The following is a 72,089-nucleotide window of genomic DNA, read 5'->3' on the forward strand; positions in this document are numbered from 1 at the left end:
GTCTGAGGCTTGCAGAACGAAACACATAAATCTCAGAATGGCCATCAGCGCGGGGGAACCTTGTGCAGTATTTGCAGGGTCTGTTTTCTTGTACCAGTGCCCCGTGTCAGGCAAAGTGCAGGGACGTGATTGCAAGCACAGGCTCTGGAGCCCGGGGCCCGAGGCCAAATCTCAGGCCTGCTGTGTCGAGCTGCGTGCACTTGGGCTGCATTTTTGTTGCGCCTTACGACACAACACACCCGGCTTGTCATAAGGACAGGAAGAGTCAGTGCGAGAATGCGAAGTGCTGAGCATACGGAGTGCTTGGCACACGCTGAGCACTCAACAACCAAAGATATCACCGCCGCCGCCACCACCTTCGTGTCTTTGTCCCACTGACACCTAACTGCTTGATAGGAGTGTAAAGCGTAAGTTGGCTTCTGATCAGAGAGGACTGTTAAATAGGTTTGATACTCAAATCGCTTCGATACTTATCAACTATGGGACAGTGGCTTTTTCCTTATTACGTTTTAGTAATAGTTCTTTGGTTTTTGTAGAGATTGGGCTTCAGTGGTTTAGCTGTGTGTGTGGTGGGGAGGACCCAGTGTTTTAGTCACATGGACTTGGGCTTGAAGTCCAGCTCTGTTGACCAGGGAAGTGACCACAGGCAACGTGCTCTACCTCTCTGAGTCTCGGTGGCCTTATCTGCAAAATGGGGATAACTGTCCCTGGGTCTCAGGGCGGATGAGGTGTCAGATAACATTTGAACAGTGCCAGGCACATGTAGACTCATGAGCTGTTAATTCCCGTGTCCGGGGGCAGCTGGATGAGCTCATGGGTATTACAAGGGAGCATTTTAAACTGCCTCACAACACAAAACACCTGGCTCACAGGTGGCTGGATCCAGTATTTCAGCAAACATCAAGAGCGCAGCTAAATCACAGCCAAGCTGATCTGAGCCCTGAGGGACACTTAACTCAGCAGAAAAAACCCTTAACAACATCACAGAGCCAAGAGGATCTTCTGAGAATGTGTAAGGCCCTCTGCCAATACAAGGTGTCAATACTGGTGGCTAATTCCTAAAACAGGCTAAATCTGTGGCTGCCAGAGTTGTTCTTGAGGCTGTGCATTAAACCATCTGGGGTATATACACAAATTAATGGCCCGAGTGTCTCTTGTTCCCACCTCACAATCAAAATGGCTTCCCGGCATGCTTCTGCTGGTCTTGCCTTAATTCCCACTGCGAGAATCATGGCCGCAGCAGGACTTCGGGACGACAGCGTCTTAGGCGCTCTGGCTTCAGCATCTCAGCTTCTAGCCAGTCCTCCTGGGGTTTCCGACGGGCTTCTACTCCAGCTTGGCCAGACTGACAAGGGAAGGACTGGGGAAGAGAGTAGCCAGTGGAGGGGGCACACAGAGGAAATTCCTGTCTGAGCAGGGATCAGGGGCAACGAGCAGTTTCTGCACAAACGGGAAGGGCAGAACTGGATGCTTTGAAGCGCTGAGGGGGCCAAGGAGTGCTTGTCCTTGCTGTTGCTGCAGCATTTGTAGTAGTAGTGAAACTCTGGAACCAACCAGAATGCCCATCACTAAGAGGAATTGCTCCCTAAATAGGGGGGCATCCATACTATCGTAAAAATTATCCAACTTTTAGAGAGCTAGAGATCTATCTGACCTGGAGGGATTCAAGATACAAGGTCCAGAGAAATGTATGTAAAAATAAAGTCAGTATGTGCCCAATTATGGCTTACGGTTATTATTGATTGTATGCCAGGAACTGTGCTCAGTGTTTCTCCTATGTGAACTAATTTGAATCTCACATAACCTGACTGGAGGTATTGTTATTATCCTGATCCTACAGAAGAAAGATTCTAAGGCCTGGAGATGCGTAGGGACATTGAGTTGCTAAGAGTTGAGTCAGAATTTTCATCGGGATCACAGCCAGAGCTCTTGACCACTTCTCTATACTGTTTCTCATATATGTTTATATGAGCACAGAGAAAGCTGTGGAAAGATTTATATCAGAACCTGGCTGTCAGCGGTTAGCTGAAGGGGATAAGGAGAACATATCCTCCAATAATATGGGAAAACTTTATGATTTTCCATACCTTTATCTATTATTACTGCAACACAAAAAATTGAATGTGCAGATGGACAAAGTTCAGAGTGGAATGGGAAAAAAGGAACACTTGGACTTGAGAGGAAATGAGACTCTGGGCACTCTGGACAATATAAACCTTGAATTTCATTTATGATTTTAGTTTCGTTCTAGCAATAAAGTGATTTTTAAAAGGGAATAATCCATATGGCTGTGTTAGTGATATGCAGGCTGGTCATTCCCGTTATTCTCAAGTGGTCTCTGGATCATCAGCATCAGCAGCAACTGGAAACTTGTTAGAAATGCAAATTCACCCCAGATCTATCAGAAACTTCAGGGAGGGGCCCAGTAATCTGTGTTTTAGCAAGCCTTCCAGGTGATTCTGATGCACCAAAGTTTCGAAACCACTGGCTTAAATAAACAAATGAACAAACTTTCCAAGGGAGAGGAGATGTTAATGAAGATGGATCCTGACAAAAAGACGGTTCATGTCTTTGTTAGTTTATCCCCTTAGAAGAATGTATTTGATTTTTTTGGCCCTCTCTGAAGATGCTCAAATCATTTTGGCTCAGTCCAGCCTTTGACCATGCATGGTTCCACCATTATTTTAGGCGAGTCGTGGCACCTAATGCACTGGGACATTCCACCACACCCGCATCTGGGTCAGAGTAAAGACTAACGGTCACAGACATGGTAACTAAGTGGTTACCAGTTGTTAGCTGCTGCTGTTTTAGATCATAGAACTGACTCTGGAGTTAGAATTTTAAAATTTGGTTGACTTCAGTGATCAAATTAATCAGACACTTGATCAATTTCTTTTTTCTTCCATGTGGATACAGCATTTTGATTGCCTTCTCCCTCCCATTACAGAAGTAATAGATGCTTACTGTAACAATTTCAGAGTATATAATATAAAGAAGAAAATGAAAGTCACCTGTAATTTTATAATGCAGAGGTAACCGCTGTTAAAACCTCTAAACTTTTGAGATATATCTTCATAGGATTTTATCAGTGTGTACACATACACACTTCTAAAATAAAATGTAATCACACATTGTCCTATAATAGGATTTCTTTTCACATAACAATACAACACAATCCTCTTTCCATGCCAACAAACATGGATCATTTGTGAAGACTGCAAGAATACTCCATTGCATGGATAACAAATATTACATTTACATACTTGCCATATTGATGCAAATTCTAACGCTTAATATTACAGGCAACATATGATTATAATTCAAGTACGTGTATTATAAAATACTAGTCTGATTATTCCTGTAGTCTAAATTATTAAAACTGGTATTTCTTGGACAAGGGGCTTTTAAGAATATTGATATATAGTGCTAAATTGCCCAGAATTGTCCCAATTCATACTCTTACTATTTATGTATAAAAGTGCCTGTTGTTCCAACCCCTTGGTAATATTGGGTGTTATCAGTGTTTTCATGTTTGCCAATCTAATGGGTCAAATGTGTTTTTCATTGTTTTTATCACTATTCTTTGATTACTTGTTAGACAATGTCTTATATTTACTTACTGGCCATTTAAAATTGCATCTTCCATTCTTTTGATGATTTTTCTTTCTTTTACAAAGTACTTTACTGATGAGGCAGTTTCCCTAAATGCCTTCCCTTAAAATTAAGTCCCTAACAGCAGTTAATGACTAATTATGCAAGTAGTCGATGTGAGAGTAATAGCTAGCTCTGTTCTAAATATGCTCACAATATTAACTAATTTCATCCTCCAATAACCCTACACAGTAGATACTATTATTTTTTTTTTTAAAGATTTTATTTATTTATTTGACAGAGAAAGAGAGAGCACAAGTAGGCAGAGTGGCAGGGAGAGGGAGAAGCAGGCTCCCTGCTGAGCAGGGAGCCGGATGTGGGGCTCGATCCCAGGACCCCAGGATCATGACCTGAGCCGAAGGCAGCCGCTTAACCGACTGACACACCCAGGCGCCCCAGTAGATACTATTATTATACCCGTCTTATAGATGAGGGAAGTGAGATCCAGGCCATAGTCCATACTAATGTTCCAGAAGTAAACGCATGCAGCCTATTTCCCAGAGCCTTTGCAATTAACCCCTGCAGTCTTCTATCATCACCACCACCAGCCACATCATCACCACCATTTCTACTCCCTATGATTACCATCATTATAGTAATATTCATTAAACACCTACTAGAACATATCTAGTTCGAATTGCTAAAATAAATGCTTTTTCTTTTTATTCAGCATTCAATCAACAAATGTAGCTTTTGTTGAGGACCTGCTATAATTTTGGTACTATTTTAGCTGCTGGAGATATTATTGTAAACAAAGCCAACAAAGCTCCTTGCCCTGAGGAAGCTAACAAAGGTTATATACATAACTATATAAAATATGATGGTTTACTTTGTTATCTCCCTTAATCCTTATGGCCACCACATGAATTAAGTGCTGTTATTGGTCCCATTTTTTATATTAGGAAAACCAAGTTGGAGAGGTTGAGCATCTTGCCCAAGATCACCCAGCTTTAAGTTGGCAGAGTCAGGATCTATGCCTTCAGTCTGTTCTATGTTCTTGTTGTTACAGTCTGAGTGGTTTACACTAAAATTTTGCTTTTATGTAATCAGAAACATCTCAGGCTGTTTTTCTTTTGAGTTGAAATTAATCCATAAAACTTACCTAATTTCTACAGAGCCTTCAGTCTCTGTCTCCCTTGATATTCTTGTCCATCCATCTAATGATGAGGCGGGCATAACTGCCATGTGCCATGTTCTCAAACCATGTTCTCCTCTTTTTGAAGATGAGGGCAGAGAATTGTGTGAATGAGATTTTTTTTTTTTTTTTGGGTGTGATTTCTGGTCCTGCTCAAATTAATCCACTGCTGGATCCTGTGGTCTCCTTTACTGATGTTAAGAAAAAGTACTGATGCCCCTAGAATTATTTCAGTATGAATGAAAGACAAAGATGGGGTGAAGAATCTATCATTCTGGGATATACGTATAAACTGTAGACATTTCCCTAGAGAACTGAAGACATTTAATTGAAAGGGGAGGATAGTAAAAATCCCTCCCTACAAGTACTCTCTCTATCTCTTTTTCATTTGTTTTAAAATGTATGTAAACTAGCCAAACCTGTTTGGCTGTGTCTATTCAATTAGTGATTTAATTTGTGTTTTCTGACAGCTTTTCAAAAGAAAATAGCTTTATTGAATCCTCAGGACCCACACACAACACATATTAAAGACCAAACAGAAATAAGTCATCACTCACCACAAAATACCAAGAAAAGCTTTTTCCTCAAAAAGTACATTTCGAGGCCTTAAGTGAAATATACACTGCTTAATAAAACCCATACTTGAATGGAGAGTAAAGGCAGTAAAAAGGCAAGCAGAACAAACAACTGATGTTCCAAGAGGTCAATTGTAAATAGGAAAAAAAAGTGTACCCATGGCTGGCTATGTTAAAATGTCCTTTTATATAAAACAAATTGGTATAAACCCAAGAGGGCCAAATAGTGCCTCTTAATTATTATTACTTAGAAAACGCTGGAAGTGTACAGGGAAATTCAAGGCCACATACAGGTTATGATTTTCCCCTGGAAATCCTTCCTCCTTGTTTAGAGATGAATTCAGTGCCTGAGAAAGCAAGTGTGCCCAAGGATTCATCAAATACCTCCTTCTGATGGGGCATGGGTGTCTGAAAGTAACTCCTGAAATTAGGTAAGTTTTATGGATTAATTTCAACTCAAAAGAAAAACAGCCTGAGATGTTTCTGATTACATAAAAGCAAAATTTTAGTGTAAACCACTCAGACTGTAACAACAAGAACATAGAACATATTGAAACATAGAAATTATCTTTAATCCTATTCTTGGTAAAAATTTCTAACATTTTGGTATATTTCTATCTATCATAATAGAGAGTTTAATGATCAGCAATAGCCTAATAAATTTGAAGACCTAGATAAAATGGATAAATTCCTAGAAAAAAAGGTGAAATGCCACAATGATATAGAGAAAAAACACAGAATTTGACTCTATCAGTGTGTATTAAATAACCTGAAGTGATAAAGATCTATTCTTCTCAAAAAGTTCCAGACCCAGATGGCTTTTTGGAAAATTCCACCACTTTTTTCAGGACTATTAATCTCTACCTCACACATGTTTTTTTGGAAAATAGAAAAAGGGCAAAATCTACACATATCATTTTGCAAGGTTAGCATCGCCTTATTCAAAGTTAGGTGAGGACAACACATAAAAGAAAATAATTGGCCATTTTTACTTATTAACATGAATTCAGAAGTTGTAAATAATATATTAGCTAACTTCACTGTAGATTTAAAAATAATACGCCAAGATTTAGAGTTTATCTCAGACATACAGGATGGCTCAACAGAGAAAATTTATTACATATGCTAGTGTATCAACAAACTAATAAGAAAAAAAAATGTGTGATGAAATCAATCAAGATAAAAGTACATTTGATAAGATTCAACACAAATTTATGATCAAAACTCCTAGCATGAGGAGTAGCAGGAAATTTCCTTAACTTGACAAAGATTCCTCTTATTAAGTATTACATTTGATGGAGAAACTTGATTCATTCTCTTCAAGATGAAAGTAAGACAAAGATATTATTACCACTAGAGGTCTTGGCTGAAGCTAAAGAAAGGACAAAGAAATAATAAGAATGAGAGTTGGTGGGGTGGTAGATTATATTCTTGGTCACAATTATTCACTACCCCCTTCCCTATAAGAGAAAGCACACTCGCGGCCAAACGCCATGTCGTTTGTAGAGCCCTCTTCTGGGACGAGGAAACTTCTAACTGTATTGTCATCAGGTTTGACCATGGGATTTGTTTTGTCCAGTGACTATGAATGGATTTGACAATGTGCCAGTTCTGAGCATAAGCTTAACAACCATTGTGTGGATTAGCTGACACCCTTGAGCTTTTCCTCTGCTATAAGAATGATATGGTCCTGAATGGAGCTGCTTCCTCAGCTTGGATCTCAGAATAAGAAAACATACAGAGCAGAGCTGTAACCAATATGTATTCAGTGTGTTACATGGATGAGAAATAAATTTTTGTTGTTATAAATCACTGAGATTTGGGGATTGTTTGTTATTGTAGCATTACTGAGTGAGAACTGACTAACAGAGACGGTAAGAGATAACACTGTATTCATTTACATATGATATAATCTTTTATCTAGAAAAACCAACAGATTCCAGAGACAGACTATTAGAACCAGTGAGAACTAATTAAGATCACTGAATATGAGGTCGGTCTTTTTTTTTTTATAGCATTAGCAACAGCCAATCAGAAAATAGAATAAATAATAATATATCATTCCCACTCTCAAGAAATGTATTAAATATCTAAAAGTTAATTATATTAATAAAATAATGTATCTACAGAGAGAACAGAAAACTTTAAAATATTAATAAGGGATATAACAGATGATCTGAACAAATGAAGAAAATCCTATGCTTTTTATGATACAACTTAATATTATACTATAAAGACATCAATTCTTTTATTTAATTGATAAATTCAGACAACCCCAATAAAAATTCTACTTAGATGTTTTTGGGGGACATGGTAACATCTTACCTTAAAGTTTATTTGGATAAGTCTGTTAGTGTACTACCAGACTGACAGAGACAAGTTCACAAAGTTTGTGAATGGCTAAGTCCAGCTTAAAAAGCATGAATAGAGAGGGAGCTTGCCATCTGTATGGAAACACACAACAAAACCATAGTAACAAAAATAGTGGTGCACTGGTACAGAAAGCAGATGAATAGGCCAATAAAATAGGACAGAGAGCTCAGATACTGACCCATATGTATATGTGGAAATTTAAATATGGTGAAAAGATACCACGAGTCAACAGCTTACATTGGGAAAACTGACTCACTATAGAGACAAATAAAACCGGATCCTTGCCTCACATACCATACAAATGTGGACCCCACATGGATTAGAGGCCTAAGGGGGAAAGGTGCCACCATAAAGGTTAATGGAGCATAATGTAGGGAAATATCTTGGTGACCTAAGCGCAAGGAAAACCTTTCCAAACAAAACCCACAAATCATAAAGCAAAATACTGATGATTGTGAGTCCATCAACATTAAGCCTTTCTGTTCCAAGACCCCCTGCACCCATTCATTACACAGAAGGCATTACTGGAAAAATACTTAAAATGTCTAGCCCTCACTAAATGAATCACATAAGTAACCTCTATAAATCAACAAGAGAAAGGCAGTGACACCAATAGAAAAACAGGCAAAGGATACAGAAAGGCACTTTACAGATGAGCAAACTTCAGTGACAAACGAAACGTATGAAGAGAAACAAAGCCTCAAATCGTTAGTAATCTAAGAAAAAGAAATTAACAATGAGTTAACTCTATATTTATTAGACTGGTAAAAGTTATAAAAATGGATAAGGCTGAGTGTTGGTGGGGAAGTGGGGATACAAGGAACATCATCGTTCCTGGGGGTCTACTGCAGCATTTCTGGAGAGCATCTGGCCCCACTCAGTCGATTTAAGAATACACATATGCCAAACCCAGCAATTCTACCCCTAGGTATGTATGTCAAAGGAGATCTTGCACGGATCCTTAAGAGGCTTTGCTGCAGGACATTTATTGCAATCTTATTTGTAGCAGTGGAGTGTCAGGAGCAAGCTGAGTCCAATTGCTGAGAGAGCTGTTGGATAAAATGCTGAGAACACGCACTCCGTAGCACTAAACAGCATTGAGAAGGAATGAAGTAGAGGTGAGCATAGTAGCATGGATGGATCTTAAAGACATAGCGCGCAGGGACAAAATTACTATTGATGAGACAGATGATAGTTTCACAGAATTAAAAATCACATTACAAAACATCCCTATTGTGTTATATGCACATACAAAAAGTACATGTTAACACATTAGAACAGTTGGCTAAAATAGGGATGGGGCCTAAAGAAGTACATAAAAATCATTTTAAGTCTATATCCAGAGATAATAGCTGTTGACATTTTTGTATCTTTTCGCCTATGATCATCATCATGGGTGTCATTTATCGACTAATTATTGTGGGCCAGGCACTGTGCTAAATGTTTTACGCACATCATGCACTTAATCTTCCTAATAACCTCAGAAAGCAAATTTCATTGCATTTCGTTTAAAGAAGGAAAAAAATGAGATTGAGAAAGTTTAAACAACCGGCCCAAGGCCATCCAGTCAAGCAGAGAATGGATTTGAACTCATGTCGACATGACTCTAAAGTCGAGGTACTTAATCATTACCTGAGTTTGCTTCCATCCAGACCTTTAGGTATGTGATAATACAAGTTCACACCTTCTGTTACAGGAATGAGATAGTACAATCGTACTGCTTCATAACATGCTATTTTTTAAATTTAATATTTAACCATATAATGAGTCTCTTTACCTAAGTAAAGATAGATCTTAAATCTCATTTTGAAAAGCTTCATAGTATTTCACTCTGTGAATGCATGATAGAGGTATATAATGGTAGGGAGATGAGGGATGACTTCTAGCTCCAAATGCTAGGTATTTAACAGGCAATGAAAGAAAGATTCCACTATATCAGACATGTGTCAACTGAGGAGAGATTCTTGACAACAACTAGCAGATAGGGAACCTAGACCTCTCATGTACTCTTCCAGTCTAATCGAAACCTGGAAATATGAAGATAATGTAATTCTGGTGATTTGTTACACTGGAAACAGTGCCACCAGATAATGAAACTAATAGTAATATATATATATATTTTTTTTTTTTCTTTTAAAATTTAAGGCAATAGTTAACTTTTAAAAAACAGGCTTTATTTCTTCTTTCTCAGGATTGGTTTAGCTATATGGGGGTCTTTTGTGGTTCCAGTTTTAGGATTGTTTTTTCTCTTTCTGTGGAAAGTGTTACTGGAATTTAGATAGGGATTACATTGAATCTATAAATGACTTTGGGTGGTATGGGCATTTTAACAATATTAATTCTTCTGATCCATGGATATGGAATATTTATCCATTTGTCTCTCTCTTCTTCAACTTCTTTCATCAAAGTCTTGTAGTTTTCATTGTACAAATCTTTCACTTCCTTGGTTAAATTTATTCCTAAGTCTTTTATTGATTTCGATGCTATTGTGAATGGTATTATTTTCTTTTTTTCTTTTTCAGGTATTTCATTGTGGTGTACATCAATGCAACTGATTTCTGTATGTTGGTTTTATATCCCACAACTTTACTGAATCTGTTTATAGCTACAACAGTTTTTTTTTTTTTTTGGTTGAGTCTTTAGGATTTTCTATGTTTAAGATCATATCATCCTCAAATAAAGACACCTTTACTTCTTTTCTGATTTGAATGCTTTTTATTTCTTTTTCTTGACTGATTGCTCTAGCAGGACTTCCAGTAATATGTTGAATAAGAGTGGTGACAGTAGGCACCCTCATCTTTCAACCTTTCACCATTGAGTATAATGTTAGCTGTGGGTTTGTCACATATAGCCTTTATGATGTTGAGGTGTGTTCCTCCTATGCCAAATTTGTGGAAGAGAACAAAGCTGGATGCATCACACTTCCTGGTTTCAAACCATGCTACAAATCTGTAGTAATCAAAACAGTATGGTACTGGCAGAAAAACAGATGCACAGACCAAAAGAACAGAATAGAGAGCCCAGAAATAAATCCTCACATATGTGGTCTACTGTGGAGCCAAGAATACTCAATGGGGAAAGGATAGTCTTTTCAATAAATGGTGCTGGGAAACTGGATAACCACATACAAAAAAAATGAAATTGGACGCCTATTCTATACTCACAAAAATTAACTAAAATGGATTAAAGTCTTAAACATAAGACCAGACGCTGTAAAACTCCTTGAAGTAAACATGGGGTAAAAGCTGCCTTGAAATTGATTTTGGCAATGCTTTTTTGGACATGATACAGAAAGCACAGGCAACAAAAGCAAAAATCAACAAGAGGGACTGCATCAAACTAAAAAGCTTCTGCACAGCAAAAGAAACAATCAGCAAAATGAATAGGCAACATATGGAATGGAAGAAAATGCTTGAAAACCATATATCTGATAAAGGATTAATATGTAAAATATAGAAAGGGCTCATATAATTCAGTAACAGAAAAACAAACAACTTGATTAAAAAACGGGCAGAGGAACTGAATGGGCATTGTTCCAGAGAAGATACACAGATGGCCAACAGGTCCTGAAAAAGTGTTCAACATCACTCATCCCCAGGGAAATTAAAATCAAAACCACAATGAGCTATCACCTCATACCTGTTAGAATGATTGTCATGAAAAAGACAAGAGATAGCAAGTGTTGGTGAAGGTGTGGAGAAAGGGGAACCCTTGTACACTGTTGGAGGGAATGTAGGCTGATGTAGCCACTATGGAAAATAGTATGGAGATGCCTCAACAAATTAAAAAAATAGAATTATCATATGATCCAGCAATTCCAATTCTGACTATATATCCAAATGAAATGAAAAGAGGGTATGGAAAAGTCATCTGCACTCCCATGTCCAGTGCATCATTATTCATAGTAGCTAAGATATAAATACTACCTAAGTGTCCATCAGTGGATAAATGGACAAAGAAGATGTGGTGTATATGTAACACACACACACACACACACGATGGAATATTATTCAGTCACAGGAAAGAAGGAAATCCTGCCACTTGTAACAACATGGAGGGAACTTGAGAGCATTATGCTAAGTGAGAGAAGTCAGAAAAAGAAAGAAAAATACTGTATGATATCACTTATATTTGCAATCTAAAAAAAGATGAAGTTACAGCAACAGAGAAGAGGAGGGTGGTTACCAGAGGCTTGAGGATGGGGGAATTGGGATATATCAGCCAAAGTGTACAAACCTGTGGTTAGAAGATGAATAAGTTCTGGAAATATAATGCACAACATTGTGATTATAGTTAACAATCCTGTATTATTTACTTCAAGGTTGCTAAGAGACTCGATCTTAAATGCTTTCATGACAAAAAAGAAATGATAATTATATGAAGTGATGGAGGTATTAGCTAATGCTACTGTGTTAATCATGTTGCAACATAAACATATCAAATCAATATGTTATATACCTTAAACTTACATGATGTTATATGTCGTTATATCTCAATTAAAAAAAAAGATAGACTCTGGAGACGCTGAAAGATGCTCAAGGGAGATGATAAATTTCACTCGTTGTATTAATCCTAGTAGTCTTAAAAACAGTGATGTCCCCACTGAACTTTCTGGGCATGCCTCATCAGAGCTGATTCTTCTCAAGTAGATAACACTAGCTTCAAAGGATTTAAGTTCATGAGAAGGGAAATGTTTATCAGCTTGTGCTGGATACTCTTCGTAATAGTGATAGCACATGACATTGGGAAGGAGCTTTACACTTCTCAATACACTTCTCAAAATGCCAGCCCAGTCACCTGGCCCCTTTGATCCTCACAGCAGCCAGATGAGATAGGCCAGGGAGTGAAATTATCACCTCTTTGAAGATGAGGAAACCGAAGCCCTAAAAATTTAAGAGATTTAAGATTTAAGAGACTTAGAGATTTTATGAGACTTTCCCAAGTTCACAGCAGTGTTTTCCTGGAACTGCAAATCCAATGCTCTTCCTACTATTCCATACTTCCCTACGTCTTCTGAACCTAAAAAGGAACAGCATTCCCTACACTGAATTGTGCAAAATTATGAACTTAAAAATGATGTAGTGATTGTACAGCAGAGGAAATACCAAATGACTTCCGTGCGTGTCTAGATGAGGTGCTTTGTGGTGCACGGGTATGAGCAAGCTGATAAGCAAATTATCATTTTAACCAGCCGAATGCAGCTCAATAGACAATAACTTGTCTGCATTCCCACACAGGGGATTTTGGTGAGAGAGGAGAGAGCAGTAAAAAGGTAGGAAATCCATACTGGTTTTTTTTTTTTTTATTCATAAAGACTTTATTATCCATTAATACATACATATAGGATCTTCAGTGAGATCTCTATTTTTCATTCTCAATATCAGTAATTTGTGTCCTCTCTTGCTCTCTCTGTCTCGCAAATCCATACCGTTTCAAAGGACAGAGAGTGGAGTTTATCTGAGAGACAAGTGTTACATATTTTGTCTTTTGGTCTCCCTGTGAGTTAGACAGAGGTCATTCACTGTGATGTCATGTAATAAAAGAAAACCACGAACAAGACTTCCTTCAGATCACAATCTTCTGCGAAGAGCAACTCTATAGAAGTGAGCAATGAAGGTCCATTTAAAACATGTATGTTTAGTGCCCACTCAATTATCACCTTGACAATTTGCAAAGGTAGTAGAAATACTTCAACTGCTATTTGGTGAACAGAAGAATGCAACTGGCATTCCATTACAGCTACTATCAGAACAGAGGAAGAGATGGATCACACTGGGGTGGCGTGGGAGAGTAGGGAAAGTGATGTGAATTGGGTCTTTGGGTCCAGGAAATGGTTTAATAGGCAGCAATGGAAGGAAGAGACAGGATGGGATGGATAGGACAGCCCGAGAGGTCAGAGGTGAGGCAACGGATGACATTTTCAGCAAATCCCTGTTGAGCTGGTATGGCTGTGGAGAACAGGGTTCTTTGTCCCCTGCCTTTTCCTATTCCCATCCTGTTTCCTGTGCTTTGCAAGCGTTGCTTACTCCTTCTCCCTCCTTGTTCTCCTGGAAAATGCCTACTCATCCTTAGGAGTAAGCATAAGCGTCTCCAACTTTGAATGCCCCCTTTCCCCCCCTCCTAAACACGACTCATCCCTGTTATTGTATCTAAACACACATCCATTGCACTTGATCCAAGGTGTGACATCCATTTGCTCGGCCACAATTTCTCTCTCCAGCCTGTTGGCACTGGAGAGTGGGAACAATACATCTTACTTTGTATTTCCACTAGCTAGCAGAGTGCCTGGCACACTGCCAGGACTTAATAAAGATCCTTTAAATAGGCTTATAGTTTTCTACATAAAGCTTTACACATCTTTTGTAGGATTTGTTCTTCAATACCTTGTATTTTGATAGCTATTATAGTGGTATCTTTTTAAAAATATAAATTTTTTACCTGCTTATGGCTGGTCATTAAATTTGTAACTGATTTTGGTATGTTGATCTTATATCCAGTAATATTGCTAAACCTGCTTGCTAATTTTAAGAATTTGTAGATTTTTTTTAAAGGTTTTATTTATTTATCTGAGAGAGAGAGAGAGAGAGAGGGCAAGTGGGGGGGGGGGGGCAGAGGGAGAGAGAGAATCTCAGACAGACTCCCTGCTGAGCGTGGAGCCTGACCCCGGGCTCCATCCCACCACCCTGAGATCATGATCGGAGCTGAAATCAAGAGTTGGATGCTTAAGCAACTAAGCCACCCAGGCGCCCCTGTCTGTAGATATTTTGGGGCTATGTAGATAATTATTGTCAATTGTGAGTTTTATTTATTTTTCAAGGCCTATGTATTTCTTTTTCTCTGCTTGCTATTCTGCCTAGGATCTCCAGTACTTTATTGAATACAAGTGGTGATGGAGGGCATCATTGTCTTGATCTTGATTTTTTTTTAAAAGATTTTATTTATTTATTTGAGAGAGAGAATGAGAAAGAGAGCACATGAGAGGGGGGAGGGTCTGAGGGAGAAGCAGACTCCCGGCCGAGCAGGGAGCCCGATGCGGGACTCGATCCTGGGACTCCAGGATCATGACCTGACCCGAAGGCAGTCGCTTAACCAACTGAGCCACCCAGGCGCCCGTCTTGATCTTGATTTTAATAGGAATGCTTGCAATGTTTCTCCACTGAATATGAGGGTGGCTCCAGGTTCTCTACAGTTACCATTTATCAGGTTAAGACTGCTCCTTTCCATTCCTAGTTTGCTAAGAGAGGTTTTATCATGATGGTTGTTGAATTTTATTGATTCCCTTTTCTGATCTATTGTAATGATCACATGTTTTTTTTTTTCCCCTTTCACTAGATGATATGGTGAACTACATTAATAGGTTTTTGTAAATTTGAACTAAATTTGTGTTTTGGGAATAAGCTCAACACCTAAGTAATGAGTTATGTTTTTTATACATTGCTTAATTTCTTTTGCTAACATATTGCTTAGGATTTTTTTTTGTACCTATGTTCATAAATGAGATTGGAGTGTAATTTTCCTTTCTCCAGTTTTTCTTGTCAGTTTCTCTATCGAGGTTATACAAGTCTTTAAAAGTAATCGGAGACTATTTCCCCTCCCACCTGTTCTTTTTCTTTTTTTCTGTTTTCTGGATAGTTCAAGATTAAAATGATCTGTTTCTTGAATATTTGATAAAACTCACCTGTAAAACTGTCTGGAGCCTATGTAATAATCAAGGAATATTTGTAACTGCTGTTTGATTTTTATTAATGACCATAGTACCATGTAAGTATTCTGTTTTTTTTTTCTAGGAGGTTTTGGCAATTTTCACCATCCATTTTATATGTATTTTCAAATTTGTTGACATAGTCTTGTTTATAATATCCTCTCATGTTGTTTTATTATTAGCATCTTTCCAGCTTTTTTGTGTAATTGAAATGCAATGAATTAATCCATTCTTACCATAAATTCCAATGAGTTTTGGTAAGCATGTTCAGTGATGCAAATAACACTGTGTGCTTTAGAATACACCGGTCACCTCAAAAATAATTCTTATACCTCTTTTTGTTCAATCCTTGCCCCTAGGCAATCATATATTTCTTTCCTGACTATATGGTTTTACCTTTTCCAGAATTAATATAAATGGAATCATGTGGTATTTAGTCTCTTGTACACTGCTCCATTAAGCATGATATTTTTGAAATTCATTCACGCTGTTGTGTTAGTAGTTTCTTTCTCTTTATTGTCGAGTAATATTCCATTGCATGGCTATACCACATTGTGTTAAATTCATTCCCTTGCTGAGGCACATTTAGATTGTTTCCACTTTTTGGTTATTTTGCATAATGGCTACTCTGAACATTGTGTACAAATCTTCGCGTGAACATATGATTTCGTTTTTCTTGGGTAGATACAGAGGAGTGAAATTCCTAGATCACATAGGAAGTATATGCTTAACTTTTTTTTGAGAAACCGCTAAAGTGTTCTTCAAACTAGCTGCATCATTTAGTATTCCCATTAGTGATATATGAAATTACAGTTGCTACACATACTTGTCACACTTGATATCATCAGATTTCTTTTTTCTTCCTTCCTTCCTTCCTCCCTTCCATTCATTCCCAATTTAAACAATTTTAGCCATTCTAATATATGTGTATCTTATTGTGGTTTTCATGACCAATGATATTGGATGTCATTTCCTATATTTGTTCTTTGGCAAAGTGTTTCTAAAATCTTTTTTTTTGTATTTTATGCATATGCCCATTTTAATTTTTATTGGGTTGTTTGCTTTTTTTATTATTGAATATTGAGAGTTCTTTATAGATTTCAGATACAAATTCTTTGTCAAACTTTCTTACCTTTTTAATGTCAATGCCATATGTTATTTATGTTCTGGTTTGCATTTATAATATTATTTGTGCCTTCTTTCATTATTACCTTGATAAATCTTGTCAATTATTGATTGTGTTATAAATTTTATTAGTCCTTTCAAAGAGCCAACTTTTGGTTTTGTTGATCATTTCTGGTGAGTGTATTTTATTAACTTCTACTCTATATTTATTATTTCTTTCCTTCTACTGTCCTTTAAAAAAATTTCCCTAACACTCAAAGTAGATAGTGAAGTAATTTATAGCTTTTCATATTTCCTAATGTAAGTATTACATTTGCCTTTAACTGCTGCTTCAGAAGTGGTGGTACTTTCATTATTAGTATAAAAGATTTTAGTTTCATCCTGACTTTTAAAAACTACACAATCAGACCTTTTCCCTTTGCTTTCAGTTACGTGGTATCGATTATATATTTAAGCATGTGTTCTTTCTTTTCATTTGTTCATTGGTGCTTTCTCCTCCCCCACCCTTCTCTTCTTCCTCTTTCTAAATCATGCTTGGGATCTTTGAATTTGAATATTTATTTCATCAATTCTGGAAAATTCTAAGTTACTTTCCTCTTAAAATGTATCTATCCTATGATTGCCTTCCGTAACTCTAATGAATGTATATCTAGACTTTCTCACTGTTTTCTTTGACACTTATGCTATATTATTTTTTTCCTCTTTTATTTTTATATCCTTTTTTTTTTCTCTTTGTGCTTTTTTCTGGATATTTTGTTCTATCTCCCAGTTCATTAATTTTCTCCTCAGTTATGTCTAATTCGCTTTTAATCACTCCACTGAATTTCTTTTTTCTAAAGATTTATTTACTTGAGAGAGAGAGAGCGTGCACCTGCACATGCACACATGGGGGGAGGGGCGGAGGGAGAGAATCTTCAAGCAGAATCCCCGCTGAGTGCGGAACCTGACTTGGGGCTCGATCTCATGACCCATGAGGTAATGACTTGAGCCGAGACCAAGAGTTGGATGCTTAACTGACTGAGCCACCCAGGTGCCCCACTCCACTGAATTTCTAATTTTAATTTTTATATTTTCATTTATGGGAAATATGTTTGCTTTTTTCATATCTGCCTGATAAATTTTGATAGTGTCTTATTTCTTTTTTTTTTAAAGATTTTATTTATTTATTCATGAGAGAGAGAGAGAGAGAGAGAGAGAGAGAGGCAGAGGGAGAAGCAGGCTCCCAAGGAGCAGGGAGCCCGATACGGGACTCGATCCCAGGACCCCGAGATCATGACCCGAGCTGAAGGCAGACGCTCAACCATCTGAGCCACCCAGGCGCCCAGATAGTGTCTTATTTCTTTGTTACAACTTCAGTATCATTTAGACATTTATTCAAACATTCTTAAGTTCTGTAGCTGATACATTGTATATAACTAGACTTTTTGGTTTGTCTGATTCTGTGCTTTGTAGATTTATCATCTCTCATTCATCGTGGCTTATTTCCTCATGCATTTTTTTGATTTTTGATAGAGATCTCATATTTTTTTGCAAACTTTATCTGTGAGGTGTGTCTTGTTCCAGAAAGGATTTGTGTTGGTAGAAGCAGGCTTCTGGGGAAACTCCTAACCTCATACCAATTTAAATTTTATTTTTCTTTTCTTTCTTTCTTTCTTTCTTTCTTTTTTTCTTTTTTTTTGCCACAAAAGTTTTATAAATTATGGTCCCAAATCTATGTGACTGCAGTATTATATTTAGGAATTTTCAGAGGGACTTAATTTTTTTTTTTTTTTCCATGCCGCCGCTTCAGGCCTTTACTCAGACAGACATCTATCACCACCATCTCCTACTGTAGGATGGTTCTTCTCTTTTTTTTAACCACTGAGGTGTCAACTATGAGTCTCATGATCTAGTGTACTGCCCTGCTTGTCTCTTAGGATTTGCTTTCATTCTCTAGATGAAAAGCCTTTTAAAATACAGATTTTACGTCACCAGGAATTAGTCGAAAAGCCCGTGGCAATGCCCTTCCGGTGCTTACTCAAAGGCTTCCAGTGACTTTCCATCACACTTGGAACGATAGCCGGAGTCCTCAGCATGGCCTGGAAACCCTGGCAAAAGTTACTTCCTGCTACCTCTTCAACCTCATCTTTTATTTCCTCCTCACTCATCCAAACACCCTGGCTGGATTTTTTTTCTTTCTTTCTTTCTTTTCTCTCCTTTCTTTCAAGATTTTATTTATTAAAAAACTAATGATGTACTGTATGGTGACTAACATAACATAATAAAATAAAAAAAATAAATAAAATAAAAAAACACATTGTGTAAAAAAAAGATTTTGTTTATTCATCTGTCAAAGAGAGAGAGAAAGAGTACAAGCAGGGGGAGGGCACAGGGAGAGGCAGACTCACCCCCTGCTGAGCAGGGAGCCCAACGTGGGACTCGATCCCAGGACCCTGAGATCATGACCTGAGCTGAATGCAGACTCTTAACCAACTGAGCCACCCAGGCGTCCCCACCCTGGCTTTCTTACAGTTCCCTTGAGTATTGCCAAAGATGTCCTTAGCACATGGCCTTCACCCTTGTTCTCCTGTCTCCCTGAAACTCTCCAGATATTCATATGCCTTGTACTCTCATTCCATTTTGGTTTTCTCCTTGAGTGTCACCTCTTCTGAGATGCCTTATACTCTGTAAAATGGCATCTCTTATCACTCTTTATCCCCTTTCCCTACTTTCTTTTTCTTCACAGTACATGACATCATGTAGCTCTTGAACTGTGTATTTACTTTTGCTTTTTAAAATGTAATCACCATGAAAGCTTGTCTGCCTTGCTCACCGTGGCATTCTCAGGGCCTAGAATAGAACTGGACACATAATAGGGGCTCAAATATTTGCCGAATGAACAGATGAATAACGCCATCATTTTAATAAAAAATTGAGTCATTCCTTCTTAGTAAGGGAGCTATTTTCTAGGGCATGTGGCTTTGAAACTAACACTAAAAAAATATATCATGTAACACATGGATTCATTTGTTTTTATTAACAAGTCAATTCAGTTTTTTAAAATGCACAATTCCCAAGCAGCTGCTTAAAAATGAGGCAATTCATTTTCAAGCTGTTTCCTGCAAGCACATTTGATAGTGTTAAATATTTATTAAGTGCCAGGGTGCTAAATTAGGTGATGGTGGAGAGTGACCACATTCAAATCCAGCCAGTGTGGGTTCAGAGAGCCCAAGGAAGAGAGGTGTGGAGTTGCTCTGGCCCCCTTCCTCAGAACCCTCAGGTTTCACTCCCTGGAGGGGGAGAGGTAGTTGTAGAGAAATGGAATTATTGTGTGTTGAGTGTTACTGACCCCAAATATTTCCCCCCAGGTCAGCATTTCTTGTTGCAAAAGTCATTTGGACAGGAAGGTAAGTCGGGATCTTCTCCTGGGACACCTTGTTGTTCTGGAATGTCTAGGTGCTTCTAAGTAGCAGGAAACTCAGAATGTCATGGTGTGAGCATGCATGTATTTCTGAAAAGGGGACTTGTCTCAGTGTGTTCCTGGACTGTGCTTTAACAATCGCTCTCCGGTTCCTTCAACTCCTCTAAGTCCTGACTTACCTGGGGCCCTACTTGCTTCCAGCTGCAGGTGACTCTTGTCATCTACAGTGGTGTTTCCCAGGCTCTGGATACTGTTGCACAACTTCCCCAAATCCCCAATCATCTGCTGATTTCAGCCCTCTGTTTTGTCAACCATTTCCTAAAAAATGCACGGAGCTTCATACAACTGCCACTTTTACATCACTTTTTTTTTTTAAGCCCTTCCTTAGCTCCTTTGTTGTGAGTCCAGCTCCACTATTAGTCCACCTTTACCAGCCACTGTGGATCAGGACTGTACAGCGAGGCTAAAATGAACGGCAGGAAGAGGCCAGTCATGCAGAGTAACGACCCACTCTGCTGAACCACACTCAGCTCAAGATGGTGCAGTGGAACCTCCCGTGTCTGAGAGCGAGGTCTATGTGGTAGAGCGTACCTTAGTGGCTGAGGTGGGATAGTACTATCTCCATTCTTGGCTTGAGTTTAAAAGAATACATGAACTATACGCTATAAAGGGTCATTTCATCTTTTTTACTTAGGAAAATGTTTCAGAGACATAATTATAAAGAATTGGTTCTATACAGAGTGATTTTAACCAGAGTATGTATATACTATGTAGAATTCTATGACGTAACTGACTTTAGCTGTGATCACACAGCTAAGCCATATGGGCTTTATATAGTTTGTGTATGAGAAGGTATGGGGCATAGCCTGCCCTTTTAGGATATCCACCCACATAGGACATTTACACAATGTGTTGACACATATAAACATGTATTACAGATATGTATAGATTTTGCAAAAATCCAATTTCATTTAGCAAAAAATTACTGAGTGCTCACTATGTGCCAGACAATTTTTTTTTTAATAAAAAAAGATGGATCAAAAATAGACTCTGCCCTCAAGGAGTTCAGTGTGGTTAAGTCAAATAGACTTATTCCCTCCCTCCTTCTTGGCAAGGCTGGGTATAGTTTCTAAGACCCAAGAGGGGTTAAACCATTCACTTATTGTTTCAGCAACCACAGTGCTTCCGAAGTTGTCATTTGGCTTGGGGTGGGTAGTAAGTCACAGTTGGCTTTTTCCCTTTTTTTTCTTTCCAATAAGCTTTCAGCGAAAAATATCCAATTCCTGCAACTAATTTAAATAATTAAATTATTGCTTAAGGTTTCTTGTATTTTGGCATAGAACATGGAAAACATTTTGATTATGTCAAGTGAAAGACTGCTTAGTGTTGAATGTTTAAATTAGACTCAATCCAGCTTGGTTCCACTTATCAAATATCACAGATAGCTAATAAAGGGGGGGGGGGGGGGGAAGGAAAACAAAAAAATGTTGGAAAAACAGTGTAATATGTCAACAAACTGATGACACATTTCGTTTCCTTGAGATAATCTTTGAAGGCGTGACATGAACCGAGGAACACGTTTGGTAGAAGATAGTCTCTTTAATCTCTGTGTAATGAACTTTCCTTAACTCAGTCGACAATGAGTCCTGACTATGCCAGGCACTTGGCTAGGCACTGAGGAAATGGAAATAAATCAACTATAGCCCCTGTCTTCAAAGAACACATAATTTAATAGGGGGAACTAATTGTATAAGAAAGAGGCACTAAGTGAGAAAGAGAAAGAGATTGGGGTGTGTGGGAGAAATACTATTCAAAATTTAATAATTTCCATACACAGAGGTAATCCTAATGACTGATTGGAACTTTTCAACTTGCTATGATGGACACTAGGATTTTTTTTTTTTAATTATGCTCATGGTGTTTTATAATAGTAATGCATTCCATTTGGCAAAACAGGGTATATGTTACCTGGCTTCTGGTTGGAGTTCTTCCAGCTTATAGCTGAGTGTCCTTGGGCTAGTCACATCATTTCTCTGAGCATATTGCCTTATTTGATGGAAATGGAGTCAGCTTCCTATAAGAGAACACCGATAGGAGGAAGCACTTTGCAAATGACAAGTATGATGTGGTAGTGACTATATCCCTCACTACAGGACTTTTCCAGCTGGATGATTTCTAATTTTCCTAGCTGCCCATCTTGCACTTCCAGTAGACCAAGACAGCTTAACCTAGATCCATGGATTAATGGTTAGCTCCCCAGCTTGGAGTACTAGCGGAGATCATCTGTAGAGTTCTGGGTATATATGCCCATGCACATTGTCCTAATTCCATGGTTTTATCAGGTCCTCAAAGGGGACCATGGCTGCAAAAATGGTTAAGAACTGCTGGTCTGGATAGAGTGTTTTCTGGGGGGGGGCAGGCAGAGGGTTCCTTAGTTATCTTTGTATTCCGATTCCTATGTTACAGTGCCTAGCAGTAGCATGGGTTCCTAAATATGTTACATTAATACCTATCAAAATGGATTCCGTGTTGTGGAGGCAAATATTAACATTCAAAACAAGGCTGACTTCATGCGAGGGATGAAGTATTGAATTGTGATGAAGTCTGTCATTGGTTGGCAAACAGGAACTGGTGCCAAGTTTAGAAGGCCTGGCAAAGGCATGGTTTTAAGCAGCTGGTTTTGAGAAGTTCATTATTTCTTTGCCTGTGTCTTCAACCAGCTTGGGGAAACTCCTTCTCTCTTCTTTGTTGAACTCGCAGATGGCTTTGTTTGTTTAATTGTGTCAAGGCTGAAGCCTGCTCAGTCATGCAGGCCTCCTACCGACTGTCCTCCGGACACACGGGAAAGATCTGGTGTGCCCGTGCCCCCTCCAGGAGAAACCCTGGTGGAAAAATAAAGCCAACTTCGGGGTAGCAGACATAAACGTTTCAGTAATTTGTTTATGTCTGCTCTGCCGAGATATTTCCTATAAAAATCTGAATCTGCTAGTACAAAACCTTCCTAGACGCAATTACCTGAGATTGTAAAGTTTAGATATGTGCTTCTACAGAACAGCTGAAAGAGGTGAGGTGCTCGGCCTGTGAAAGTGTATGACAACTAGAGGCAGAAGTACGAGGTTGTCCCCTTCATTGTTAGTGTAACACCAGATGACTGGAAAACAACATAAATACCCATCAAAAGGAGACTAGTTAAAAGAATTATTAGATATCCATAGTTAAAAGAATTATTAGATATCCAAACAATAAAATATTAGTAACCCAGTCAACAGAGGGAAGTAGTTGTAAGGTACCAAAGTGGCACCATAACCAAGATACATTTTTTTTTTTAAATGGAAGGTTTCTTACTTTTTTAAAAACCATTTGATTCTGAAATATTAATGGACTCCCAAGAAGTTGCAAAAATAGTACAATGGGTACAAAAAGTCTTGTGTACCCCTCCTTCAGCTTCCTTCAATAGGACATGAAGATACATCCTAAAGATAAACAAAGTATGTTGTAGAACCACATATAGGGTAGGATCCTATTTGTGTAAAAATAAAAGTAAATATGTCAGATTGTTAGCCCAGGTTTCTCTGGGGAATGGGATATGATATGCAGCAGGAAAAGGAGCAAATGAAAGGTACTTTTTAATTTAATGTAGATACCTATATCTACATATCTCATAGATGTCCCTATATTTATATGTAAATATAGATACATATTTCAATGAGCATGTATTGTTTTTATTTTTAAAAACACCCAAAACAATATATTTAGGTGAATGATTTCTATGATGGCAAATCTGTGCATATTACTTCGAGTTTTAAAATATTAGTTTTTCTAAGTTTGAAAATTTTAAAAGAAATAGAAACTATAATTCAGATTTGCATTATGGGCACTTGATGCCTATCGCTCTAGAATTCACCGCTACACTCTTCATGGGATAGGTCCTATAAAGGGCATTTTTCATGAATCACACAGCAATGCCCTATAAAGGGCATTTTCATGAATCACACATTTTCCATGATTCCATTGATTGTTGGAGCCTTGAGGCAAGACTAGACTACATACTTGGAAACCAAAGTACAAGGTAATTCTAAAATGCCTTGGTTTCTATATTTAAAAGTAATTTTACTAGCAGAATGCTACCATGACCATTTCTCCCAAAGCCAGCTTTTGGATGGGCACCAGCAGTTAGTAACCAGAATTCAACCTGGCCTTGGTATGCAATCTTGACTATTTTAAGCTCTCTGATTCCTGATGTGCTTTTTATCAACCTTTCTCCATTCTGCAACTATTTGAATTATCTGGTACACAATCAAAAATGCATTCCCAGCTGTATTGTACCAGTCAGTAGTGGGTGACGGGACCTTCCCATATCATTTCTCTGTAAGCATCAGCATACGTGTATTTGTACTCTTCATCCTATCTGTTTGGAACTGTCCCAAATTCCACAGGCTGTTCTACCGGGGAGGTGGAGAGGGAAGGAGGCTGCTGCCGAGTGTCCAGGGCGTGTAACATAACACTCAGTTGGTCACTGCTAATGTACTTAAACATGTGTTTATTGAGTAATTTATCTCGGGCACATTACGATTTGTTAATGGTGTTAAAGAGGAGAGATTGCTGTTTTGTGATTAAGTTGAAATGAACCAAGGTGCACAGTTAACAAGACATGGTATTTATATGATTTTCATAAGTCCTATAAATAGATTTTTCTTCCCTGAATGCTAACCAGAATCATTCATGGTGTTTATGTGCCTGAATGAATGCTCATTCCCTAAGTAGAATTAGTGAAGAAGTTGATTCACATGAAGAATAGTGTTACTTCTACTTTCTGCTTATCAGAACAGTCTAAATTAAAGAAAACTAAATATATACTGGGTAAGTTACAGTAGCAATAGCCCCATTACCTGACAGACACATACATGCACTCACGCATATCCATCTGTCCATCCATCCATCCATCCATCCACCCATCTGATATTCACTGTAAGTCAACTATGTGCCAGGCTCTATGCACAAGGCTGAGGATACAAAGGTGAACCCAAAATAGATCCAATCTATATTTGCACAGGATTTACAAAATCTTGGGTGGAGAATGCCAATGATAACGAAGTACCCAAATGGTTATATAATTGCCAGCTTAGTCAAGTGCTCTGAAGGAAAAGAATAGGTTCTATGACAGTATGTAAGATAAGGACCTAATCTAACCTGGGAGGGTCAGGGTAGGCTTTCCTGCAAAAGTGGTGCTTGAATTAAGATATGAAGGATGACTAGGTGTTAACTGGGTAGAAGAAGGTGTGTAGTGTATGAGTGAGTGTGGTTGGTGAGTGTGTGTATGTGCGTTTGTGTACATGTGTTTGTGGGCTGACTTGTCCAGCACTGGAACTGAATGTATAAAGGCTCTGGGGGTGGGGCAGGGAGGACAAAGGTGTCAAGGAAGTGTAAAGATGACAGGTGGCTGAACCACAGAGCAACAGGGTCAAGTAATTGAGCCTGAAATGAGAAAAAACAGGGCCCACAATACGCACGGCATTGTAAGCTATGGCAAGAGAAAGATGCAATGGGCAAACTTTGAAGAGTCTAAGCAAGATCATATATGCTCCCCTTACCCAATACATATTAGACACAAGAAAAACAAAAAGGAAACCTATATCCACAAGCCACCAGGACATTGTGTTATATTGTACACACCTGTCTATGAAAACCATCTCAAATTCTTGTTCAGGGATCTGAGCAGAACCATGGTAGAATAATTCCCAGAGATTTTTAAAAATGACACGTTTGTTTACTTTTGTGATCTGTCCATCACAGAGCTCTTTCACAGAGCCCTTTATGAAGCTGAGACATGTAAAAGTATATGGCCACTCTGCAGACATCAAGAAGGTACAAAATTCCCAGCTGGACCCATAAGGCTCTCCTAGTGAAGTGCCTGGTCTGGGCTTTCTTTGTGTTCATAGAGCAAGTAGGAGTTCACATTTAAAAAAACAAATGAGAAAATCAATAGAAATTGGCTGTGCTGCAAACTGAGAACAATGACAATAAGCGTGGCATTTCTGCAACTTCTGAACAACGCCTTGGGTGTCAGAGAGGCTGCTGTACTCTCACCCTGTTATTTAAATCCCCAAGAATTTTGACCGTTCAGAGGTGGTTTATGCAGCTACTGCCTTGCAGAGCATTTGGCCTGAGAAGATAGCACAGCCTCTCAGCTGTTTTCACAAGAATCGTGCACCATCTACAGGTGCAACCCACCCAAGAAAAACCAACATGCTAGAGTCAAAGGAGGAAGGAAGAAGTTATTGAGTCCACAGGCTGTTTGTTTAGTCATCTAAGCTTTGTGACTTGGAAATATCAACACATACATCCATCACTCACCAGGGCAGGGATTCAAAAGCCCGCTGTGTTACAGAAGGACACACCTTGGATCTGGATAGTAGGTTGGAAACTTGTGAATGAACTCTCTGTAAGCTCAGCCAAGATATTCATGTCAGAGAAACAGACCAATGGATGAATGGATAAAGAAATTGTTGGATATATGTACACACACACACACACACACACACACACACACCCCACAGTGGAATATTATTCAGTCATAAAAAAGAAGCTTGCCATTTTGTGACAACACAGATCAACCTAGGGCATTATGCTAAGTGAAATAAGTCAAGTACCATATTTCTATGTGGAATCTAAAACAAAAACAGGCTCTGAGATACAGAGAAGGGACTGGTGGTTGCCAGAGGTGCGGGGAGGGGTGGAGGTGGAGGTGGGGGTGGGAGAAATGGGTGAAGGGAGTCAGAGGTTAAAAAAAAAAGGAAATCTCAAAAGAAACCCATCACAGGGCAAGCTCAGGGGGGCTGTCCAGCCAACAAATTCTGAACGAAGGAGTTGAGGGGAAAAGGAAAATCGATGCTTCCTACACATCTATGAAAATCATCTCTGCTACTAGCTTTTGAAATCAAGATAATAAAATAACAGCAAGTCTTTGAGGATGATGAGAGGAATTTCATTTGTAATTTGTAAAACAATAGCATCTGCCTTTAGCAACTAATCTCAAGAGAATCACTTAAAGAGTCCAGAGTGGAAGAACACTTAACTTGGAAATTGCTCTTTATAAATATTAATCAGATGGTTTACAAAAGTCTTTAAGATATGAAAGCTATTTTAACCTAAGTAGGAAAGGCAATTGATTGTTGTAAATATCTGTGTACCTAGCTCTGTGCTAGAAGCCCTGGTGTGTGTGTGTGTGTGTGTGTGTGTGTGTGTGTGCGCACGCGCGCTCGTGTGCTTTGTGGGATGGAGAGACGGTGCATTCATTCAGGTGCAGGAAAAGGCTTTTTTTCTTTTTTTTTCTTGACCGGTTATTATTTTTTTTTTTTTGACAGCATGGATGAAACTGACTATTGTGGTGTCATGGAAACCAAGCCATGGAAACCTTATAGAAATATCAGGGGATTAAGGGAGGGAGTATTGAAGAAAGCATCATAGAGAGACTGCTAACAACTGACTCCTGTAAATACTATAAAAATAACCACTCTTATCTTCCTATTTTCAATGACAGCATCTCACTACTGGGAAAATCAGGCTTGCTATTCTGCAGCTTTTCTGTACAAATAGCTAATAAACAACTTAGAAAATACTCACTCATTTAGAATTGAACTGGATGTCCAGTTTGGAGGGCTGAGCAAACGAAGCTCATCTTCATACCTAGGGCGTCCCCCCCAGCCTCCATATCAAGTAAGTCGCATTAATTTTATGTCACCAATATGCCTTGCATCCGCTTCTCTTCATTTTTGCCTCCAGGCTATATCATCACCCTTCCATCCCCAGTCCAAATTCCCCTTTTATATGCTTTCCTGCCACTCTATCCTTTCTTTCATAGCGCTCAACAAACCTTACGTTCATTCATGTGGTACTTGATTCATTTTCTTATTCTTGTATAAATTCATTCACTTATTCACTCAACCAACATTTATCAGGAGCCTAATCTGGATCAGATACTGTTCTAGTCACTGGTGACACAGTAGTGAAAAAACAGACACAGTCTCTACTCTTCATGGAGCTGACTCTCTCGAGTGGACACAGACAGGTGTAAGTGAATCAAAAGCAAATAAGAATAGTGCCTCCTGTCCACTTGGAAAGACAGACATTCAGGCCATTATCCCCTTGGCACCCAGCATGAGATTTAAACACAAATCGGACCAGGTCAGTTCCTTCACAAAAGCCTTTCCATGGCTTTCTGTGGCACTTAGAATAAAACAGAACTTCCTAACATAACCTGACTACATTGAGCCACAGAAGATAACATTTTGGTCTGAATATATCATTAGGGGAGCAAATAGGGTTTCAGGTCTACTTTATGAAAAGCAAATGAAGTCTCAGAAGAATGAGTCTCCTCCCCAATCTATTCATTTTCAACATCCACACGAATGAGCTGATGATGCCTTTTGTTTTGTACCAACATTTTTCTTAGGTTTCTTCTTTTTCTTTTTAAAGATTTTATTTATTCATTTGTGTGAGAGAGAGAGAGACAGCACAAACAGGGGAAGAGGGAGAAGCAGACTCCCCTCTGAGCGGGGAGCCTGATAGGGGGCTTGATCCCAGGACCTGGAGATCATGATCTGAGCCGAAGGCAGACGCTTAACCATCAGAGCCACCCAGGCGCCCCTCTTTTTCTTTTTTTAAAGATTGGTTTTCCTTTGATGATCAGGTCATCTCCAGGAAAACTGCTATAAGATGAGTATTTAGCCCCTCCAAATCTCAGTTTCCTCATCGGTCAAATGGGGATGTTCAATCTTCTACTTTATACATTTGCTTTGGAGATTAAGTGACCTAAAGGGGAAAACACCTGTCAGCGCATGAACACTGCATTCTGTCTTTCTGCCTGTGAGCAAAGGAAGCAGCACGTATCCTTTGCTCTTGCAAATAGACAAACTGATAGGGGAATAAGGGAATGTCTCTGAAATAAGGATGACGTCATTGTTTACTTCCAGCAGGGCAGTGGGTGGGGCGAGGAGCATCTGCAGCCTGGGTCACCCGTGGCTTGTCATAGTGACTGAGCTGACACCAAGCCTTACTCCGGAGCAGGTATTTTTGTGCAGTTAACCTTCCCTGGGCCAGTGATTATGCAACATGTTTGTTCCCTGAGTACACATTGTTCTCAGGTGGCTGGCGTGGTCACTAAAAATCCTACCTACTTTAGAATATTCCTATTTGCAAATCCCAGGCAATGTCACTAAAAAAAGCTTCCAGCCTGGGCAGGGGAGGTGATAGAATCCCGAGGGGAACAAGCCTCTCCTTCTCGTGTGCCACTTCCTGAGGGAAAGGTGTCTTCATGCGCCGGACCTCGATCTGAAGCCAAGCTCCTGCCCCCAACTCACCTCTTCCCCCGCCTCACTCCTACAGATCCACTCTTCAGATGCTTTTCTACCCTTATTGACTGTTTCTCATTGTACAAGTAAAATAGACTCGGGGAGAGAAAGAGAGAGAGAGAAAGAGAGAAAGCGAGAGCGAGCGCGCACACGCATGATAATAGAGAATATAGAGCAAGAATAAAATACAAATCACCAAGTCATTCTACCCTCTCCCTCTCTCCAAAGAACCAAATGACTTTGATTGACGTTTGGTTATAGCCTTCCAGATTTGTTCTCTATTCATCTATATATACATATTCAGTGGGTAAGTGCATGGATTATGGAATCAGATTGCCTGGCTTAGATCCCAGCTGTATCTGTTATTAGCTGGGGGCCTCAGGGCAGTTATTTTTAGCTCCTCTGGCTCAGTTTCCTCATCTACAAAACAGAAATTTCTCTTACTGTGAGGATGAGTGAGACCATAAATGTAAAAATAGTTAGAAGAGTGCCTAGCACATAGTAGGTGTAAAATCTATTTAAATGTATAATTATATATAAAAATTGAATTGGGAATGTGTAACTGTGTACCTTGGGGAAGAGAAGAACCATGTCCCTTACAGCTGATACTCCAGAGCACACAGTAGGTGGACAATAAACATTTGTTAAATGAATGATGGATTAAGCCAGTTAATGAGTTAATAAAAAATATATGAGTGGATACACCTGAAACTAATGCAACATTGTGTGTCAATTATACTCAAATAAAAAAAATAAAAAGAATTGCAATGAATTGAAACATTAGAAGAAATATGAGTGGATAAACAATCAGAATGGGTCAGGGTGAATGGAACCCAAAGAAAATCACTGGCTAAAAGAACCTTGGGATGCGGGTGATTTTTCTAGAAATATTGATAAAACTTACATTAGGCAATTAAAGCCTTCTTGGGAAAAATAAAATCTCATGGAATCACCCTGGAACGCAGTGGGAGGAAGAGGGAACTGTTCAGCTAGGTCCATAACTTTGAGTAGATGTTGGGATCTCCTGCTGTTCAAACATCATGCCCATTGTTCTGAGGGGAGCTGAAGGTTTCCATTCCTGAGTCTGGCCTCTGACCTGCAAATGGTAGAACACTCTCCTAACCCAGGCACCTCATTGTCTCCTGCTACTTGGGTTTCTTTATAGTCTTGAAAAACTGACAGAAATTGGTCACTCACCACTTGGTCTGTGAAAAACTTCTACAGAATTTCTCCAAGCGAAGTGCCCCGTCTTAACCTTCCAACTCAGACTGGGGAAACGCCTGTAGCTGATGAACAACTCCAAGTTCTCAGTGAAAGGCAGTGCTTGGGAATGGCCTACACGTTAATATTTTCAGTCATGGGGTGCTGAGAAGGCAGAGAGGGGGCTAGGAGCAGAGGTGTGAAGGCTATGTGTGCCAGAGATGCACGGTGGGGTGGGCTGAGGGCCTCTCTGAGGCCCGGCACGACAGAGGATGGTTTACACAGTGCTCGTGGTCAGGCCTGTTTTCTAGCCTGGTCCAGTCCCATTACATCACTTCTCCAGTTCCAGGAAATCCAGCAAGTGCCTGCCACAGCAATTCCCTGAGATCCAACTCAAACACACCGCCTCTCCTCAGCCCCGGGGGCTGACGACGTGTGAAGGAAAAGCCAATTCACAACATCCTTCTGTTGGGCCTGAGAGGCGGAGGGTGAATTCGCTGGGCCGGTGGACAGTGGGCAGCTTTCTGAGGGCACATACAGCCGGGTATCCGTGACAATGCCCTTTATCTTTTTCTTTCTTTTTAAAGAAACATTATTTGAATTCCATTTTTCCATTTGCAGACTACCAGGGCTGGAATCCCAGCTCTGCTGCTTACTAACTGTAAGACCTCAGGCCAAGTCCTATGATCTTGCTAAACCCCAGATTCTTCATCTGTAAAATGGGAGGATATTAATAGGGCCAATCCTCTGGGACATATGAGAATAAAATGAGAGCATCCACATAAAGTACTTAGCACCGGGCCTGGCGTGTATTACCTGCTCAGTAAATGTTTTCTCTCTTTTTTTCAAAGATTTTATTTATTTATTCATGAGAGAGAGAGAGAGGCAGAGGCAGAGGGAGAAGCAGGCTCCCCGCTGAGCAGGGAGCCTGATGTCGGGCTCGATCCCAGGACCCTGAGATCATGACCTGAGCCTAAGGCAGATGCTTAACCAACTGAGCCACCCAGGTATCCCTAAATGTTTTCTCTTATTGTTACCACCAAGGACAATGGTCAGTCCCTATCATAAAGGGCTGTTACTGTCTTCTCTCCCTCAAATACAGAACTTCTTTTTTAAAAGGTAAGATTTACTGAGGCAAAAAATCTGCAATGCAAGGGGCAGAAACCATGAGTAGCTTGATGAATGTTTGCAAAATGAAGGCCCCATGTAACCACCACCTATCAAGATATGTAGCTTCTTATATCATCACTAGCTCCCAGAATCTTCTGTGTGCCCCTTCAAACTCACTATTCCCGCTATTCTGACTTCTATCACTAGAGATTAGTTTTTAAAGTGAAATAATTGTCCTAAGCACCACCCAGATAAAAATAGAGAACACTTTCAGCAAGCCAAATGGATCCCCATCCCACCCAAAGAGGACGAGTCTTTTGATTTCTAATACAATAAATTTTGTTTTGGTTTTATATGAATGGAATTATACAGATCATGTATAATATACACAGAACAGTATGTGCTGTTTTCTATCTGGGTTCTTTTGCTCAACCGTGTGTTTCCTTGTGAGATTTGTCTATGATGCTGCATGAGCAGACATTCATTTCTTCTCGTTGCTATATAGTATTGCACCATATGAATATTCCACAATATATTTGTCCATTTTATGTTGATGAATATTTGTGTGGGTCCCAGTTTTTTGCTATTACAAATAATGCTGCTGTGAACATTCTTGTACATGTCTTTCAGTGCTCTTATATACACATTTCTGTTTTTTATATCTCTAAGAAGGAAATTGGCAACATCGCAGAGTGCTAATGTGTTTTTAGTAGACAATGCCAAGCAATTTCCAATGTTGTACCAATTTACATGCCAGCAATACAGGAAAGCTCTGGTTGCTGTACATTCTCACCAACACTTGTAATTACAAGTTCTTTTTTTTTTTTTTTTAATTTAGTGATTCTGGTGGGTATACAGTGTTATCTCATTGAGGTTGTAATTTGCATTTCCCTGAAAAATAAGATGTTGAGTCCTTATATTGGCCATTTTCATATCCTCTTTTGTGAAATACCTACTTAAATCTTTTTGTCCATTTTTCTATTGTATTATCTGTCTTTTTCTTACTGATGTCTGACAGTTTTAAAAAAACATAAACACATGTCCTTTGTTAGTTATGCAAATATCTGTTCCCACTCTGCTGCTTGCCTTTTCATGTTCTTGACAATGCCTTTGGATGAGCAGAGGTTTTTAATTTACTATAGTCCAATTTATCAATTATTTTCTCATAGTTGGTGCTTTTCATGTCCTGTTTAAGAAATCATTGCTTGGGACACCGGGGTGACTCAGTCGGTTAATCATCCGACATGCTGGGTGTGGAGTCTGCTTAAGATTCACAGACCTGTACCTCTGAAACAAATAATACATTATATGTTAAAAAAAAAAATAAGATAGCAGGAGGGGAAGAATGAAGGGGGGGAAATCGGAGGGGGAGACGAACCATGAGAGACTATGGACTCTGAAAAACAAATAGGGTTCTAGAGGGGAGGGGGGTTGGGGATGGATTAGCCTCGTGATGGGTATTAAAGAGGGCACGTTCTGCATGGAGCACTGGGTGTTATATGCAATGAATCATGGAACACTACATCAAAAACTAATGATGTAATGTATGGTGATTAACATAATAATTTAAAAAATTCTCTCTCTCCTTCTCCCTCTGCCCCTTTCCCACTACTTGTGCTCTCTCTTCTTTCTCTCTCTAAAAAAAAATCATTGCTCATCCTAATGTGATGAAAATATTTTCCTATGTTATCTTCTAGAAGATGATTGTTTTTCCTTTTACATCTGAAGGTGATTTTGGTGAACAGTGTGAAGAAGGGGTCATATTTCCCTTACGCTCCCTCCCCATATGGAAATTCAAGTGACTCAGCATCATTTGTTGTAAAGGTCATCCTTTCCTCACTGCGGAGTAATGACAATAATGTCAAATATCTGGTAACCATATATGTAGACATCGTCTCTGGATTTTATTCCATTGATTCGTCTGCTCCTATGTTATTATTGCACATTCTTAATTACTCTAGCTTTATACTAAATCTTAAGATCTGGTAATACAAGTCTTCCTGTTTTCTTCTTCTTAAAGCTTAAAACAACTTGGGAATTTTTTTTTTTTTTGCATGTACATGCACCACACACACACATACACATACACTGAGAGACAAATCTGTGATTTTGATTCAGATTACATTACATCTATAGACCAATTTGGGGATAAAAATATTAAATCTTTTAATCAATGAACATGGAAAAGCCCTTCATTTATTTAGCTTTTCTTTAATTTCTTTCAGTTATGTCTTGTTTTCAGTGTAGAAGTCTTATACATCCTTCACTATATTTGTCCTAACTTTATGAAATATTTGTTTGATGCAATTATATATGGTATTTTAAAAATTTCATTTCCTAATCATTGCTGGCATATACATAGAAATACAATTGGTTTTTTTTGTTCACTGACTTTGTATCCACCAATTTTGCTAAATTCAGTTATTAATTTGAATCTGTAAATCTATAAATGATTAATTTGAATCTGGAAATTAAAAAAATTCTGTGTACACAATCTTATCATCTGCAAATAATGACAGCTAAAATTGTATTTTGGGGGGACTTAAATTACTTATGTTTCCAATTTACAGAACAGACACATTCACAATCACAACATTTAAAATAAAACATTAACAGTTTTTTATACCCTTAAAATGTTTAACTTATGTTTTTGTGATTATGTGGGATAAAACAAACTCATGTCTCAAAAGCAGCATCTACTTCTGTCCACAAGAAAATTCAGCTCCCAAATGAACCCGCACATTTCTTATAGGGAAGCAAAGTTTTCTTTTTGTATTTTACCATGCTAAGGTGGAAACTAATCTCCGTGGACAAAAGTACTGAAAAGTTAATTCAAGTTTGCACCTATATCAGCAAGTACCCTCCCGTATGCTTTCATACAATTTAAATATTTTTCAAGATATATTATTTTCTACCTAAATATAATTGGACACTGAATTCATTATAATTGTCAATATCAATTGAGATACTAGTACTCAGGGAATGGACGATAAAATATAAGACACATGGTCTCCCACATCAACCATCTGTGATCATGGCAGACATTGCTGATCAGTCATGATATTCTCTACTATTCAGTCCAGAAGCGGTCTCAGAATCCTTCTTGATGCAGGGTTCCAGGCAATTACTACCACCAGTTGACTGGATCTGTTACTTAAAATAAAAGCTATTTGCTATCTTTAGAATTTCTGGCAGCTCTGAATTCTCCTATACCCTTAAAGCTCCTAGAAGCTTACTCCTTCCAACATAATCATCCTAAATTTTTCTCGGAATTGTCTAATATTAAATACCTATGATTGAATTGTACTGCATTTAAGGTGGTATGAAAGAAAACTGGCTGGCTGGTTCGCTGCCTCCAGCAGGTCTGCTCAGGTAGGCAATTCCTTGGGAAGGTAATCTCAGGACAGGCCCTAACCCTCACCTTCGTATTTTTAGAAACCTTATTCAATCAGCTGTCCCTGAGTTTATCAAGCTCCCAGGCACTGACTCAGAAGGATACTAAGTGGACAGATTTATAAATGAGAATGCCAGCTGACTGATTCATAGTGGGAGTACAAAACTTTCCAAAGGGTAGAACGCTGCTTTCTCTTACTCGGCAGATTCACTCCTTCATATTGAGCTATCTGGATAAGTGTTTTAGGAATTTGAGGTTTAGTGGTTAAGAATTCAGATTCTGGGGTGGAATCCCAAGTTTGAATCCAGGTCTTGGTGATGTCAGAAAAACTGGGCTTAGCTTCTAAATCTGTTTTCTCTTCTGGAAATCTGGGGTGGGGGAAGTTAGAGTAATTACATCTGAGGGTTCAATGCACATGCATCATTTAATAGCTTAGGGTTGGTAACATAGAAAAAGTCAATACACAATGAATTATTAGTGCAGACTCAGCATAAAGGGTAGAGGATATTTTTAAGGACCATTTTGCCCAGACTGTGGAAAAGTTTTGAACTGCCCCTCCTCCTTATTAGGAGCGCAAATCATTAGCGTTCCTCTGATAAAGTACCTGTCACTCTCTTTTCATTGGATACTTTTGGATGAATACTAATAAATTCTTTTTTTTTTCTTTTTTGGGGGAGAGGGGCACGGGAGAGGGAGAGAGAGTCCCAAGCAGACTCCCTGCTGAGCGGGGAGCCCAACGCTAAACTCGATCTTACGACCCTGAGATCATGACCTAAGTCGAAATCAAGAGTCAGACACTTAACCAACTGAGACTCCCAGATATCCCAATACTAATAAATTCTTAAACACCAAATCTCCCTTCTCTAGATTTCATGCCTTACTTCCATCCTCCTCTGATGGCGGTCATCATATGATTAGATCAAATAAAAGGTCTAGGTTATAACTTTTTTTTTCTATTGGTCGCATTCTAACTCTGAGGGAAGAGGCTGGGCATCTCGATTAGACAAAAGACTGAGACATACTTTGGTTTTTGCCTGGCCTTAGGAGATACCTTGACCTCCTTGATAGAGTTTCGGGAGAGGCAAGGAGGAACACCAAGGAGCAGGTGTGTGCATTTCTACTGTGGTTATACTGGAGGTGGGGGGAGAGGAAGAAGGGAATGTTTCCGGAGTGGTTGGTGTGTATTATAGTCACTTCACATGTGCTTATTCTTCCTAATGACCCTATAACTTTAGTCTTTTATCCACATTTTATGGACAATGTACAGAAGGTGTGAATAATTACACTAAAACCCCAGTGCTAGCAGGTGCATTTGAACATCTGGTGGACTTGAACCTATAGCTGTCTGATATCACAGTATAGTACATCACAAACTAATGATGTACTATACTGCTATTTCCATCACACCTTACTGACTACTTTTAGCTGGATTTTCAGAGGTTGACATTTCTTCTGACATCATCTCAAAGGTTATAGTCTGAAGACTCCATATCAGTTAGTGTGATCACAAAATCTCTGTCCATTTATATAAATATTAGAAGACAGAGCTGTGAGGGTGAATGATACCATGTGGGAGGATGATACTCAGTGAGAAGAAGAAATGATTTAAACCAGTGGTTCTCTGACTTGAGTGTGCATCAGACTCACCTGCAGGGCCAGCTAAAATATAAGTTGCTGAGCCCCACCCAGAGAGATTCAGGGGGTCTGGGGGAGGGACTGAGAATTTGCATTTCTTATAAATTCACAGATGATGTTGCTGCCTCTGGTCTAGTGATTTCACTTTGAGAAACACAGGCTGATTTAAACAAGAATGGAAAAGACACTAGGCCGGAGGGTTAAATATAAAATAAGAGATGCCCTTCAGCAGATTAATGGATAAAGAAGATGTGGTTCATATATACAATGGAATATTACTCAGCCATCAGAAAGGATGAATACCCACCATTTGCATCAACATGGATAGAACTGGAGGAGATTATGCTAAGTGAAATAAGTCAAGCAGAGAAAGACAATTATATGGTTTCACTCGTATGTGGAACATAAGGAATAGCATGGAGGACCATAGGGGAAGGGAGGGAAAACGGAAGGGGGAGAAATCAGAGAGGGAGACAAACCATGAGAGATTATGGACTCCAGGAAATAATCTGAGGTTTCAGAGGGGAGGGGGTAACTGGGTGATGGGTATTAAGGAGGGCACGTGTTGTGATGAGCACTGGGTGTTATACACAACTAATGACTCATTGAACACTACATCACAAACTAATGATGTACTATACAGTGGCTAACTGAATATAATAAAAAAAAAATGAATTATCAAGGTTAAAAAGAAAAGGAGTTTTATTTCCTACAGTTCCATACCTTTTGTTTTCCAGGGTCCACACTCTTGCTGTCAATGATTTCCATGGCCAGTCCAATGTAGTAGCTATTAATTCTGGGAGTGGTGGAGAGAGGGCTGAAGGGGAGAAAAGCAAGATGCGCCAACTGGTGGACAAGGGAGAGGAGGCTGTTAGCTTGGGGAACGAGACAGCAGCTCTGTTACCTGCCAGCATCTAGGCTGCCCTTTCCAGAGGAAAACTGACTCTGGTCCTGCCTTCTGCAAGGAAGGGTGGACTAGTTCAGAGAGTGGTGCCAGGCAGCAGAGCCACTTGGACCATCCCAAGGTGAAGGGTGTGGACAGCCAGGCCTCCAAGAGGAAAGGCTCACACCACAGAACTGGCTCTTGAATTGCTCACTCACGCTTCTGTACTGATGTATGAACCAAGCCAAGCCCAAGGTTTCCTATCAAACTGCTCCCCAAGTGTCTCCCACCCTGTTGCAGAAGAGAACAAAACCCAGCGAGGAGACTCTTGGGACCCTCCCATGGTAGATCTGGAAAGTCACCTAGGGAAAAGGAGCCTGAGAAGTTTAAGCAATTTGCTTTACTACTTACTATCCAATATTGGACTTCCAGTCTGGAATGTAGTTTGAAGTAGATAGGGAAAAATATTTTCTTCTTAACAGATTGTCCTTGGGCAAAGAAGAATGTCAACAAACCTAAGAAAAAGCTTTATCTGCAGTTATCTGCCACAGCGGAGGTGTTTGTTTTTCTATCTCTCTAGGTTCATATGTTGCTTTAGGTGAAAATAATAGGATTAATTTCAGGCATTGTTGGCTTCTACTAAGGAATAGGTTTGTAAGATTCCTGAGAGGCCTTGTTTTCTTGGCCTTGAAGGAGAAATGTCAATGGTAGAGGTTCTTAGTCATTTTAAGAGGCATTGTGATGTTAATTTATGTTTCACAAATATTTCTTAAACACCTACTGTGTGCCAGGTACTATTAAGTGGAAAGTCGTGGAAAGAGCATTGAGCCCAAAGTATTAAGACCTGGGTATGAGTTTCTGCTCCGTGGCTGACTAGCTGTTTGTCATGTGGCTTTTCAGAGCCTAAATTCCATCTGCAAAATAGGCACACTCAGCACATAGGGTTGCTGCGAACTGGCTTTAAAAATCAGAAAAAGCCATAAAACCACGAAGTGGCATTCTTACAGCAGTGAAGCCATCTTCTCTTGGTATTATTCATCCGGACTTCATTGCCCAGCCTGAGATGATCACAGGGCCTGGCACCGAGTGGGTGCTCCAGAGCCATATGTGGAAGGAGGGGAAGAAGGAACGATAGGAGGAAGGATGGTAGAATGAGTAGATCCTTGGCCTTTGCATTTCAGCTTCAGTTCCCTCAGAGCAAAGGTCCATGATAAGGTGGTCAACTAAATGGTGAGGCAAAAGCAGAGTTATGCCATGGAGATTCATTCCAGGTCAGGCCTGGGCACCAGTCCACATTCTCTCTCCTACGTGAGTGATGTCACGTCACTTCTGAGCCGTGGTCTCTGAAAAATGGACACATTACTCCCACTCTCCTTACCCCTCCAGACTATTCTGAGGATCAAACGAGAGAGGAGATGTGACTGTGCCTTGAAAATCATGAAGTGCAATAGAGACAAGATGATTTCTTATTTCTACTTCTATTTATACCTGCCTCTTTTCAACAAAAGATTCAAAAGGAGGTTTTATATTATCTCATTGGCTTGCTAGGGTCCTGCTCGCTCATGAACTTGGAAACTAATTGTGGAAAGCTAAAAACAAGATATTTTTAAACAAGAAAACAATGACCTTCCCAAACAGTTTTAGGAGGAAGCCCACAGGAAAAATAAAGGGTAGCAGGAATTTTGTGAAAGGGACAGAAAGGAAGTAATGGTCAACAGCCAGCAAGGAGGACAGGCAGAACAGGCACTGGGGGACCTTGGCAGACGGTAGAACTGATCAGAGCAAATTCCTGTTGTTGCAGCAACAGACTGATATTCCTGTGGTGGAGATGGCCTCCTGATGGAGGTGAGCCACAGGAAGTCTGGGTCCTCCCCACTTTCTTCAGGGTTGGCATTTACCGGGCAAGGACCTCTGCTCTGTTAACTGCAACCCGAACTGTGTTCTGGTCCCTATGTGAGCTTCAACAACAGGGCGCTCTTCAAATAGCTACAGGGTCAGGCCAGGGGGACAAACAAACAAACTTGGCAGGCAAAAGAAAGAGGGAGTTCCGGGCACTGGGCCAACCGAAGAAAATACACCTGAGCTAAAGGTAGGAGCCCTCCAGTTAATTGAAGGCATTCTGGAATATGATCCAGTTTTTCTAGACCATCCCACTTTCAAAGAAAAGCAAAACATCTGGAGTTTCAAAGGGAAACGTCCTGCTCTTAAATGCAGAAATACTAGGCAGGGCCAACAAGGTATTTCTCTGATTTGCTTGTTTGCAGTCTCTAGCTTAAACCCTCATGTGTATCTCGAACACACTTCTATTGATGTGTGTGAACTTCTCATAAGAGCCCTCAGCATCAGCCCTACGTACCCTCTACCACCTCAGAGTGCCCTGACCTCTTAGAATGGCTACTGCACATCTGGTCAGAACCCAGGCAATACGGTGCAGGGGTTATGAGCTGTGGATATGGAATCAGATAGCCCTGGGCTTGACTTCCTGCTTTAGCTGTCCCCAGACCTTCAGCTCTTCTGTGTGACCTTGGATCAGACACTTAACATTTTGGAGCCTCAGGTTTCTATTCTGACATGAAGCGAATTATACTTTGTTCTTCAAAGGGCTATCTTGAGCAGTAAATGAAATACATATAAATTACTTGGTGCCATGCCTGGCCCATAAGTGAACATTGAACAAATGTTACATATTCTCGTTGTTTTTTTTTTTTTTAAAGATTTTATTTATTTATTTGAGACAGAGAGAATGAGAGAGAGAGAACACATGGGAGGGGGGAGGGTCAGAGGACAAAGCAGACTCCCCGCCGAGCAGGGAGCCTGACGCAGGACTCGATCCAGGGACTCCAGGATCATGACCTGAGCCGAAGGCAGTCGCTTAACCAACTGAGCCACCCAGGCGCCCCCATATTCTCGTTGTTAATAATAAACAGTAGTTTACGGAGTGGTGGGTTTTCAAGCATTTTAGTGAAACCTCACTAAACGTTCTTCTTTAAAGCAGACATTCTCTCTCAGGCTTCCAGGTTGTATCCCACAGAGTTGTGGGTCCAGCCAGGCCTTTCCTATGCTGGATGATGATGATTACCATCACCACTGCCACCATCATCAGCATAACTACCACCATCAACACCATCATCATCATCATCATCATCATCATCATCATCATGAGAGCTATGCTACACCAAGCACCATGATGGCCCAGTTCCTGTATTGGCGATTTCCATGTCCATTCTGTTATATTCTCTCAGCAACTCTAAGCACTAAGAATTATTCTCCCTCTTTCCCTACTTTGTGAAGGAGAATGACAAGGTGCTGAGGAATTAAACACCTAGCCCAAAGTCCCCACCAGGGAACATCGGGGCTAGATTCAGCCCCAGGCCTGCCTGGTTCCGAAGCCCGAGCAGTTCCCCTCACACCATGCTCCTGATTACTTTCAGAAATGTAGGTTAAGGAAGTTACAGATGATGCAATTGGTGTCGAACAGAGTGGGGTTTTGAGGTGTGTGTCTCTTTGCATTTCAGTACACTGCTCATCATTTTGTTTTTTTCAGATGGTTCAGAGCAATTTATTTACAACCAAGAACTGATAGCTTGTTCACCCAAATATCTCTTTGAAAGGTTCTAATTATGGTTCCACTACCTTTCTGAAGGCTAGTGATGGGGAGTCCAAGAGATGCTCTCTGTGCTGCCCACTTAGCCACAGAACACAGCAAAATATCATTCTTTGAGAGGAGCCCTGACTGGGGTCAGGAGAGCCACGCCCCAGGGGAGGCTGCTACCAAACAGAGCCTCTGGCTAGGATGCTCACCACATGCCAGTTCATGTCCTCAGCTGGGAGTCACTCTCCTAGACAAGCCATCGTATTCCAGACATACCTTGGAAGTCCTCTGTCTCGTGTGACTCCCAAAGAGTGGGTTTCTTCTTGGCCCTAACTGACACTCCCAGCCATGAGGAGAGGACTTCCTTTCTCACTCTCAGCCTCATCACTAGGACAAGTCACAGTGGACCCGTGGTCAGTCAGTTTGCAATGACAGAGCAGCTAGTGTGGGCAAGGTCCCGAGCTGAGCACCAGCGAGACATGAAAGGTAGGTGATTCCGAACCTTGGCCTCTGACCGGAGTCGGGCACTTCCTGATGCCGAGGGGAGACATGGCATCAACTCTGCAAACTGGGGCTGGGCATGGGGTGTGCTTGATACCTGGATGCTGTGATACTCAAGTGTGATTCTGCATTTTGAGTAACTGCATGGAAACCAAAGAACTTCATCAGCAGAGGCAGCGTAGCACTGAGAGAAGCTTATCAGACATCGTCTGCCACAGACTTGCTCTGGGCGCTGGGGCTGGCTGCTTCCACTGGAGTCAGACTGTCTGGGCTCGCTTCCAGCTTTGCCACATTCTAGCCATGTGACTTCAGCGGGCTGATGGAGCCCTAGCGCCTCGCTTTAGTTATAGGGAAAATGGGGATGATAGTAAACTTCTCACAGAGTCCTTAGGAAAATTAAATAAAATACTCTATGTGGAATGCTGAACACCCGCCCTGGCACCTAGTGCTGACTGTTAATAATGATGATGATGATGATAATAATAATAATAATAATAATAATAATAGTGTGTTCCAGGCTCAGTGCTAAGTTTTGTTCTGTTTTACAGCTATACCTACTCTGTAGATGTCTTCACCTTCTAATGACTTGAAAGACTATCTCCAAATTTATACAAGCCTCACCCCTGTCCTGAGCTTCATATTCATACACACATGTACATACGTCTATAGGAGTATACGTATATATGGGTTTTTTTTTTGCATAGACATCTAAACAAGCCTTTAAAGTCTTCCAAGCCCCTCACCTGACTCCTGTCTCTACCCCTGCTCCACCAAACCTTCTCCTCTCCCAGCTCAGCAATGTCAGCACCACCTTTCCTGATGCTCACGCCAGAATGTTTGGAGTCATCCTTGATTCCTGTGTCCCACTACCTTATGGCTCCTCCAGCAGCAAATCCTGATGGCTCTCTGTTCTAACACATCTGGAATCCGATGACTTGTCACCACCTCCCCCACGTCTACTCTGCTCCCAGCCATCCTCCCCTCTCCGCCAGAGGACTGCTACAGCCTCCTCACTGGCCTTGCCCCCTGCTTCTGTCCTTGCCCCCTTCGGGCCACTCTCCAACCAGCCAGACAGAGCTCATTAAAACATAAGCCATGTCACTGATCTGCTCAATACCCTCCCATGGCTTCCCATCACCGTGGGAATGACACCAAGTTCCATACAGCCTGCAAGGCTCCTCAGCCCTGGCTCACAGCTGGCTCACCAGTTCCGTCTCCTATCACCTCCCCCAAACCCCTCTCTCACTGAGCTCTGTGCCAAGCGTGCTCCCACTCAGGGTCCTGACGCTTCCTTTTCCCCCTGCCTGCCTGGCATGCTCTTGCCCTGGATGTCCACATGGCTCAACCTCTCCCTTCTTCAGATCCCAGCTCAAATGATGTCAACCGAAGAGGTCTTCCATGTCTACGGCATAAAGGAGAAGCCCCATCTCTTGTTCTTGTTGGCTCTTCCACCCTTTATCTTGCCTGATTTTTCTTCATAACACATATCCCCTTTTGACCTATCGTATATATATTTTTATTATTATTGTTTATTGTCTCCCTCCCTCTGTTAGAACATAAGCTCCACGAGAACAGGATTTTGTTCCGTTCACTGTTGAATTCTCATCATGAGAACAGTACCTGATACATGGTAGGCAATCAAATAAATATTTGTCTTGTTAAGAAGGAAGGGAGGAATGAGGGGAGGAACATTAAAAACTTCATTTTTCCTATTTCTAAAGAGCAGTGGTTGAGTTAGATGCTTTCTCAAAGGTCCCTTCTAGCTCAAACACTATATCACTCTGGCAGGTCAGTAGAATTCTCATGGCTGGTTCTCGGCTCCTATGTCTCACCAAGGCCAGGTCATGTGGAAGACTGGATGCTTATTCACAATAAATTAAGCCATCTGCAACCCCAAGTCTCATGAGCTAAGTCAGACTGTCCTTAAAAAGACTGTCTTGAGCAAATTTCAAACCTGCTTACTCTTAACCCCAGTGCTGGTTATTTTCCATCTGCCCACTTCCAACCGTCCCTTTCCTACCAGCCATTCCTCCACCCTTCTCTGTCCCAGGAGGCTGATCCATGGGCTACCTATCCCAGCTCCCTAGCCAGCCAGCTTTGCCGGTTGGGTTTGGCCAACGGAAGCAGGAGATGAGAGGCCGAGAGGGGGCGGTGCTGTGTTGCACCCGCTCCTTCTGTGTCTCCTCACTGCCATCTAGCCACACTGGTCTGTGACCCCAGCTCCCACCAGGCAGTCCTGTCCTCCCAGCTCCAGCTCTCACTGGGCTCCAGAACACACTTGCCTTCCCTTCCTTTTCAGCTCTAGGGCTGGAAATGTCTCCTTGCTGTTCACTGGCAGTCCCTGAAGCTTCAACATCCTTTGTTGGATCCACTTACCCTATAAATAATTTCTTTGTTAAAGACACTTTGATGAAAACCTATGCATGGAATTCTGTTTCCTGTCTGCCCAGACCCTAACAGTAGTGAGCGAGTCCAGTTCCTTTGCACTCGGAAAGGTGTATAAGTTGAGATCCCTGATGTGTTGTGAGTAACCATGGGAGTCTGCATGTGTGTTGGCCCTAAAGCTGTTCATAGCAGGTCTTTCACAATCTGGCAAGAAATCTTTGTGTCCTTTTTACTTGGTTCAATTTCCAGACCCATGGAACAAAGACTTCCTGAGGAGAAATGCCCACAGATTAACACACAGTGGAAGTCCCTCTGATACATATTTAGGGCGAGGGTAGAAAAGTCTGGCTGAGTATGACTTCATACTAATGTTCTGACTGCTCAAAGGAAATGCTTGACTCAACCTCTTTACTATACAGGTATGAAAAATCACTCTGCATGCCTTTCTTGGGAGAAGAGTTTTAAATTCTTTACTTTATCTTTATTCAGAACAGTTCTGCACATTCCTGAAGAAGCAAGCCTTAAATCCACAGAGTGGGGGGACAGGGCAGTGGCAGAATGCCAGGAAACATATTATCATGTGTGCTAACTCTGTTTGAGAAAACAGATCATTTTAAACCTAAGCAGGTTACATAAAAAAAAAAAAATGAAGTGAAGCATAATCATGGAGCCCTAGCACAGAGAATGTAAAATGAGACCATAATATAAACCAAAAAAAAGGGGGGGTGGAATATAAATATGTGGAGAGGAGCAAGAGAGTTAAAGAAGAAGCCAGGTTAATAATAAAGTAAAATGTTCTATTCTTTTGCTAGGGATAGAAACAGATCTCTGATGACATGTATGTTTCAAAATAAGATATTCCAGCTACTAGGGGCTCTCCAGCCATCACCAACAATAAAGAATGAGCTCGATTTCCTTCCCCGTGTGGTCACAGGAACAAAATGCACAAATGTGGAGTTGCAGGTGGGAAAAATTTTACAAACTGGAAGGTTTGTAAGGTTTGCAGTGATTCGTGTTTGCTTATTTCACCTCTGTAGCTGCTGAACACACACATCATTCAAAACACGAAGGATTGGAGTTCATTAACTAGTAAGTCCTCTCAGGAGAAAGAGGAGAGCAGAGGCTGAAAACTGGGGTGGATGCCTGGTGAGGGGAGAATTGCTCTCTCAGCCAGACCCTTTGATTCACCAGATGCGAAGGCACCAATGTGCGCTCTTATGTGAAGCTCACAGCAGATCTGTGACTTGGGCCATGGCCAGAATACACATACTTTCTTGTTTCAATAAAGCCCTGAAAGGACCCTGTATTCTGAGATGAACTCCTTGTCTCCTGCTAGTTCCATAAGCAAGGCCATATGAGAATCTCTCTGAACCCTCTGAAAACTAGTATCTATGCTATTTCTATGTTCCTCCTTCACACCAGGCTCCATAGGACACGTCCCGCCTAGGACTTAGTGCTCAGAGCTTCCCTCTCTAAGCAAATTGGCAGTCCTCCTTTTCCCAGCACACAGAACCTATATGGCACGTTATATTTATTCTTTGTTTTCTCTTAGGAGTTCATGTCACTCATCATCTTTCTGTTTTTATCTCGTGGACAGGAATCTCTGAGCAAATGCAACAATATTCAAAGTTCTGATTTTTTTTTTTAATAGCAAGACAACATCTTCAATGCTAATCTATGCAGGTATCCAAATATAAAACAGACACATGAGGTGCTATTCTGAGTGGAGCAGAGGCAGAATAGCTCACAAATCTGGCCCCTTCTCACCTCCCTCTTTCCTTGGTGGCCTCAAAGTCAACTTCTAAGAACCCTCTCGGGGTAGAGAGGGTTCCACAAACAAGACCCAGAAAGCACACACCTCAAAGGAAAAGATTGATACATACAACTGTGTCAAGTCAGTGTCTGTATTAAAAAAAAAAAAAGCACCCAAAATAAAATTAAATAAATAAGAAATCAACCAGGACAAGATATTTCTAATTCTTAAGTGAGCAAAGAATGTGTTTTTGGATTATATAATGAGTAACAAATGGACCAGAAAAAGACAAACCTTCCAATTAAAAAAAACAGATACATGTACAAGAAGAGCTCATGACAGCAGGTCCTGTAATGGCAAAAATGTGAAAACAGGCTAAATGTCTATCAATATGGCAACGAGTAAATAAACTGTGGGTAGTTCATTCCATAGAATGCTATTCAAGCAATTAAAACAAATAACTTAGATCTGCAGCTATCGATGTAGATAAACACTGAGAACAAGGTGGAGTAGAAAAGGCAAGTGGCAGAAGGCACAGCACAGCACATTACCATTTGTGTAAGGCTGACAGAGAACCACAGATAATGTTATGTGGGTACATGCATATGTAGTAGAAGTATGGAAATCTGGACGGAGAGCATTCCCATCACTGCGAGAAGGCGAGAAGGCGGTGACCTCTGAGGAAGTAAGGAGGGGATGAGAGCAGGCCAGCCACAATGGGGACTACAGCACATCTGGGACATTTTTGTTTTCATTATAAAAGAAAATATCTGAGTCAGATACGGCAAGATTTGTTAAATCTGGATCAAGAGTAAAACGATTTTTGTTATATTATTCTCTGTCCTACATCTTTGAATTTTTTTATAATAAAAATAATATATTTTAATGAAGACTACTTTAATTGTGAAATTGAGTAACCTCAGCCATGATTTCTGATGCAAGTTTTTCCCTTTCGTTGTCCAACTCTTGACCTTCTACCCTGATGGTACAGGTCTTGCTACATACATGCCCCAGTCTCTCTGTGTTTTTAAATGAGATCACACATGCCAAGATTCTAGCATGGTGTCTAACATGAGGCAAGCACGTTCATTTCTAGTCACACCATCCCACTTGAAAGGTGTTCTGTAGGAGTATATGGTATATAATAAATGGTACAGTATATATGGTATGTATATGGGGAAAATCCACATCCAGACTCATTCAGGTGCTTGGCAGAGTTCATGTCCACATAGTGGTAGGGCTGGGGTCTTGTTTCCTGGCTGGTTTCTGGATGGGGTTTTTCTCAGCTTCCGGAGGCCGCCTGTATTCCTTGGCTCATTGCCCCTTCATTTTCCAAGCCAGCAACAGTGGGTTGAGCCTTTCCCATGCTGCATGCTCTTCCCACCTCTTCTAGTTGATTCTTCTTCCTCTTCTTCTGCTTTTTTGGGCCTATAGTGATACCACTGGACCCATTTAGATAATCCAGGAGAATCTCTTAGGCTTAATTCCATCTGCAATATTCCTGTTTGCTGTGGAAAGTAACATAGTCACAGCTTCCAGGATGAGGATGTGGACATCTTTTGGTACTGCCTACCACACCTCCATTCAATTATTTTGGGAACAACAACAATGAAAAGAACAATACCAGTGTTACAATCGACAAACTGGATGCCTAGTAAATCCTGGGCCCATGAAAAGAAATCAAGCAATCTGATCCCAAAGCTTGTGTTCTTAACCTCTAGGCCACTGCTAAAGTGCTTGAACTATAAATTCTGCAATTTGGAGAGACAACAGATTGCTGTTCTAGTTATGATTTTCATTATCTCTTGCTAATTTCCTTGTGGTATCCCAATACAGAACTGAGGCTTCAGGATGGGTCTGGAGAGATGGGGGCTTGGAAGTCCTTTCCATTTAAGGAGAAAATCTGAATATTTTTACTCACACAACAGTGATAAAGTCATGGGATTAGGGTCTTATGTATGTTACTTATACACGTAGGATGGGACACAGAATCAATTTGAAAGGATTAATCATATACCAGGAACAAACAGAAAATTTGAACAGACTGATTACCAGCAATAAAATTGAATCAGTAATTAAAAAAATCCCAACAAACCAAAGTCCAGGAGCAGATGGCTTCACAGGTGAATTCTACCCAACATTTAAAGAAGAGTTCATACCAACTCAGGAAATGACAGACATTGGTGAGAATGCAGGGAAAAGGGAACCCTCTTACACTGTTGGTGGGAATGCAAACTGGTGCAGCCACTCTGGAAAACAGTATGGAGGTTCCTCAAAAAGTTAAAAATAGAACTACTTTATGACCCAGCAATTGTACCACTAGGTATTTATCCAAAGGACACAAAAAGTACTGATTTGAAGTACATGCCCCCCAATGTTTATAGCAGCAATGTCCACAATAGCCAAACTATGGAAAGAGCCCAAATGCCAAATGTCCATTGACTGATAAATGGATAAAGAAGATATGGTGTGTGTGTGTGTGTGTATGTATGTGTGTGTGTGTGTGTGTGTGTATAATAGAATATTACTCAGCCATTAAAGAATGAAATCTTGCCATTTGCAATCACGTGAATAGAACTAAAGGGTATTATGCTACGTGAAATAAGTCAGAGAAAGACAAATACCGTATGACTTCACTTATATGTGGAATTTAAGAAACAAAACAGATGAACATAGGTGAAGGGAAAGAAAACTAAAATAAGATAAAAACAGAGAGGGAGGTAAACCATAAGAGACTCTTAACTATAGAGAACAAAGTGAGGGTTGTTGGAGGGGCCGCGGGTGGGGCACTTGTTGGGATGAGCACTGGGTGTTTTATGTAAGTGATGAATCACTAAATTCTACTCCAGAAACCAATACTACATTATAAGTTAACTAACTTGAAGTTAAATAAAAACTTGGAAGAAAAAAATAAATGGATAAAGAAGAGTTAATACTTGTTCTTTTCAACCTATTCCAAAAAATAGAAGAGGAAGGAAGTTTGCAAATTCATTCTATGAGGCCTGCATTACCCTGATGCCAAAACCAGATAAAGGCATTAGGAAAAAAGAGAACTACAGGCCAATATCTCTGATGAACATAAATGTAAAAGTCCTCAACAAAATATTAGCAAATCTAATCCAACAATACATTTAAAAAAATGATCCACCACAATCAAGTGGGATGTATTCCTGGGATGTAAGGGGCATCCGATATTCACAAATCCATCGTTGTGATATATCATATTACTGAGAAAAAGAACAAAAACCATATCCTCATTTCAATAGATGCAGAAAAAGCATTTGACAAAATACAATATCCATTCATGATACAAATCCTCAACAAAGCAGGTTTAGAGGGAACATACCACAACATAATAAAGGACATATATGAAAAACCCACAACTGACATCATACTCAATATTGAAAAACTGAAAGCTTTCTCCCTAAAATGAGGAACATGACAAGGATGTTCACTCTCACTACTTCTATTCAACATAGGACTGGAAGTCTTAGCCACAGCCAACAGACAACAAAAAGGAAAAAACGTTATCTAACTTGGCAAGGAAGAAGTAAAACTTTCACTATTTGCAGAGGACAAGATATTATATATAGAAAACCCTAAAGACTCCACCAAAAAACTACTAAAACTGGTAAATAAATTCAGGAAAATCACAGGATATAAAATCAATGTACAGAAATCCATTGCTTTTCTATATACTAATAATGAAGCAACAGAGAGAGAAATTAAGAAAACAATCCCATTTACAATTGTACTAAAAATAACAAAATACCTAGGAATAAACTTAACCAAAGAGGTGAAAGACCTGTACTCTGAAAACTATAAAACAATGGTGAAAGAATTTAAAGATGACACAAATGGAAAGATATTCCATGCTCATGGATTGGAAGAACAAATGTTATTAAAATGTCTGTCTACACTACCCAAAGCCATCTACACATTTAATACAATCCCTATCAAAATATCAACAGCATTTTTCACAGAGCTACAACAAAAAACGCTAAAATTTGTGTGGAACCACAAAAGACCCTGAATAGCCAAACAATCTTGAAAAAGGAAAACAAAGCTGGAGGCATCACAATTCCGGACTTCCAGTTATACTACAAAGCTGTACTAATCAAAACAGTATGGTACGAGCACAAAAACAGACACATAGATCAATGGAATAGGATAGAAAGGATAATTGTATGGTCAATTAATCTTCAACAAAAGCTGCAAGAATATGCAATGGGAAAAAGATAGTCTCTTTAACAAATGGTGTTGGGAAAACTGGATAGCTACATGCAGAAGAATGAAACTGGAGCGCTTTCTTACACCAGACACAAAAATAAACTCAGAATGGATTAAAGACCTAAATGTGAGACAGGAAGCCATTAAAATCCTAGAAGAGAACACAGGCAGTAATTTCCCTGACATCAGCCATAGCAACATTTTTCTAGATAGGTCTCCAGAGGCATGGGAAACACAAGCAAAAACAAACTTTTGGGATTACATCAGAATAAAAAGCTTCTGCATAACGAGGGAAACAATCAACAAAACTAAAAGGCAACCTACTGAATGGGAGAAGATAGTTGCAAATGACATATCTGATAAAGGGTTAGTATCCAAAATATATAAAGAACTTATACAGCTCAACACCCAAACCCCAAATAATTCAATTAAAAAATGGGCAGAAGACATGAACATTCTTCCAAAGAAGACACCCAGATGGCCAACAGACACATGAAAAGATGCTCAATATCACTCACCATCAGGAAAATGCAAATCAAAACCACAATGATGTATCACATTACACCTGTCAGAATGGCTAAAATCAAAAGCACAAGAAACAGCAAGCGTTGGTGAGGATGTGGAGAAAAAGGAAACACTTGTGCACCGTTGGTGGGAATGCAAACTAGTGCAGCCACTCTGGAAAACAGTATGGGGGTTCCCTTAAAAATAGAACTAGCCTATGATCTAGTAATCACACTAGTAGATATTTACCCAAAGAATACATGGGGTGCCTGGGTGGCTCAGTCATTAAGCGTCTCCCTTTGGCTCAGGTCATGATCCCAGGGTCCTTGGATGGAGCCCCACATCAGGATCCCTGCTCGGCAGGAAGCCTTGCTTCTCCCTCTCCCACTCCCCCCGCTAGTGTTCCCTCTCTTGCTCTGTCTCTCTCTGTCAAATAAATAAATAAAATCTTAAAAAAAAACAAACAAAAACACTAGGTGAATTAGATTAAGGAGTGCACTTATTGGGGCACCTGGCTGGCTCAGCTGGTTAAGCTCGGACTCTTGATTTCGGCTCAGGTCAAGTTCTCAGGGTTGTGAGATAGAGCTCCGTGTGAGGCTCTGTGCTCAGTGCAGTCTGCTTGTCCTTCTTCCTCTGCTCCTCCCCCTGCTCTCTCTCAAATAAATAAATAAAATCTCTTTTTTTTTTTTAAAAGGAGTACACTTGTGGTGAGCATCAGGTGATGTATGGAATTGTTGAATCACTAAGTTGTACACCTGAAACTAATATAACACTGTATGTTAAGTAACTGAAATTTAAATAAAAACTTAAAAAACCCCACTAATTCGAAAGGATACATGCACCCCTATGTTTATTGCAGCATTATTTACAATAGCTACATTATGGAAGCAGCCCAAGTGTCCATCAGTAGATGAGTGGTTAAGAAGATGTGGCATATGTATACAATGGAATATTACTCAGCCATAAAAAATAATGAAATCTTGCCATTTGCAACAACATGGTTGGAGCTAGAGGGTATTATGCTAAGTAAAATAAATCAACCAGAGGAAAATGAATAGCATATGATTTCACTCATTTGTAGAATTTTCAAAACAAAACAAACAAGCAAATGAAAAAAAAAGAGAGAGACACAAACCAAGAAACAGATTCTTAACTACAGAATTAAGGGTCACCAGAGGGGAGGTGGTGGTGGGGGATGGGTGAAATAGGTGATGGGGATTAAGGAGTGCAGTTGTTGTGATGAGCACTGGGTCATGTGTGGAAGTGGTGATTCAGTATATCGTACACCTGAAACTAATATTATTACACTGTATGTTGACTACACTGGAATTTAAATAAAAAACTTAATAAAAGAAAGTATTAATCATAGAAAATGGTCACAGTGTATAAAGTGAACACAGTTGATTATAGAATAGAAATCAATGACAATTTATCAAGCACCTAGTAAGTACTAGGCACTGTACTAGGCATCTGGGATATAAAGTGGATAAAACAGACACCCCACCCCCCAGGGCTTATATTCTATAGGTTCCTCGGAGACCAACAATAAACAATAGGCACTGAAAGTAAGTAATTACATAGTATGTTAGAAAGTGATAAGTGCTTTGGACATGGGGTGCCTGGGTGGCTCAGTCGGTTAAGCATCTGCCCTCAGCTCAGGTCATGATTCCAGGGTCCTGGGATCGAGTCCTGCATCAGGCTCCTTGCTCATCGGGATGCCTGCTTCTCCCTTTGCCTCTGCCTGCCACTCCCCCTGCTTGTGCTCGCTCGCTCTCTCGTTCTCTCTCTCTGACAAATAAATAAATAAAATCTTTAAAAAACAAAAAGAAAGTGATAAGTGCTTTGGACAAAACAGAACAAGGTCGGGAAGATTGGGAGTGACGGGAGGTGGGCAGGTTTCACTTTGAGGTGGGATGCTCGGATAGGATTCATCAAGAAAGTGACACTTCAGCAAAGATTTTTAGGGGCTGAAAAAAGTTGTCATGTAGATGGGGGGGGGGAAGAATATTCCAGCAAAAGGGATATCCAGTGCAAAGGTCCTGGAGGTGGGAGTATGCCAGGTATGCTTGGGAAAGAGTGGGAAGGCCAGAGTGCTTCCAGTGGAACCAGGCAGGGGAGCACAGCAGGAGAGAAATCAGGAAGGAAAGGGGGACAAAATATTTGGGGCCTTGGTTTTTGCTATGAGTGAGCCACGGAGTACTAATATGATTTATTTTACGTGGATTGGTGTGGCTGCTGTGTTGAAAACAGACTATGGGGGCAAGGTGGATGCCTGGTGGCCAGTGATCCCATTGAGGTCTGGACCAGGTTGGACTCTGGCTCTATTTTCTTTTCTTTTTAAAAAGATTATTTATTTATTTATTTATTGAGTGAGTGAGTGAGTGAGTGAATGAGCAGGGGGAGGGGGAGAGGGAGAGAGAGAATCTCAAGCAGACTCCACACTGAGTACAGAGTACAATGCAGGGCTCCATCTCACAACCCTGAGATCATGACCTGAGCTGAAATTAAGAGTCAGACCATCAACTGACTGAGTCACCTGGTTCAGGCGCCCCTGGTTCTATTTTTAATATAGATGTGCTCCTGGATTGGTTAGACTCTTGACTAAAAAGGGGTCTCATTAACCGAGATGGAGAAGACTGAAGATAGAACAGGTTTCATCAGGATGGGAGTCAGTGGAAAGGGAAAATAAAGGTTCACTTTCAACACATTGAATTAAAAAAATGTTTATGAGACATTTAAGTGGAGGGGTTGAGTTGGCTGTTGGTTATGAGTCTGAGCTACAGGCGAGAAGTCTGGGCTGGAGATAGAATTCTTGGAGTTGTTAAGGTAAGATTAAAGGCAGGAGATGAATGAGATCACCAAGGGAGGGAGCGTAAAATGAGAAGAAGGGAGTCCCTAGGGCACTCCAACTTTGTAGAGATGAGGGACAAGCAAAGGAGTCTGAAGAGGAGAGCCTGGGGAGGTAGGAAGTAAACCAAGAGAGAGTGGTGTCCTCTGAACCAATGTCAGAGCCGAAGATTGGTCATTGGATTTAGTAATGTGGAGATCACTGGTTACTGCGAAGAGAGCTCTTTCTGTGGGGTCGGGAAGCAGGGGAAACCTGGCTGGACTGGCTTTAGAACCTCATAGGAGGGGAGGAATTAGTCTCCAAGAAGAGACAACTGTTTTTAGGAGTTTTCTTGCCAAAGAGAGCAGAGAAATGGGGTATAGCTTTGGGGGATTTGGAGGTTATTAATTTTCTTAAATGTAAGATAAATAATGGCATGTTTGTTGGCTGATGGAAATGATCTGGTATAAAGGAGAAAGTTCTGAGGACGTGGGAAAGGGAGGGAAGAATTGTTGAAGCATTGTCTTTGAGTAACTAAAAGTGATTGGGTCAAGTGCACACGAGAGGAAGGACTGGATTTGGATGGAGCACAGGATAAGAGAGCTATCCATCAGCGGGGTGAAGGAAGTGGACTCTTGAGTAGCTCAAATATTTCCTGGTCAGAGAAAAGTACCTATCTCCCCATGAGGTCACCACACCAGCAGCTGTAGTAATCAGTGTCTGGGAGGCTGGATTCTTTTGGTGACCTTAACACTGCTTTTGCCAGATCTAAGTAAGCTTCACTAAGGCTTCTACCTGGTTTTGTTTGTTTGTTTTTGTTTTGCCAGGAAAAGTTCACTCAGCAGGTTAGAATAGCTAACCTCCCTGGGCAAAGATAGCTATCTGATTCCCTTCTAGACCCGTGGCTGGATTATTCGAAAGATAAAATAGGTATGTACTTACAGTTCCACCAGCAAAGCAAGGACATGAAAAGAGAGGTGTGGGGAGGGAGAGGAGAGAAGAATTCAAATTAACTGAATGTATTCAGCATTTGGCCATTTGTAAAGCCCAAATGAAGTTATTCTGATGTCTGCATGCATGCAAATTTAGTATTTAGTATTTTCAGTTAAGCATTGTTTTGTTTTTAATTACAGATGGAAGGGCACCATAATGTGTCCATGCTTACGATTTCTAAACATTATAATCTAGTCCTGTTTAAACCAGCTTTCTTTGAGAAGAAATCCATAGCCACAGATTATACCCCAGACTGTACAAACAGATCTTTGCCAAGTGCCTGTCCCAAGGGACTGAAAAAGTGCACCTGTAGCTCAGCTTTAACTCATCACGTCCACATGAATAATAATAGGAAATGTACATCCTAAAATAGCGGGACAAATGGTACATGTTCAGTCTAAATAAAGCTTTGTATTTTGTGAAATCCAGTTGCCTCGAAGCCTTACGCAGCTCCAGGTCTGGCCCCGTGGCTTCACAAATGGCATCTAAGTTCATGGATGGGTGCCTTCTGCTGTTCACACAGGAAACACAGCTTTCTCTATGTGACCCTCTGAATGAAGTCACGTCACTTGATCACACATGTAAACATTAAAAATCTTTTTTCCAAATTATATTCTCCAGTAAAGGGTGGTGGGGTGGACAGTAGACTTGCTTTTCTTTTTATGGTGGACCTTCTGAGGAGATGGACGGCAGGTCTAGGGAAGAGGAAGGTAAATATGAGGATATTAACAGAAGAGAGAAAACAGAGGGGGGCGGTTGGGCGGTAAGGGAGAGCAGTAAATTCAGTTCACACTTGCTATGTGCTACAGCAACAAGGAACAATAACACACAATTCTTGCCCTTGAGTTGATGGTTCAGAACAGAGGTCCTCAACCTTTTGCGTCATACCCGTTAAATAATATGCCACATCCTCAACCCACTCACATTATTAGTAAAGACACTTTTGGGCCATGACACTGACAGGATACTCTCCTCCTGTTCCTCCACTGCCTTCTCTTGGGGACATTCCTGCCAACCTCGCCATCCCCATTTCATACCTCCCCAGGGCACAGTAGTCGTGGGGTTAGGTTGATCCGAACCCATCCCCAGCTCTCGGAGTAGCCTCTGGTTGACTTAAGCAAACTTGTGAACATTCTGTTTGGTTCAGGGGAAGGCATGCGACCTATGTACCCCTGGAGAGAGAGCCCGGACTGTGGGTCAGTGGTTTGGGGGAGGGGTGGGATAAGGAAGGGATGGAGAACCCAGGACTGCGGCTGTGTTTGTGCTACCTTGAGTGACACGAGCCGGGGCTCAAGTCAGCACAGCTGAGAGAGTTACAGATCAAAGGAGCTGGGGCCACGTGCAAACACGTCTGAAGTCCACGCTACACGTGTATAAACATATCAGTTCTCTCTCTCTCTTTTAGTTGTAGGGGCTAAAATACTCCTTTTATTGTTTAACCCAGTTTGTTGGGTGCTGAGAACTTGCTACCAAAAGCACCAGGACACATAACAAGTCTTTCAATGCTGTGGCTAAGAACTTCTGGTTTCGAGGAAGTTCTAATACGTTACTAGTTGGACAGGTGAAATAGATCACAATATGTTCATAATAATGATTATTATTACACATGACATAGTTCTATCAGCTGTATGTATATATGTATATATAAATCATATAAATCTATAAAATCAGCAAGCATTTAGACAGATGTCCTTGCATTGGAGGGGGTGCGGGTAGTAGTTGTGGTATGCAGCATAGGACACAGAAGACAGAGAAAGAAAATCGCAGATAAGAAAATACTTGTATTTCCTAATTGGCTTTCAAATACAGGGACTTAGGAGAGGGGTCTTCTAATCACAAAGCTAACATTCAGGGCAGGTAATGGGAGAGGCATGCTAGTAGGAGAGAAAGCACCTGCGGAGAGTAGGTGGTCGGTATGACCAGAAAATACTGAATACTGCGGGGGAGGCTGATGCCCAGAACTGCTGCCATGTTATAGGCATCTCGGAGGCCTGGGGTTTTGAAGCAGCTGGTGGATATAGTATACATTCGGTCATTAACACAAAAGCGAGTGTTCCAGGAACACAGGCAGCTAGTTTGCATGAGTGTAGCATATTTAAACTAGCACACCAGCGGGTCTTCCAGAGAAGGCACTGCGGAGCCATCATTTTAGTTGATTAAAATAAGACATGCCACCTTTTACCGTGTCCTCACAAGTCCTTCTTTTAGGATCTACTCCCTTCCTGTCATTTTTTTCCCTTCCTTCCCCTTATGTGTGGATGTTGGCCTTTATGTATAGATCCTCCTCTTTTACTTGAGATCATTAAATGATGGGGGCCTTAGATATGGTTTATGCAAGTTCAGCCTGAGCGGCTCTAGCAGTTTCTTGAACTTGACTGCATTCGGGAAATTTTTAAATATTTCCTGGAAATTGCCTGAGTCAGCACAAGACTCAATGATAAAACATACCCTGTAAGTCCTGTATACAGCGTGTAGGCAGAGACAAGACAAAGCAGTTCTCCAGCTGTTTAAATAATGAGTACAGGATTCCCTTCAGGGGGTTCTTTCACATTGGAAAGAAAGTTAAGGCAGGATGGAGTGGGCAGGAAGCTTGCACGATGCCTGGAAAATTAAGTGGGAAAGAAGACAGGGTGGTGGTAGGAAGCCTTCTGAGCACTATGAGGACAGATCTTGGGAAAGATCCTTGGAGTCAAAGCGGAAACTCCTCTGGTCTTCATTTTCCCACACACAACTTTGTCAGTATCTAAGACAGCTGCAGGAAAACAAAAGAGGGCAGTGTTTGGGAACTCCAAAGAACAAAACGAATGTGGCTTTTCTGTCTCAAAACCCCTGCATTTATCTTGCAGTTCTTAGAATGAAGTTGGACCATGTCACCCCTTCCAGGTATGTGGCTGGGTAATGTCTTAGAAATAAAATACATTTTTTAGGGGTGCCTGGGTGGCTCAGTCGTTAAGCCTCTGCCTCCGGCTCGGGTCATGATCTCAGAGTCCTGGGATCGAGCCCCACATCGGGCTCCCTGCTCAGTGGGAAGCCTTCTTCTCCCTCTCCCACTCCCCCTGCTTGTGTTCCCTCTCTCGCTGTGTCTCTCTCTGTCAAATAAAAAAAAAAAGAAATAAAATACATTTTTTAAAAGAAAAAAAAGAGAGAGGGAAGCAAACCAGAAGAGACTTTTAACGATAGAGAACAAACTGAGGGGTGAAGGAGGGAGGTGGGTGGGGGATAGGCATTAAGGAGGGTACTTGTGATGAGCACTGGGTGTTGTATGTAAGTGATGAGTCAATGAATTCTACTCCTGAAACCAATATTGCACAGTATGATAACTAACTAGAATTTAAATAAAAATTTGAAGAGAAAAAGAAAGAAAATACATTCTCTCCCTGGTTCCAAACGCTCAGATTTCTAGGATACCACAGGACTAGCAACCTTGAGTCTCTCAGCTTCACATAGAGCTTTACCTGATCTCACGGTTTTGTTAGGGAACCAACCTGCGTTCTTTCCCTCTCGCTTCCTTCCTCCCTCTTTCCTCCTCTCCCTCCCTGCTTTCTGCTGTTCATTCAAGCAACAGCTCAGACAGTACTGACGAGTGTCAAACCCTGTAACAGGGTTACAGTTGAGGAGCCAGAACATGAATACATCAACTACAATAGGGCAAGATGAGTGCTCAGAAGGACACAGAACGGTGGGAGCCCAAGCTGACAGGGAGTGTTGCTGTTCTCCTAGCTAAGGTAGGGGAGGGGACACCTCACCAAATGCCTCTGCAGAACCAGCACCAGAGAGCCGATCAGCTACTGGGAAGCTCTGAGACAAAGAATAACACTTTAGCTGGCAAAGACACACTCTCATGTAGTAGCTTGGGGTGTTGGTGTTGCAGGATTTTCACATTTTCTTTCATATACTACTGGTTAGAGAAGAAACTGGTATTGTTTTTTGTTTATTGAGGAGAGGGACGAGTCATTTGGTCATTTCTCTATCAAAATAAAAAAAAATGCACATGAAAATACACAACCTTTGTTGTAATTCTATTTCTAGGAATCTGGCCTCAGATGCATTCTGAAGAACGTACAAGGATAAGAGTGTGAGTTCATTACCACATTGTTTGTAACAGTAACAAATTGTAAGCAACCTAAATGTCTAATTATAGGGAAATGGTCAAATAAATTACAGAATGTTGTATAGCAACTTAAAAGAATAATATAGGGTTCCACGTACTGAGTGAAAAGAGATTGTTGAATAAAACAGCATGCTGTTGAATAATTTATATAATCTGATACCAATTATAATTTTTAAAAACCCTACACACATACACATACCACATTATCTATCATCTAGCTATTTATCTATCAACCTAATTATATAGAAAAAGCATGAAGAATGTGCACAATTTTTTCACAGTCTCTATTTCTAGGGAAGTGAAACAGGTTGGGAATGGGCATAAGGTGGGCAAAAGGTGTATTAACTTTGACTTCATATAATGAATTTTTTTATACCATTTTGAATTTTTTTTATACCAAGCATATATTCATGCAATACTCTTGTGAAAACATAAAAATTACACTCTAAACTCCAATGGTATCCAACATACCACTTTAGGCAGTAGGCAGGAATATCATGGCCAGCGAGGTGGTGAACGATTGGCAAGGTTCCGCCGCACACGGGTGGCCTTGAACATTTTGAACATTCCTATAAAGGAAAAGGCTTCAGACCTGACCTTTCAAAGTCAAACCTAGGCTTCTACGAAGTTAGCAGGGTGGCAAAGCTCACGCAAACGTGTGAGACCTCTGAGCGGAACATCTTTGTTCTGTCTCTGTGGTGCCCAGGGACAATTTGCAAAGAGGAAAGCTCAGTTAATTGAACTAGTTGCTTCAACTACCAAACTGGACCTATCCCTCCCCCGTGGAGCTCCCTGACAACATCAGTCCAACTAGCTATACTTGTTGTCATGCGGACAATACGCCCAATTATTAGACTGAGACATTCCCCTTTTCACCAGTAGCTGTTCCTTCTTGCACAGGCAGACCGAAAATGTTCTTGGTGCTCTTCTGCTATTAACTTAAATTGTCAGCTTCTCCTTTGTTCAGACAATCTTTGATGCTGCTTCTTGGCAGGAGTGTGGAGGGGGCCAAAGGACTTCTTAGCCCAAGAGTTAATGAAGCGGATCCAGCTTTCAGAGCGGCACGAAGGAAGACTGGACTTTGGAGTCTGCAGACCTAGATGGGAGTCCAGACCGCCCTCACAGGCTCTGTGACTGTGGGCAAGTTCCTCGACCTCTCTGGGCCTTACTTTCCTTATCTACAAATGAGGGGGAGTGTATACTGCGGTTCAGTTCTTAAGGATTAAATGCACCTAGCATGGCGCCTGCCACGTCTCCCTGCACCCTTGTAAGCATGCTGAGGAAAAACATTGGTGTTTGTTTTTAAAGCAGAATCATCCTGAAATTATCATCTGGTCCAGAGGTTTCCTTCTCATTTGCTTTTTTAAATTGAGCAAAGACCTCTTTCCTGGCTCGAGAGAAGTCTTGGGGTTTAGGCTAAAGGCAGTTTGGCTTTTGGGCAGGGTGGGGTCAGCATAGCTTGGGGGTGTCCTAGTGGGATTCTGTTTCCTGTATCATATCCATGTCTTCAAAATATCTGGTAAATACCAAAAGCAAATTTCAACAAGCTGGTAATTCCAGGGGAAACAGGATTTCAGACTGTTTACTGAGAAGACACCCAGGCAGGCATTGACTATTTGGTCTGATTTTTACCACTGGGGACAATTTTACTTTATGATCCTCCCAATTCTCCTGGTACCACAGCGAGATTCCTTTTGGGGTTAGAGCCCTGGCCGTTCTGCGGCCTCCAGGGAGCCCCACCCGCTTCCCGGTCTTCTTCAGAAGGACAGAATAACAAGGGCAGGTATGAAAAGTATATTCAGCTCTTGTGTCTGGAAGAAGACCAATCTGAAGTATGGGGAACAGGAAAGTGTATTAAAAGCCTAGTTTAGAACAGTGCCTTTATATATCCAGGGGGGAGAAATGAGAGCTTTATGAAAGTGCCTGTCTTCCTGCCGAACGGAGCTCCCCATAAATTACTACCCACTCACGTGGCTGGGGCAACCATCGAGGTGAGCGAGATGCTTCCTGGGAAATCATCCCCACAGAGCCGCTTGGCCAGGCTGAGGTATGGTGGATGGACAGGGGAAGGTCACCCGGCTGGTATGCTGCGGAGCCTGGATTTTAATCTATGCTGTCAGGCTCCGGACCTTGAGGGTCACGGGAAGTCACAGGATGTCACAGGGATTCCATGACACTATTGCCAGCTGCAGGGCCACGGGCAAGTGGCTGAACCTCTTCGCCACCTCAGTTTCTCTATCTACAAAATGGGAATAATAAGAAGCTGTTCCTCAGAAGCGAGCTGTGAGGATTCAGTGATGTCATGGACCCAGAGTTTAGCATACAAGGCCTGTGCATAGTAAGGGCTTGCACATGGTTATCCGCCGATCAGGTGATTACCGGGCTGGATGAGTCCCAGATGCCTGCCACAGCACCACGGGCTAGGCATTAAGGTCACCTCATCATATGAGGGAATTGAGGCTCAGGACCCTCAAATGACTGACTCACCTGAGTAAGCCGTAAGTGGCAGAGCTCACCTGATGCAGCTAGCTTAGCTCTTCAATACCCATGACACCGTTAGCCCATCCCCTTGGTAGAGGTGGGACGCTGGGCGTTAGCAGATGGTGAGGGACCTGCTGTGGAGCTAGATGGCCCTGAAATTACCATGCAATGCTGCTTTTATTTTAGCTCATGGTGGACTCTGTACGTCCCCGCTCACGCTCCCCACCGGCACTCCAGGCCTCTCTCCCAGGTTCACACACGGGAAGCCCTGTAACAGTCTCCTGTCAGCCTCCCTCTTCGGCACCCCATTCCTGTAGGTGCCTGTGAAGAACCAGACTGTCTCCTTCCCACTGGCAAGAGGGCAGCCCGGCAGCCGGGGCTGAGACTGCAGAAGCAGAAGTATTGGAGACTTTGGAGCTCAGGATCAACCTGAGGATGAGCCGAGGTGGGCTCGGGCCCTTGTGACTGCTCAGCTGTGGCAGGACACTAATTCCGGAGTCCCCCATGTGACAGGAAGCTGTCTCTCTGAGTAAGTCTGGCTCAGCATGCAGCTGTGGGGATGCTCAGGGCATGGGGAAAGCAGAAACCTCTGTCAGGCAGTTGAGGGGGAAAAAAAAGCATTGAAAAGATAGAGAAGAAAAGCCCCTGTAAGAGATTTTAAACCTTTTTGGTATTTCACGCACAATGATGATATATTCTGCTCTGTGGGCTGGATCTGTACAAATCCACAGAACTTTCTAGATAACATCTTTTTTTGTGTGTAGCAGCCTCTGTCATTTTTTTAACAATATTTGCTATGAGCCTAACTGATGCTGGGCACTTGCTGGGTGCTAGGTAGAGCAGGGAACCTGACAGACCTCATCTTAGCTCTCAGGAAGCTTGTGTTTTAGAAGGGAGACAGGCATTAAACATGTGCTTAAAAGAATCATTATGTGAATTATCATAGGGATTAGCATGATGGAGGACAAGGCAAAGAATGGAGGAATCTGATCTAATGGGGAGAGGGCGGCCAGTCAGAGAAGCCTTTAGGGAGAAAGCGATATTTAAACTGAGGCTTGAAATGTGCAGGAAGTTGGCCAGGCAAAGTGGGTGGAATGGATTCATCATTCACTTGATGATTCGATGCTTATCGAATATATCTTATTGCCAGGCACTGTTCTAGAATATTAGGAAACACTAGTGAGCAAATACAACAAAAATTGCTATGCTCATAAATTCCCAGTTGTGCTGAGTTTCTATTGTTATGTAACCAACCACCTAAAAACTGAGAGGCTTAAAGTGGCCACTTATCTTGCCGAGAATTTGTGTGTCAGGAAATCGGGAAGGGTTTTGCTGGTTCTTTCATCTCGACACAGGAACACTGGGGCTTTGTCACAGGCATGACCAGATCCTGGCCCGATGCTGGCTCATGGCCGGCAGATCAGCTGGGGTTGTCACCGGCCTGTCTGTAAGGCTTAGGCGTTATGACTGAACATTCCAAGAGGGCTGAGAAGCAGCAGCTGCTGCAGCCTCTTCTCTCCTCCTCCTCCTCCTCCTCCCCTTCCCTTTTCTCTCCCCCTCTTCCTCTTCTCCTTCTTCTTTTCTTCTCCTCCCCCTCCTTCCCCTCCTCCCCCTTCATTATCCTCCTCCACATCCCCTCCTCCTCCTCCTCATCGCCTCCTTCTCCTCCTCCTGCTTTGCCTTTTCCTCCTCCCTCTTTTTTAAAAATTATATTGACTTATGCTTCAGGTCTTCTTATGATCTAGCCTCAGAAGTCCCAAAATGTCACTTCTGCTACCATCTACTGGTCCAACAAATCACTGAGACCAACTCAGATTCAAGGCAAGGGGAATTAGATTCTACCTCTCAGTAGGAGGAGGAACAAAGACTTTGAGGCCACTGTTAGCCTATCACACAGGTGGACACATTAGTATGTGATATTAAAAAGGTCTCAAAGGTCAGCCACATGTGAGTAGGGACTCTAACTCTCTGAGTTCAAAGCCAGGTATAGTGTGTGGAAGAGTTTGGAACTTTTTTTTTTTTTTTTTAAAGATTTTATTTATTTATTTGAGACAGAGAGAATGAGCGACAGAGAGCATGAGAGGGAGGAGGGTAAGAGGGAGAAGCAGACTCCCTGCCGAGCAGGGAGCCCGATGCGGGACTCGATCCCGGGACTCCAGGATCATGACCTGAGCCGAAGGCAGTCGCTTAACCAACTGAGCCACCCAGGCGCCCAGAGTTTGGAACTTTTAACATTTATATCTGTTTAATTCACTTTGGTAACAGTGAGCCAATGACCATTGATTGGGCACCTCTGATATATGCCTATATAGCAGGGGTCAGCAAACTGGTCTGCAGACCAAATATGGCCCTCTACTTGTTTTATAAATAAAGTTTTATTGAAACACAGCTATGCCCTTTTGTTTACTTTTTGTCTATGGCTGCTTTCACACTATAATGGTGAAGCTGAATATTTTCAACAGAGACTATCTGGCTCACAAATTATTCACTATTTGGCTTTTTACAGAAGAAGTTTGTTGATCCCTGCTATATGGCTTTTATTAAATAAACACTTAATGATGTGCCAGCTACTGAGCTAGGTCTTTCTATGCATTAAGTCATTTGATCATCACGGAAAGTATTATCTTATACTGGTGTTGTTTCTACAGAGTGGAGACTAGAGGCAAAGTCAGGGAAATAACAGAAAGGCAAAGAAGGAGATGGCTGAGAGAAACCTGAGGAGAGTTGCAGTAGCCCAAACAGTTACCTCCCAAAGATGTCCCTAGTCTGATTTTGAGAGTCTGTGTTACATCACCTGGCATCAAGTGAATGATGGATTCATCATTCACTTGATGATTCGATACTTATCGAATACATCTTATTGCCAGGCACTGTTCTAGAATATTAGGAAACACTAGTGAGCAAATACAACAAAAATTGCTATGCTCTTTGAGAGAATGTGTTACATCACCTGGCAAAGGGGAATTAAGGTTGGAATGTGGATGGGATTAAGGCTGCTAATCAGTTAGTGTTAGAATAGGGAGACAAAATCCTGGATTATCTAGGTGGGCCCAAGGTAATTGCAAGGGCCTTCAGAACGGGAGGAAGGAGGTAGAAGAGGACTTAGACTCAGAGATTTGAAGACGCTACAGAGCTGGCTTTGAAGATGGCAGAAGGGGCCATGAGCTAAGAAATCAGGTGGCCTCCAGAAGCTAGAAAAGGCATGGTAATAGATTTTCCCCCAGGGCCTGCAGAAGGAATGCAGGTCTGCTGACAATCTTGATTTTAGCCCAGTGAGTCCTATTTCTAACTTCTGACCTCCCAAACCACAAGATATTATATTTATGTTGTTTTAAGCCACTAAATTTGTGGTAATTTTTTACAACAGTAGTAGAAATCTCGTATAGGATACAATCCACTGGGCCATTATAGCGCAATCCCATGTACTTCAACAAGGGAGGTAGGCAGGGAAGTTCTGATAAAGATTAAATTAGAGGATATGTGCTGTCTGGCAACACTCCCATCAGTTAAACAAAAACAAGGAGAGTAGCCCAAGGGAAACATGTGGGGTGCCTTAATAGCTCTTACTGCTCCTGATAATACCAATGTCATCTATCATAACTGAGCACTTACTAGGTCATAGACACTCTGCAGACATCTCTACTCTTTATAACCACTCCATTGATTTTGGTCTCTATTTTTCTATATAAAGAATGGCTCAGAGAACTTAAGTGACTTACCCAAGGTTATACATGTAGTAAGGGAATTTGAACTCAGATTTCATTTGATTATACAACATTATTGGGTCAACCCTCCCATGGGTTTTCTTTACACTTTCATGTTATTTGGGGGGAGAGGAAAGAGAGAGGGTCATAAACCCCATGGGGAGAGATGTTATTCATCCTGGTTATCACCTAATCCCTCTGCCTAGAACATTATCTAGGGCACAGCAGACATTCCATAGATATATTTTTTTCAGTGAATGAATGAATAAATGGATGGATGGATGGATGGATGGATGGATGGATGGATGGAAACTCTGGGGGAGGAAGATGGAAACCCAAATTAGAATCAAAGTACCTGAGAGCTTGAAGTGACTTCAGAAATGGTTTAACCCACTCCTTTATTTTTACAGATAGGCAAACTGGGGCCCAATGAGTGGAAGAGAGTGAACCCATGAGGGCTTAAAAAATGCTGTGCTGACCGACGAAGGTTGATTTTGGATGAACACACGTTTAAGAAGAGTAGGTTATTGCATTGCAGACAGGAAGTTCACATGTAACTGATTCCATTCTAGATATTTTAAGCTGAGCTTTAGAAAATAAAGGTTAATGTGGGTCATTCCACTATCTCACTTTCAAGACTAGTCATTGTTTATAGACAGTAGGAGGACAGGGGATGCCCAAGCAGATACAGAGAGGGGAGAGAGCACAGGGACTGACTTTTAAAGTTGATCCTTTTCTGTAACCCTGGGTGAAGTCTGAGGCACTATCTGATCTTGGAAAATAGTGCAGTGGGCAGAAGAAGTAGTTGACAGCAGGTTTTGTAAAAGCAGAAACAGAATGGAGCAGAAGGGTCTCTTCCGTTCAGGGAAGTGAAGACACGTGGAACACCTGGGACAGGTGAGAACATACCTACTAACCGTGGCTGAGCACTGGGTGCATATTGTGTGAGCTCCAGAGAGCCCTGCAGGTTTTATAGGGGGACAGTCCTAAGTGCAGAGACAGGATTGGGGCTAGAAAATGATTGCATAACTTCACCTATTGTGTTAGAAACAGGTGACAGCATTTCAATCAGTTGAATGAAAAGGTCAAAGTTTTTTCTTTGTTCATTGTAAAGAAAATGTATATGATAATTCAAAGGTGTGCTTTCTGGATTATGGATTTAGGGTGGTGTTAAGAGGCTTTCAATATGGAGAATTTTTTTTTTTTTCAAAATACAAAGGACTTGATACGATAATACCATGAGATGCAGAAAGAACTGATTCATCTTCAAAGGGACATAACACAGTCATGGCTAAGAACTCAAACTTCGAGCCAAAACGGACCACCCTTTACTTGCTGTGGACTTTGGCAAAGTCATGTCTCGGGTTCTTCATCTATGAAAAGGGAATACTAATGGTAACCCTTTCAAAGGATTGTTTTCAGGATTAACTAACACAGGTAATGTATGTGGTACCTAGCACATGCTCACTGAGTACATGTTGTATGTATCCATTTCTAAGGCTCTCTGGTGATGGATGTTTTGAATCAGTTTCAGATATTTTTTGTGAAGCTATTGTGTGGATATACATATCGGCTCTCTGATTTTTTCTAAAGTTGGGTAAAATGTGTCCAGAGGAAGAGATGAAAATAACACTCATCATCCAGCTTTGCAGCCAAATGAGTCCTGGAGTAGAAAATGACAAATCATTGTGTGTGTGTGTGTGTGTGTGCATGTGTGTGTGTGTAATGCAGCCCCAGCCATTCAGGGTGGATGCGGGGATCTCATGTGTGCTTTCCCGGTGCAGGGCTAACCACCTCACCCCGAGGACCAGTGCCTCTCTCCGCCTTTGCACACTGTAAACAGAGCAATTTTCCTCTGGTCTTCCCTCAACTCAGGCCTCTTTTTAGAGAGACAAACACACACACCTTTTATGCAGCCAGCCCAGGATCTTTCCTCACACGGATCCCAGGCAAACGTGGCTTGGTTCCTTGACCAAATACCAGTATGTGCTTTATTTACAAGGATCTGATCAGCAAAACCAACAAAGGTACTCCAGAGAGGCAGGCTGTGTTGACCCCAGGTAAAGAAAAAAAAACAAAAAACAAAACAAACAATTGAAAATGCAGCCTCCCTGGCAGCCCTGTCCTGGTGTGCTGACTGATCGGTTTGCTGATTAAATTCTTAACCCATACCTATTTGGGTTTTACGTCAATTCTGTGTCTTTGATGCTTAATTTTGCAGTGCTTCGGTTCTTAATTTATTATTTTTTTTTCGGTAAACTGCATAAATGACTCATTGGCAGGAAATGTGGATAAATAGTCAATTTAACTGAAAAATACAAATAAACATATCTTTTCTTTTGTGGGGAGGATTTGCTTAAAGGGGAAGGAGCCTTGGGAGGAGAGGCTGTGGTTGCCAGGGCAAAATCCTTTGCCTTCTGTGGGTTCTAGCCCCTTTCCCTCTGGGATGGGGATGGCATGAGGCCTGCTGCTTAGGAGACATCTGGCCAAAGGAGTGCTCAGGATGATTGGTGTTGAATCGGCAGTCTCTTCGTCAGGAGCTTAAGTGATTTTTGAATCTGACAAGCACACGTGTGCGTGTGTGTGTTTTGGGTAACCCCCATGAAGGATTGATCTTCCTTGTCACTCATAAGACTAATACTGTGGCCTCGTTCATATACATGGAGACCTAATTACACACTACACAGACAATAACTGAGCACTAATAAGCATGCCACGCTAGTACAGAATGAGAATTAGCATCCAGATGGAAGCGTTACCATATGGGCCCAGTCCTGTGGACATGAAGACGTTTTCTTGATTCCCATGTCCACGTGCCCTTTGATTCTGAAATCTTCCTGATTTCCACGTCAACAATTTTGTTAGCAGGGCAATCCCAGGGAGCAGTTGCAAGAACCTGTCTTGTATCTCTCGGCTGAGATGAAAGTGAGGCGAAGCGGTGGCGGATGATGCAAGTGTTGCAGAAAGCGCGCCTTTCCATATTTCACGTCTGGACAAAGTCCAAGTTTCAAAGTTCAGGAGGCCCCCTGAACACGCTGGACAGACCTGACTCCATGACTTATGAGTGGTGTAAATATTTCTCTTCCTTTGCTCAGGCCTGGGGATCAACTCCCTCTGCTCTACACCCCCCTACCCCCCTGCCCACCTCCTAGCAGGTCCTGGTGGTGGGTATGTCCCCATCTCTGCCATCTGTGACAGCCCCAAGAACTTGCCGGGATGCCACACAGGCAGGGAGATGCTTGCAGGGAGTTTCCCTTCATGAGGGCCTTTTGCTACTGCGTATAGAAAATAGGAACCTTCAACCGATCCTCTGATCCTGAAAATCTAGACGCCTGCCACGTGCAAAATAAAATTCAAGACGACAGGTTATCGAGGTCTGATGAAATAGAAATATGGTTTTGTTCTGTTTCATAAGAATAAGAAATACTATGATTAAAAATTTCAATTTGAAATTTACTTAAAAGGACATAGAATTACAATTATGGTCACTATCACTTAAAAATAATAATATGGGAAAAATTGGCAAAAGGTGGAGGGGAATCCAAGACCCTTCCTACAACCCCAAGTAACTTTATTAAACTCTGAAATATCAGGGTGCAGTGTCTAGAACACCAGCAACACTGAATTAAATTCCAGGGAGAAGCTGAAATAAACTCTTTCTCTCTGACTCTGGGAATTCAGACCCAGGATGAGCATGGAGAGATACCGGGACACCCTCAGGAGAGCCGTGTCGGTAGATCTGGCAGGTGCTTCAGCAAACCCCTTAGTGATTTGGTATGAAAATTCATCTTTGTTTAAAGTATTCCCTCATATTGATACTCCCTCTGATAGCTTTCTGATTTTATTACATTTAGATTTCTGGTTTTCAGATAATACTATGACAGTTCTCTTAATAATGGTAGCAGCTAGACTTCCTTAATGCTATAAAATTATTGTCTCATTTAATCCTCATGTTATATTCGTGAGATGAGTAGTTGTACTATCCCTATTTTACAGACATGAACATGGAGGCGCTGAGAGATGCCCTGACTCGCCCAAGGTCACACATCTCATGGGGTGGGGAAGGGCAGGATTTGAAAGAAGTGTCTCCTCTGGCCTGTGGGGCAAACACATGCTGAGGGCTGGACAAAGGCTCCAGAGCCACCCCCTCCTCCGACCCAGCTGCTCACCAAGGCTGGCCTCTCCCTGCGCCTAGCACCCCGACCTTTGACCTTTCTTCCCTAACTGCTCTCACCACAGTAATCAGTGAGGACTTACTTGTTTCCTGTCTGTCTCCCCTGCCCAACATAAGCTTCTCAAGGACAGTGACTATGCTTTTTTGGATAGCTGGTCAAGCCCCAGGTCCTAGCAGCGACTCCAACTTAGTGGGTATAAAATAAAAATTTGCTAAGTGTATGAATTCCCTTCTATAAAGATTTATAATGTTGGGTGGCATTCATCCACCTGCCTAGAAAGTCAGGGCATTCTTCCCTTTTCAAGACACATGCGTTAACCTCAAAGATTAACAGCCTTTTTATTTTTTATTTATTTTTTATTTATTTTTTATTTATTTTTTATTTATTTTTTATTTTTTAAAGATTTTATTTATTTATTTGAGACAGAGAGAATGAGAGAGAGAGAGAGAGAGAGCACATGAGAGGGGGGAGGGTCAGAGGGAGAAGCAGACTTCCTGCCGAGCAGGGAGCCCAGTGCGGGACTCTATCCCGGGACTCCAGGATCATGATCTGAGCCGAAGGCAGTCGCTTAACCGACTGAGCCACCCAGGCGCCCCTTAACAGCCTTTTTAAATACCATACAAATAAAAATCTGGGATCAAGCTCCTTAGGGGCCATGGGGCAGAATGAATTTGCTCTTTGAAACAACAGATGTCACATGTTTTCATGTAGTTGAAAGCAGCAGTAACAAGCAGTACTTGGGACCTTTGGAGGACGGGAGCCAGGTGCCCCGGGTGGGGACTCTCAGGCTATCACCTACCACCTCCCAAGACTGCGGGTGCAATGTGGAGTCACTGTGCCTCAGTTTCCCTGTCTATACAATGGGGATAATAATAGAACCTATCTTCTAAGGATGGGTGTGAGAATGAAATGAGTCAATGTATGTCAAGTTTCTGAAGTGGGGCCTGGTACGAAGTAACCGTTAGATAAATATTTACCACTATTATATTTCTAATGTGTTACTATTTTGGTATCACTTCTTTTTCCCTACTATTTTTATTTAGCTAGGTTATCACCACTGAATATTATTTGTATTCCTGTAGTATTTCATATTTTCTGGCCTCTTACATCTTGTTTAGTCATTTGTTCGTTCATTCAGTCTTCCGAAAACTTTCTCTTTTAGTATCTATTATGAGCCAAGAACATAAGAACACCCGAATTACTTTTTTTTAATGACTTAAAAAAAGTCAATGCTGGCGTCCCTTAGTTGACATTTCTTTTCCTTTTCCTGTAATTACAGACACATTTAGTGGATGGTCTTACTGGCAGGTGTTATGAATGAATCTCACCAGTATTTTTGCTAGAATGTATTAGGAACTTTCTTGTTCTTTCTCAGTCCTCTGAAAATACACATGTACGTGCTTGTATATTTATAAAGGAATCAACTGCATCCTTCTTTCCTTTCCTTTTTTCCTTTAATAAATCTTTATTGAGTGTATGCTAAATGCCATCCACTCGGCTGGACCACCCAGCAGCTACTAACACTCTAAGTACCTCCTCTTTGAGGAGCTTACAGTCTATTGGGGAGATACACGTTAAATAGAAACATACAAATATATTTGTGATTCTCAATTATTCTAATTGCTGTAAAGGAAATATCTGAAATATGATGAGAGAATATTAATGGGTGCCTGGACTGAGAATGGGAAGGTCAGGGAAGAGACACTGAGGAGGTGACATGTAAGGTGCAAAGTGGGCTCCTTCGGGGCAGGAACTCCTGGGGGAGGCCAGGGGGTGGGTGAGGTGGTGCGGCTGCAGAGATAGAGGCTCGAAGGACCCTTCTGGTGTTCCGTGCTTTATGACTTAATGCAACGACAGCCTCCAAAGGCCTGCAAGCAGTGGAGTTCCATAAGCAGCTTTACTTTTTGGGAAGATCAGTCTGTGTTCTGTGAGTAAAGTGTGTTAGAGGATCACTTGGGACCTCATCAGCCTTGGGAAGGTGTTGAGCTGACAATCTATCGTACACCTACAGGATCAGTGAAGACCATCCAAATTCCTGTGGATGTGAACATTTGATATGCTGGCCATACAGTCCCACAACATTATTAGGAGTGGGTGGCTTAATCTAGGCTTCTCCAGCATGGGGTGACATACCCCAGAAACTGCACAAGTGCAAAATATATATACAATTATATATTAATATATATGTTACATGCATAATTATATGTAATATATAATGTTATATAACTTATAAACAAATAAATATACATATACAGGGTGGTGCTAAAAGATTTTTACTGATTAGGTGATTCCTCACCCCTCCATGCGGTGAATCTGTTGCCCGTGTCAAAGGCTACTCTGACTCAAATCCTGAAGTTATTATTCTATGATTTTACTGTCATATACTACAGAGGTTTAGGGAAAACTCAGGCCAAAATTCATATTGATAACCTAAACAAATAAAAAGTTAAAACAGTTTTTTGCTCATCTCCATGCTCAGCCTTTCTAAACCCTAAGACAGTGCCTGACACGCAGTAGGGATTCAATAAATGTTTGTTGAATGAATAGATGATGAAAGACCTCATTTATTGAAAACAACTAATTCTGTAATCTAAAATTTATTAACATTCTAAAGTGGCTTAAATTGGCCAATAAATAGAACTGGTAAATGATCACTTGACCAGAAATATTTCAGATACCTATCTTGTTACTTTTCTGTATTATTCTGTAATTCTTTTTTTTTTTTTACGATTTTATTTATTTATTTGACAGAGACACAGCGAGAGAGGGAACACAAGCAGGGGGAGTGGGAGAGGGAGAAGCAGGCCTCCCGCGGAGCAGGGAGCCCGATGTGGGACTGGATCCCAGGACCCTGAGATCATGACCTGAGCCGAAGGCAGACGCTTAACGACTGAGCCACCCAGGCGCCCTATTCTGTAATTCTTTTGTGGGGATCATGGTTTGAGCCAGTGCATCCCTTCTTCCACCTTGTTCTATCCAGGCTTTGGCATTTTCTAGAAGCTGGCCATGTCCTCTGCCTGGCAGATCTCATTCCATCCCATACACCCTGACTCACTTTCCTTTAAGAGTTCGTATTGAACTGCTGGGTCTGGCAGCAAAAGCCTAAGTGAGATGTAAACCCCATCTGTAATGGATCTTGTTTTCTCCAACTAGACTGGGTATCGATTTAGGTTCTCTTCCTCAAAGTGAGGGCTGACAAAGCATGACAAGATGAACAACGCAGGTGCTAACAACGTTCTGAGGAGCAGCTCAGTTTCCAGGGTGAGCACGCAAGTCCAGAGAAACTCCTGGTGTTTGTGG

This window comes from Neomonachus schauinslandi, chromosome 7 (genome assembly GCF_002201575.2).
Source record: "Neomonachus schauinslandi chromosome 7, ASM220157v2, whole genome shotgun sequence".
NCBI lineage: Eukaryota > Metazoa > Chordata > Mammalia > Carnivora > Phocidae > Neomonachus > Neomonachus schauinslandi.